The 72089-nt window shown below is 36.9% G+C and overlaps 3 protein-coding genes across 9 annotated transcripts; 1 reads left to right on the top strand and 2 right to left on the bottom strand.

Annotated features, from left to right (window-relative positions):
* The first annotated feature begins 16144 nt into the window (after positions 1-16144).
* On the top strand, positions 16145-23679 carry LOC147000038 (vomeronasal type-2 receptor 116-like). Of its 3 annotated transcripts, XM_085834320.1 has the most exons (5): positions 16145-16350; positions 17632-17914; positions 18363-19166; positions 21364-21487; positions 22650-23679. In XM_085834320.1, the coding sequence occupies exons 1-5, from the start codon at positions 16145-16147 to the stop codon at positions 23552-23554; spliced, it is 2322 nt and encodes a 773-aa protein (XP_085690446.1). In that variant the 3' UTR covers positions 23555-23679. The 3 variants fall into 3 exon arrangements, with proteins under 3 accessions (XP_085690446.1, XP_085690448.1, XP_085690447.1); XM_085834322.1 differs by lacking the exon at positions 21364-21487 and having other exon boundaries at positions 22650-22667; XM_085834321.1 differs by lacking the exon at positions 21364-21487 and having other exon boundaries at positions 22647-22667.
* A 12842-nt stretch (positions 23680-36521) lies between these two features.
* Positions 36522-42994, bottom strand: LOC147000037 (vomeronasal type-2 receptor 116-like). Its single transcript, XM_085834289.1, has 5 exons — positions 42724-42994; positions 41472-42275; positions 40417-40641; positions 39192-39315; positions 36522-38059 (listed from the first exon to the last, which is right to left on the bottom strand). Exons 1-5 carry the CDS (start codon positions 42970-42972, stop codon positions 37155-37157), a joined length of 2307 nt encoding a protein of 768 aa, XP_085690415.1. The 5' UTR covers positions 42973-42994; the 3' UTR covers positions 36522-37154.
* A 15566-nt stretch (positions 42995-58560) lies between these two features.
* LOC147000036 (vomeronasal type-2 receptor 116-like) lies at positions 58561-67260 on the bottom strand. 5 transcript variants are annotated; one of them, XM_085834306.1, is made up of 6 exons: positions 67055-67260; positions 64084-64366; positions 62903-63706; positions 61829-62053; positions 60599-60722; positions 58561-59468 (listed from the first exon to the last, which is right to left on the bottom strand). In XM_085834306.1, the coding sequence occupies exons 1-6, from the start codon at positions 67258-67260 to the stop codon at positions 58561-58563; spliced, it is 2550 nt and encodes an 849-aa protein (XP_085690432.1). The 5 variants fall into 5 exon arrangements, with proteins under 5 accessions (XP_085690432.1, XP_085690433.1, XP_085690434.1 ...); XM_085834307.1 differs by having other exon boundaries at positions 58561-59465; XM_085834308.1 differs by lacking the exon at positions 60599-60722 and having other exon boundaries at positions 58561-59465; positions 61825-62053.
* Positions 67261-72089: the final 4829 nt, after the last annotated feature.

Below are 72089 nucleotides of genomic sequence, written 5' to 3'. Positions count from 1 at the left end.
TAGGGCCTAGAGCCGATCTTTCTTGCCACCCAGTAGTGAAAAATGCCACTACTCCCCTGGTTCTTTGGCTCAAGGGGACGAATCTGGGCCCTGAGCACAGGTCAGAGTTTTGGGAAAACGGTGTGGCCAGGCCGCCTGAGTTCCTGGGTGGGCTGCGGCTCAGATCCGTGCCCCCTGCTCCCATTGTACCTGTAGAAGTGCAGGAACAGAGGCTCTCTCTGTCTCTCTGTCTCTCTCTCTCTCTGTTCATCGTCTCTATGTCTCTCTCTGCTCCTCCTTTCCATCTGGGGCTGCCTGGCATTGGTCTGCCAGCGAGAGACCCAACCCGGCTTCCATGAGTCCCACAGCCCCCTGGTTCTGGTTCTCCCTTCTCCTTCCTTTCCCCTTGTCACTGGGGACCAAGCCAGAGTCCATGTCCGACCGAGAGGCCCCAGTCTGTCTGTCCCAGTTCTCCCTTTTCTCCCTTCTCCTTTCTTCCAGAACCAGGCTGCCTGGCCTTTACCGTTGCCCATGCAGCTCATGTCTCTGTGTCTGTCTGTCCCCCTGGTTCCCGTCTCCCTTCTCATCGGGGACCAAGCCTGAGTCCATGTCAGACCGAGAGGCATCATCCCTGCTTCCTTGTGTCTAGCTGTCCCCAGGGCTGTCTGTCTCCAAGCTCCCTTCTTTCCTTCTGACGCGGCCTGCCTGACCTTAGCCTGGGTCTCTCTGTCTCTCTGTCTCTGTCTCGCCATCCTTTCTTCCAGGGCCCAGACTGAGAGACATCTGCCTGGCCCATGCTTCCACCCTGCCTCCCCCGACTGTCTCTGTCCTGGTCCCATCTCTCTCCCTCCCTCACGTTGACCACTTGTCCCAGCCAGCCCTGGGCACCTCCAGGGCTGTGTCTGTCCTTCTGGCAGACCCCAGACAGACCCCACCCCAGACCTCAGCCCCATGTCCTAACCCCAAGTCAGAGTCTGTCCCTCTCTTCCTAAGGAGGGGGACACCCAAAGCGGATATCAAGTGTGGAGGATGGGGTGGTGACCCTGTGAAGTATACCAGCAGGACTCTTTTTTTTTAAGTTTTTTTTTTTTTCTTTTTAAGATTTTTTTAAATGATACCTTGGTCAAAGAAGGAATAAAGAAAGAAATTAAAGACTTTCTATAGTTTAATGAAAATGAAGCCACAACATACCCAAACTTATGCAAATCAATGAAAGCATTTCTAAGAGGGAAACTCATAGCTCTGAGTGCCTCCAAAAAGAAACTAGAGAGAGCACACACTAGCAGCTTGTTAACATACCTAAAAGCTTTAGAATAAAAGGAAGCAAATTCACCCAAGAGGAGTGGACAGCAGGAAATAATCAAACTCAGGGGCGAAATTAAACAAGTGGAAACAAGAACTATTTAAAGAATCAACCAAAGGAGGAGGTGGTTCTTTGAGAAAATCAACAAGATAGATAAACGCTTAGAGAAACTCACTAGAGGGCACAGGGAGAGCATCCTAATTAACAAAGTCAGAAATGAAAAGGGAGACAAAAACAGATACTGAAGAAATCCAAAACACAATCAGATCCTTCTACAAAAGGCTATACTCAACAAAACTGGGAAACCTGGATGAAATGGACAAATTTGAAGACAGATCCCAAGTACCAAAGTTAAATCAAGATCAGTTTAATGATCTAAACAGTCCCATATCCCCTAAAGTAATAGAAGCAGTCATTAATAGTCTCCCAACCAAAAAAAGCACAGGACCAGATGAATTTAATGCAGAGTTCTATCAGACCTTCACGAAGATCTAATTCCAGTTCTCCACAAACTATTCCACAAATTACAAGCAGAAAGTACTCTATCTAATTCATTCTGTGAAGCCACAATTACTTTGATACGTAAACCACACAAAGATCCAACAAAGATAGAGAACTTCAGACCAATTTCCCTTATGAATATCAATGCAAAAATACTCAACAAAATTCTCCTTAACTGAATCCAAGAACACATCAAAACAATCATCCTTCCTGACCAAGTAGGTTTCATCCCAGGGATGCAGGGATGGTTCAAAATACGGAAATCCATCAACGTAATCCAGTATATAAACAAACTCAAAGACAAAGACCACATGATCATCTCATTAGATGCTGAGAAAGCATTTGACATAATCCAACATTCATTCATGATAAAAGTCCTGGAAAGATCAGAAATTTGAGGCCCATACATAAACATAATAGAACATTCTACAGCAAAGCAGTAGCCAACATAAAACTAAATGGTGAGGAGCTGGAAGCAATCCCATGTAAATCAGGGACTAGACAAGGCTATCCACTTTCTCCATATCTATTCATCATAGTATTTGATTTGATTTCCTAGCCAGAGCAGTTTGACAACAAAAGTAGATCAATTTGGAAAGGAAGATGTCAAAATATCACTTTTTGCAGATGATATGATAGTATATATAAGTGACCCTAAAAATTCCACCAAAGAGAATCTAAACTGATAAACAGGTTCAGTGAAGTAGCTGGATATAAAATTAACTCGAACAAGTCAATGGCCTTTCTCTACAAAAAGGATAAACAGTCTGAGAAATAAATAAAGGAAACAACACCATTCACAATAGTCACAAATAATATAAAATACCTTGGCGTGACTCTAACTAAGGAAGTGAAAGATCTGAATGATAAGAACTTCAAGTTTCTGAAGAAAGAAATTAAAGAAGATCTCAGAATATGAAAAGATCTCCCATGCTCATGGATTGGCAGGATCAATATAGCAAAAATGACTTTCTTGCCAAAAGCATTCTACAGATTCAATGCAATCCCCATCAAAATTCCAACTCAATTCTTCAATGAATTAGAAAGGGCAATCTGTAAATTCATCTGGAATAACAAAAAACCTAGGATGGCAAAAACTCTTCCCAAGGATAAAAAGAACCTCTAGGGGAATCACCATGCCCAACACAAAGCTGTACTACAGATCAATTGTGATAAAAACTGCATGGTACTGGTATAGCAACAGACAAGTAGAACAAAGGAATAGAATTGACCCAGAAATGAACCCACACACCTATGGTCACTTTATCTTTAAAAAGGGAGCTAACAACATCCAGTGGAAAAAAGACAGCATTTTCAACAAATGCTGGTGCACAACTGGCAGTTATCATGTAGAAGAATGCAAATTGTTGCATTCTTATCTCCTTGTAATAAAGTCAAATCTAAGTGGATCAAGGAACTCCACATAAAACCAGAGACAGTGAAACTTATAGAGGAGAAAATGGGGAAAAGCCTCGAAAATATGGACACAGTTGAACAATTCCTGAATAGAAGAGCAATGGCTTGTGCTGTAAGATCGAGAATTGACAAATGGGACCTCATAAAAATACAAAGCTTCTGTAAGGCAAAATACATCGTCAATAAGACAAAAAAACCACCAACAGATTGGGAAAGGTTCTTTACCTATCCTAAATCAGATAGGGGACTAATATCCAATATATATAAAGAACTCAAGGAGGTAGACTCCAGAAAATCAAATTACCCCATTAAAAATTGGGGCTCAGAGCTAAACAAAGAATTCTCACCTGAGGAATAACGAATGGCTCAGAAGCACCTGAAACAATGTTCAGCATCCTTAATAATCAGGGAAATGCAAATCAAAGCAACTCTGAGATTCCACCTCACACCAGTCAGAATGACTAAGATCAAAAATTCAGGTGAGAGCAGATGCTGGCGAGGATGTGGAGAAAGATGAACACTCCTCCATTGTTGGTGTGATTGCAAGCTTGTGCAACCACACTGGAAATCAGTCTGGTGATATCTCAGAAAACTGAAAAGTACAACCAGTGGATACCTCAATACCGCTTCTGGGCATATGTCCAGAAGACGTTCCAACTAGTAAGAAGGACACATGCTCCACTATGTTCATAGCAGCATTATTTATAATAGACAGAAGCTGGAAAGAACCCAGATGTCCCCCAACAGAGGAATGGATACAGAAAATGTGGCATATTTACACAATGGAGTACTACTCAGCTATTAAAAAGAGGGAATTTATGAAATTCCTAGGCAAATGCATGGACCTAGAGGCCATCATCCTGATTGACGTAACCCAATCACAAAAGAACTCAAATGATATGTACTCACTTATAAGTGGATATTAGCCCAGAAACTTACTATACCTGAAATATAAGATACAATCTGCAAAACACACAAAACTCAAGAAGAATGAAGAGCAAAATATGAACACTTTGCCTCTTCTTAGAATTGGGAACAAAACACCCATGGAAGGAGTTACAGAGACAAAGTTTGGAGGTGAGACGAAAGGATGACTGCCATATGTGGGGATCCATCCCATAATCAGCCTCCAACCGTTGACACCATTGCATACACTAACAAGATTTTGCTGAAAGGACCCTGATATATCTGTCTCTTGTGAGGCTATGCTGGGCCCTAGGACACAAAAAAGTGGATGCTCACAGTCAGCTCTTGGTTGGATCACAGTGACCAATGGAGGAACTAGAGAAAATACCCAAGGAGCTGAAGGGGTCTGCAACCCTTTAGGTGGAACAACAATATGAATTAACCAATACCCCCCAGATCTCGTGTCTCTAGCTGCATATGTATCATAAGATGGCCTAGTAGGCCATATTTGGAAAGAGGCCCATCGGTCTTGCAAACTTTATATGCCTCAGTACAGGGGAATGCCAAGGTCAAGAAGAGGGAGTGGTTGAGTGGGGCAGTGGGTGGGGGAGTGGGTGGGGGAGCTGGTGGGGGACATTTGGGATAGCATTGTTAATGTAAATGAAGAAAATACCTAAATAAAAAACTCAGCACTTGGGTGATAGATGCAGGTTGATTTCTGTGATTTTCAGTCCAGCCAGGTCTGTAAAGCTGGTTCGTGTACAGGCAGGGCTCCAAATGAAACCTTGTCTCAAAGCCCATGCCCCACACGAATGTGCATCCTTTACTAGCCAGCATCAAAGAGCAGGCTCATGCCACAGAGCTTCTTGGCACCTAAGCTCAGGGGAACAACATTTTTAGAGGCAAAAATCACAAAGACCAACTCACATCAAAGTTTGATGAGGGCCAGAGTAACTTGAAAAATTCATTTCTGTCAGAACATAGTAATTCCCTCAGACAACCTGACATTTATTTTTAGTTTATACTTTCTTCAATTATTTTGGTTTATAATATTTATTTTGGTTAATATATCTAGTTTATGATCAAGGCCATGGGAATCTCAAGTGTTTTGGCAAGGGAGACATGACTATTGGGGACTAGAAGGGTAAGGACTGTCTAATCAAATTATAAAATAGAATTAAGACAAGAAGATGTCAAAATAGTCATGTGAGTTCCAGGACAGTCAGGGTTGCATAAACTCTGACTCTCTTTGTCTCTGTCTCTCTTTCTCTCTGGGTACCTCTCTCTCTCTCTCTCTCTCTCTCTCTCTCTCTCTCTCTCTCTCTCTCTATATATATATATATATATATATATATATATATATATATATATATATATATATATATATGTGTGTGTGTGTGTGTGTGTGTGTGTGTGTGTGTGTGTATGTGTGTGTGTGTGTGTGAGTGTGTGTGTGTGTGTGTATGTGTCTCTGTGTCTCTGTTTCTGTCTTTCTCTTCTTCCAAAAAAATATACACTTGCTGCTCTTGTAGAAAACCTAGGTTAGAGGTGTCTGTAGACCCAAGAACCCTCTCCTGGCCTTGCTGAGCACTAGGTATACACACAGCACACTTAAAAACATTTGGAGTGCCAGGCAGTGGTGGCACAGGCCTTTAATCCCAGCACACGGGAGGCAGAGGCGGGCAGATTTCTGAATTCGAGGCCACTCTGGTCTACAAAGTGAGTTCCAAGACAACAGGGCTACACAGAAAAGTGTAGTGGGTGGATGTATGGTGGAGCACCAGCATGGAGGCAGATTAAGGGGTGGAATGGGAGTGTTCAAAGGGGAAATCTAGAAGGCAGATAACATTTCAAATGAAAATAAACCAGGAAAAACAAAAAAATTAGAACAGACCATTTTACATTCAGTGATAGGGTTACTGTTACTTATCAAAAATTCAAAAATTCTCAAGAGTTCAGTGTCCCTACAGTCAGATGAGGATGCAAATGGGTGCATGCTATTTCTAATTTTGGAGTTTTCAAAGATTAATATTATAATATTACAATATTGATCTCTCACACTTATATTCCCTCTGCACATATATAAAACAAATAACTCCCTAATTTACAAGCACTTTTGTTACATTTACATGCACACAGAAACACAAACACACCTCTTGGGTGTAACTACACATTGGAAGTATTCCTTTCTTACTCTGATTCAGAATGACAGTTTACATGAGCTCAGATACCTTATTTTGGAATCTGAGTGAATGTGTGACTTTGGTATTAGTTGACTGCTAAGAGAAAACACAAACTGTGTGAGAGAGTGAATGAATGTTGTAGATGACATCCCAATATCATCCCCTTTGCAGGAGAGAAGATAAGAGACTATTTTTTCATACTAAGTATTAGAGGAGTAGACATTAAGAGAGAAAGAAATATTTTATTCATCACATAGAATATTGTAGAGCATTGACAGAAATTTCAGTTAATTATATAGTGTATTGATCTTGCAGAACACCTGCTTGCAGGAGGCAACAAGTGGGGAATGGGATGAGGAATTGTGGAAGAGGGAACTGGGAAGTTGTACAATGACTGGAATGTGAATTAAAAAAAAAATTTTAAAAAAGACAGGGAATAGAATGATGGCTCACCTGATTAATAGTTCTTGCTTTCGAAGAAGAAATTAGATTAGTTATAAAAACCCTTATTGGGATTCACTACTCTCTGTAACTACCATTCCAGTGTATCTTCTGCATTTTTTGTGGGTTCCATAGGCAGTGCAATCATGTGGTGCACTGACAAGCATGTAGGCAAAAACACATACAAAATTTTACACATGAAATATATTTTTAGAAAAGAATTGATATCCTAGCTTCAAAATAATAAGGCAGAAAGAATAAATTCTACCACACTCTACCTTTATGTTTGTCAACTCCCTCAGATAAAAAGATAAAACACAATCAAATTGGAGATCCAAATCAAAAATGAAAACAAACAAATCCCAAAAGCCAAAATATACACAAACAAAACACCACTAAATTAAAATATTACATCAGGTTTGAAATATACAGCAACATATAACATAAGTAGTGGATCCTAAAAGAAGGAATGAGAATATGAATCTCATACATTACAACATAAAGGAATTCTATCAAAATATAGAACCTGGAAACCACATACACACACACAGACACACACACACACACACATGTATGTATGTATGTATGTATGTATGTATGTATGTATGTATGTATGTATGTATGTATGTACGTATTAGACATCAATATTCAGGCTCAGAACCCTGACAGGTCATTTTCAGACGAGGACCTCCAAAGATGCAGTTCAGTTAATTTGTTTTTCACTGTGTATTTTTGGCTATGCAGTCTAATATTAATAATGGTTGGCAGGGTGCAGGTTGGCAGACACCCCCACGTTCCACAGAGGACTCTCACCTCCATCTCTCTATCACTGGTGAGTGGAACACAACATCGGTTCCAATCCAATAGCGAGGGACCTGAGTTAGCAGCAGGGGAGTAGGACACCTGCTTAATCACGGGCACAAGTCCCTTCCAGTAGGCACCAGCTCCAGGTTCCCTTGGGTTCAAGTCGGCAGACAACCTAACAGACGCCCAGAGGACTCTCCACATGATCTTTGGATCAGTGATCAGACAGCTCCAGAGTCCTCAGAAGAGACACCACTTCCAGACACTGTAACATGCCCAGGATCTTAGGATAACAGGGTCACAGAATAGCAGGAGCTTGGTGACACCAGGATTTCAGAGTCTCAGAGAAAGCTTGACTGCCAAGAACTCTGAGACACCCAGAATCTAAGGTTCATAGGAACCTGTAATCAAAGTGAAGGAAAATGAGATTTTGTAACTTGTGATTCATGTAAAAGAGTTGTCTATGAGCCCGTGGCCTGGGGCCAAGGACAAAGCAGAACAGACAGGGCTGTTGTGAAGACATTCCTAAGAACAGCTTGACTGCAAAGATGAAAAAGAATGCAAGGCTATCTTTTCTGAGTCAACACAACCTGGCTGGAACATCCCCTCTGTCTACTGCCCCTTGACACTGGGTAAAGTCATAAACAACTGGTTGCTATGTGAAAAAGATAAGCCCCAAGGCCCACAGGAAGAAAGTCCTGATGCCCTTTTGCTGACATGAAATCTTTCTGTTAATGTTTGAATATGCCAATAGTGTGTCGCTATGATGAATTCCACACCCCTAAGCCCCATACCTTATAAAACCATCTAGCTTCCAAGCCTCATGGTCGGATCCACTGACTCCTGTGTGAGATACCTTTTGACCCGGAGTTCTGCCATTAAACTACCTCATGTTTTTACATCAAGGTGTTGTGTTCTGTTTGTGATTCTTGGGTTCACGCCCAATTGGGAGTTGAGTGGAGGTTTCCCCACTGGGTTTCCCCTCTAGGTTCTATCAAAAGGATCACAGAGAAAGATGGACTCTGACGAATCCTGAATGGACTGGGATTATAGGAAGGACAGGCTCCAATCAGATATATTTCGGGCAGCAAGTACTTGACATAATCAGATGGCAGGAGGCAAGCATAAGAACAGAAGCAACAGAAACCAAGGTTACTTGGTATCAACAGAACCAAAATATCCCACCATAGCAAGCCCTGGATACACCATCACACCAGAAAAGCAAGACATCGGTCTAAAATCACTTCTTATGATGAAACGACTCAAAGATATGGGCACAGAGGGAAAATTCGTAAAAGAGAACAGCAATGGCTTGTGCAATAAGATCGAGAATCGAAAAAAAATGGGACCTCATAAAATTGCTAAGCTTCTGTAAGGCAAAAGACACTGTCAATAAAACAAAAAGGCAACCAACAGATAGGGAAAGAATTTTATCAATTATAAATTCGTTAAGGGATTAATATCCAATATATATAAAGAACTCAAGAAGATAGACTCTAAAAAATCAAATAAGCCTATTAAAAAATGGGGTACAGAGCTAAACAAAGAATTCTCAACTGAGGAATACCGAATGGCTGAGAAGCACCTGAAAAAATGTTCAACATCCTTAATCATCAGGGAAATGCAAATCAAAACAACCCTGAGATTCCACCTCACACCAGTCAGAATGGCTAAGATCAAAAAATTCAGGAGACAGCAGATGCTGGTGAGGATGTGGTGAAAGAGGAACACTCCTCCATTGTTGGTGGGATTGCAAGCTTGTACAACGACTCTGGAAATCAGTCTGGCAGTTCCTCAGAAAACTGGACATAGTACTACCAGAAGATCCAGCAACACCTCTCCTGGACATATACCCAGACGATGCTCCAATGTGTAATAATGACTCATGTTCTATTATGTTCATAACGGCCTTGTTTATAATAGCCAGTTGCTGAAAAGAACTTAGATGTCACTCAACAGAGGAATGGATAGAGAAATTCTGGTACATTTGCACAATAGGGTACTACTCAGCAATTATAAACAATGAATTTATGACATTTTTAGGCAAAATGGATGTATCTGGAGGATATCATTCTGAGTGTGGCAACCCAATAACAAAAGAACGCATATGTATGCACTAACTGATAATCAGATATTAGCCCAGAAACAGACTAACCAAGATACAATTTGCAAAACACATGAAACTTGAGATGAAGGAAGATCAAAGTGTCGATAGTTCGTTGCTTCTTAGAATGGAAAACAATATACCCAAGGAAGGAGTTACAAAGACAAATATTGGAGCTGAGAAAGACAAAAAGGACCATCCAGAGATTGCCCCACCTGAGGATCCTTCCCATATACAACCACCAAACCCAGACACTATTGCATATGCTAGCAAGATTTTTATTACAGGACCCTGATATAGCTCTCTTTTCTGAGGCTATGTCAGTGCAATATATAAAAGTGGATGCTCACAGTCATCTATTGGATGTAGTACAGGGCCCCTAAATAAAAAGCTAGAGAAAATACCAAAGAGCTAAAGGGGTTACCAACCCTATAGGAGGAACAACAATATGAACTAACCAGTACACCCCAGAACTGTGCCTGTAATTGCATATGTAGCAGAGGATGGCCTAAGCAGATCTCCTGAAAGAGTCATACCCACCACAACTTACTTTAAGATTGTCCATGGCATATTTTAAAATGAAAATATAGAAAGGTATAAAATAATATATACATGACATCCCAAATAAAGTTATGACTATTTTCCTGCTTCCATCATATTCAGCTGATAAGTCCAACTGAGATTTCTGCTGTTTATACAAATCACTTGCTAAATTTGTAATAGCATAAAACTTAGCCATCTACTGTGTTTTTGTATCTTCAGGAAAAATATTATACTCAGTTGTATTAAGACAAATTCTCCCTCTCGGTCATAAAACCAACAAATGCTCTAACATGTTATAAGGACATACTCCAGAATGTGTATCACAGCCTTATTTATAATAGCCAGGAGCTGGAAAGAACACAGATGTCCCTCAACAGAGGAATGGATACAGGAAATCTGGTACGTTTTCACAATGGAGTACTACTCAACTATTACAACCAATGAACTCATTGAATGGAAGAAACTAGAAATTCTCATCCTGAGTGAGGTAACACAGTCACAAAAGAACACACATGGTATGCACTCACTGATGAGTGGATATTAACCTAGAAGCTTGGAATAATCAAGTTACAATTCATGAACCACATGAAAATCAAGAAGACAGAAGTCCAAAGTGTGGCTACTGCAGTCCTTTTAGAAGGGGAAACAAAATATCCATGAGGAAGATACTAGTGTAGAGCAGAGACTGAAAGAATGACCATCTAGAGACTGCCCCATCTGAGGATCCATCTCATATAAAGTCACCAAACCTAGACTCTATTGTGGATGCCAACAAGTGATTACTGACAGGAGCCTGATATAGCTGTCTAGTGAGAGACTCTGCCAGTGTCTGACAAATACAGAGGTGGATGCTCACAGCCAACCAATGGAAAGAGCCCAAGGTCTGCAATGGAGGAGCTAGAGGAAGGAATCAAAGAGGTGAAGCAGCTAACAGCATCATTGGAGGAGCGAAATATGAACCAACCAGTAGCTCAGAGCTTCCAGGGTCTAAACCACCAGCCAAAGAGTTCACATGGAGGGACCCATGGCTCCAGCTGCAAATGTAGTGTAGGATGGCCTTGTTGAAGATCAATGGGAGAAGAGGCCCTTGATCCTGAGAAGGCTCTATGCTGAAAGGATGTTTTCAGAGGGGGAAACTAGGAAGGAGGATAACATTTGAAATGTAAAATTTAAAAAAATCTAATAAAAAAAGGGGAAAAAAAGGAAAAATTAATGGGTTTCTCCTTGGCAATAAAGAGTTGATCTAATGTCTCCACATCCAACATTCATTATAAAATGCTTTGTAGTCATAGTTGGGAGTTTTCCATACCAGGATTTTCATAACCAGATTCATATTCATTGGAGCATAATGTGAATGAATATTTGGTACTCTGCACATGAACAGGCCCTATCTTAGCAGTATTTTTCAAGAACAGCTCTTCTGTAATGAATGATTATTAACAAATTGACTTTGATCTCAAATCCTATGATAACCTCTCTGGTTCAGGGGATCTCTCTAAAGTCATACTTTAAAATCAATAGATAACTCTTTGTTTTATAAAGGTTACTTTAAAAATATGGATTTTTTTACCAATATTTTAAGGAGATATATATTACATGAATTGAATTAGAAAAAGTCATTTAGAGAATAGACTGAACAGATTTTCTCACAATTGAACCACATGAAAGGATGAACGCTCGGGTCCTTTTCTCTTCATCTAATCATTGAAAAGTACATAGGACACAGTATTACTTGCATAAAATACACCATGATGATTAAACATTTATATTTACCATAAAGTTCAGGTTTGTTCTTCAAAGTCATGTTATGTAAATATGTTTGAATGATTCAATCCCATTGACATAAAAGGGATTTCCCTATCTGGTAAGTATATTCAGGAAGAATAAACATATGTAAATGCATACACTACTTAAGGTATCTAATAGTCCTCACAAACAGTAGACATCTGGAATGGGACTTTGACCCCTAATGCACACACCTTATTAAAAGAAAAAAATCTAGGTTCATGACTGTGGAATAAGTAGTTATGTATGGCAAACAATCATCAAAAGACTGAACAATTCATCCAATTGAAAGACTTAAATAATCTTGAATTGGAAAAAGTACCTGTCTCTGATTCTGACAGTTGTTTTTCTCTGTTAAAGACACGTCAGACACACAAACTGCTGATTCAGGATGCGTAGGATGTCACTCTCAGGGGTTGGTTTTCAGAGGAGTTCAGAGAATGTACTGTCTCATAAGAATAATTTGCTCTGAGTTAGTACAGTCTGATAGCCACTGTAACTAGAAGAACAAACTGGGAATATCGTAAAATATTGAACAGATATAAACTGGGAAATATCATTTCCTCCCTGACTCTTTACGGTCTCCTTTTGGCAAGCCAAAATCCAATAAAATAAAGTATAAAAATTCACACTATACTAGCTTTGGAAATGCCTGCTCCTGTCTCCCTGGATGGACAAACTAATGTACTAGAATCCTCACCATTCAGAAATTATGATAAGCAGGAAAGTTCCTTAAATTCACAGTGGCAGCATTTTCTGTTATTCACTACTGGAAAGCCAGACTCAAGTATGCCTACTCCAGGAATTTTCACATCAATGTTCCGTGACTCACTGTTCCTGTCCCAGGACCGAATCTTTTTTGATGCTTTACAGTGAGATGTAAAGCCAGCTTCCTTAGGTCTCTCTCTTATTTCTCTAAACTCTCAATTCTCACTCTCAAGGAGACTCCTCCACCATCTTGCAAACATAAATGTGGTTGAACTCTCTAGGGACCGTTTGAAATCCCTAAGTGTAGTTGGTGTTGTTACAACACTGATGACATCACAAGGGATACCAAGACCTCTCCAGGATACAATAGAATGTTCAGACAAGGAATTGTTTATGTCATGGGAAACAGGCTTTGCCTTTCTGTTAAAGTTCTCCCTCTACTGAACAGAAGCTGAATTGCCTATCCTGGAGACTCTCCTGGGACATAAATACTGATCACCTCCTTTTCAAAAACCAGAGATCTCAGACAATGAGCTTTTTTTTCCGTGTAAGAACAGTGGGAAAATGGTGTGCTTTATTTCCAAAGGGGTTAACTAGAAAGAAGTTTGACAGGATCAAGAGAAGCGCAAGCCCATCAAGTTGGTAGCAGAACACTTGAGATGTCTACTTTCATCCTATGCCTCAATGGTACTTACTTATCATAAGTACCTCATGTGCTTATCTCTGTGGAGGTCCTAAATGATGTGGGAATTCAGCCAAAGGTTTCCCCTATGTTTCTAATTATGGAAGAGCTCCTGTTAGGCATGTAGGTTGATAGGGCTGGGAGGTACACCCTGCTTTCATAGGTTCAGACTGCAGATGTCCTTCAGGTGTAAATTTTTTATATAATATTGAAATTCTAATTTTGGTGTTCAATATTAGTGTAGTCATGTATATCGGACAATGAAGATCGGAACGGAAATTGGACCCCTTATTGTAAGCTAAGTTCTACGTATTAAGGGATTTTAGGGGATACCTTGGAAGAATCACCATCAGCCATCCTGCATGGACATTGAGTGTGAGTGAAGTAATATGTCTTGCGAATTATGATGCATTGGGTTAAAAATCCTGAGTCTAAACAAGCTATAACATGTCAGATTTAGTTTCATTAGAATAAGTTGAATTTTGTACAAAAATCGTTTAAATTATATTAGACTAAGATGATATTTGTAATGAAGAAACTGAAATTCTATTTGTTGGTGCATAGTTGTATAATGGACATCCCATTGCCTTTCAGATATCTGTGGTTCATGAATAACATCTTTGCTATCACATATATTTTAATGAAAGAGGATGACCTTCAATCCATGTAGATTGATGAGTGCAGATACTCAAAAGTGCTTCAATGCTTTGTATAAATAGTACTTCTGTGCCATATCAAACCTTGTTTCAAGTGATTGAAGAATCACAAATCAGTATCTGATTAATGGAGAAAAACAGGATAAGAATGGTTTAATAATAAATGACATCAGAATTTAATGAATATACAGCAGCAACACTTTTAAGACAATTCTCTGACATGAAAATAGGATAGAGGCCATCACCTGTTACACATAAAATATCATGGAATCAGATATCTGATTTCAACAAGAAATAAAGGGATAAGCAACTAGAAAGAATCTATGAATATTATCTGTGAAACAGAAGAAAACTTTGTTTTATAAACTTAAAATGTACTGTAATGGATAGCTTAAGATTGCAACCCAACAGAAAAACTTAAAGGAAAATAGAAACCAAATATTGCCTTGATAATCAAGAAGGACACGATGATGTGTGCTCTGCCTTCTTGCCTCCAAATCAAGTACATAATATGAGTTTTAGGTAAAAAGAAAAAAGATTTTAAGAAATACTATTTTTGTTCCAAGCAACATGGAGGATGTCTTTGTAAAAAAGCACATGGAGCCTCACCTCCAAATCTGAGCAAAACCAAATTCAAGATTATTAAAGACCTGAATGTTTGACCTATAGTCTTGTTTTAATGAGTATTGAATGGATCCCATTCCATTGCTCATGTGCTCCAAATGACTTCCAAAAGACTGCCACAGCCCAGGATGGCACAATAGCAGTCACAATGGAGTGAAGAGTCTGCCTCCATGCACATTCCCAGTTAATTTGACATGGTATTAGAACCAGGTATATAATAATTATAGAATATGACAACAGGACACTTCATTTTCCCAGTCTATTGGTTTGTACTGAAACAATTTGCACTGAAATAGTCGTAATTCAACCAAATTATGAAACAAATGTTTATTCATAGTAACAAAGATAGTAAATTAAATTCCATAGCAGGATTTTATTATAATCCATTGACATACCAACCATTCCAAAAATGAAGTTGAAGACTCACTTAATTCAGTATGGATATTTTGAACAAAAATATAAGGTAGTTAAAAAAATAACAAATCAAATCAATCCTTCATCTTTGTCAGTCATTGCAATCTAACCGAATTAGTAGCTAACATCTATGTTATTGAAATGTAATCTAAGATAGAAATATTTCAAAACAAATGCCAAGTAGAAATAAATGAAAAGTGTGAGGTATATACCAGCATTAGCAATAAAATTCTATCTCTTAAATGGCACCTAAATTCTTTCCCTTGAATAAAATATATGAAATTAGCCTCTAACTTCTTAATGAGGTGTGAACAAACATCAACCAAAAAAATGTTTCATCAAATGTCATTGACAGCCAGGGACTGATTATCAGGAAAAAGTTCAGCATATCAGTGAATGTCTGCACAGGTACTGATATTTGACCAGATGTTGAATCTTTAAAATCCAGGTATTTTTGGAATTAGCATATTGACATGTTCTCCAGATGGCAGGAATCACAGGAATTTTGAGGAGATTTTGTAAACATGAGTAGCATACAATAGTATATGAACAACAGAGAGCATGGTCAACTCCAGGCTCAATGTTGCATGTGAGACTGCCCTTCCCTAAACTAGACAATGTGTTACATAATGTTCCATGATTATACTCAACATCTGAATGATATGGAACTTTTATGACCTTCTCAACTTCTGTCACAGTGTAGAACTTCTGATGAAATCCATTGTGTTTGTGCATAATGGCTGTTGACACATGGTCAGGTATGAACTATGCAGGAGAAGATTGTCCTTGGGATTTACTCTATGCACATGAATGCAGTCATGGCCCCTGAGGGTAGAAAACATGATCTCAAAACATGTTTTCAAAAATATGTTGATGAAAAATTTTCAGACCTCAGATGTAGAGCCTGAAGCCAGAATTTTCCCTATGTATCTAGGGAGCCTGACATAGGAGGAATGGAAAGGAACTGTGAATATAATAAGTGAATCTCCAAACAGCAGTAGCCTTAAAACAGACACATAGGTGTAACTGTGTGTGTGATGTCTTTCTACATCAGAAACGGATTTCACAACAGCTCCATCTTAGATCCTAACGGACATGAAGAAGTTCTGTGCTTCCTCTATTTCATTTTTGTTTCTGAAGTTTTCTCTCATCTTGTGCTGGTTGACTGAACTCAGTTGCTTTTGGAGGATAAAGAATAGTGAAGATAATGATGGAGATTTGCAAAGGGAATGTCATTTTTACATTTGGTTACATGATGAACCTATTGAAGGTATTTTTTACAATTCAGATTTAAATTTTCGGTAAGTCATTAACTTTATTTCCTTTGTCAATGTCATTAGTTTGACATATTTATCTGTATACACAAACTGTGGGTTCTGTTCTCTTCCTCACCATGTAACTTTAAGGACCCCTGAAAACAAATTATTATATCAATCACTATTTTAATACTTTGAAATGTGTCACCATTTAGTAGAGTTTTAGTGCAATTTTACACTCCATTTTACAATGATGGACAATGTGAAGGTGTGGATTCTCTCTATTGAGTCTTTGTTGATAATAAATTGGAAGATATCTTTTCACTTGCCTTGAATTCACAATTCCCTCCTTTGTCTAGTACTCAATATGAAGAGACTGCATCACTGCCTATATTCAATTGTCTGCCAATGCCTCATTATGATCATGCATCTAAATGCTTTCATAAAAGTGTTACCTAATTCTGGTTTCCAACAGATAAACATGCATTGTTTCATAGAAATATGTGTGTATGTGTTGGTCTACTACTATACCTGGTTAAATGTATAACATTACTTATATACTTGTGAATATACATATACTTTGCTTTATGAAAAAGTCTTTAAATGAGCCTCTTTCTGCAATTCTGAATTTGATACTGAATGTGGAAAAAGAATGCTAGTCTCATATTCTGTTACCAGAATAATCTTTTTATCCAATTACACAAATGCACAAGCACAGACTGGGCTTATTATCACTATCAGATACAAGGTTAATATCTCTATTAATTACACATAAATTTTAACATTATTTATAGTTAATATTTATTCACATTTCCTTTCCACTCATCCTATGTCATGTGCCCTGGATACATAGGTTAAAATTCTGGCCTTAATCTCTACATCTGGGGTCTGACAAGATAAATCTAGGAGAATCATAGTACTTCTTGTGGAAAAGAACCTGTTGTTAATGTGGGTATTAGGTCTGAGGTCCAAAGAGTGAGATGTTATCATTTATGGCTGCAGATTGATTGTTGAAACTTTTTTTTACAAATTAGAAATAGTAAGAACACACTAAAAGGTAACATTAACTTGATGTGTACAACACCCTAAAAAATAATATTCTGGTCATATGGCATATTGTGTCATTGTGTATATATATATCTTGAAATGGATAAAAAATTAAATAAAATTACCTTAAAATAATTAGTCTAGCCGGGCGGTGGTGGCTCACGCCTTTAATCTCCGCTCTTGGGAGGCAGATTTAGCATATCTCATATTACAAATCTTACAGTATTTGAAATTTAATATTTCAAACATCTCCCTTATCATCACTATGACTTCTTTTAGAATTGCAGCAAGTGAATATGAGCTTCTTCTGGTAATGTTTTTTGCTACTGATGAGATCAACAAGAATCCTTATCTTTTACCCAACATGACTTGGATGTTCTCCATCATTGGAGGAAACTGTCATGATTTATTGAGAAGTCTGGATCAAGAATATACACAAATCAAAGGACATATGAATTTTGTTAATTATTTCTGTTATGTAGATGATTCATGTGCCATAGGTCTTACAGGACCATCATGGAAAACATCCTTAAAACTGGCAATGCATTCTTCAATGCCACTGGTAAGTATTTGTGACACTGAATGTGTTAAGAATAGTAAGTTACATTAACAGGTGCCTACAAGAAAACTTGGACAGAATGCATTTGTGAATGTCCTGCTATAAACACACACACAATATATATATATATATATATATTATTATAATATATATATATATATATTATTATATATACATATATATATATATATATATATATATATATATATATGAATTAAATAATCAGTTAATAGATGTACTGTGCAAACAGGTAAAACTGAGTTCTAGGAATTTCAGACTTGTCAGGAATAGTCTAGAATCTAATAGGAATCATACATGACATGTATAGTATAATCTTACTGTTCTTAACAGGAGTTCTGGAAGGTGAGTAGCATTACTTGTATGTGAGTCCAAGCATCCTAATAATCATATTCCTCACTGGAAGTTTCATCCCCTCTTCTACATCCTTTAGGTTTTCTTTGGACCATTTAATCCTAACCTACGCGACCATGACCGGCTGCCCCATGTCCATCAGGTAGCCACCAAGGACACACATTTATCACATGGCATGGTCTCCTTGATGTTTCATTTTAGATGGACTTGGATAGGACTGGTCATCTCAGATGATGATCAGGGTATTCAGTTTCTCTCAGATTTAAGAGAAGAGAGCCAAAGGCATGGGATCTGTTTAGCTTTTGTTAATATGATCCCAGAAAACAGGCAGAAATACATGACAAGGTCTACAATATATGATAAACAAATTATGACATCTTCAGCAAAGGTTGTTATCATTTATGGTGAAATGAACTCTACTCTAGAAGTCAGCTTTAGAAGATGGGAAGAGTTAGGTGCTCAGAGAATCTGGATCACAACCTCACAATGGGATGTCATCACAAATCAAAAAGAATTCACATTTAATCTCTTCCATGGAACTATCACTTTTGCACACCACAAAGTTGAGATTCCTAAATTTAGGAACTTTATGCAAACAATGAAAACAGTCAAATACCTAAAAGATATTTCTCATACTATACTGGAATGGAATTATTTTAATTGTTCAATCTCCAAGAACAGCATTAAAATGCATCATATTATGTTCAACAACACATTGGAATGGACAGTACTGCACAGCTATGATATGGCCATGAGTGATGAAGGTTACAATCTGTATAATGCTGTTTATGCTGCGGCCCACACCTACCATGAACACATTCTTCAACAAGTAGAGTCTCAGAAAAAGGCAGAACACAAAAGACATTTCACTGCTTGTCAGCAGGTAAAGACTTACATTTCATTATGCTTAGATATATCAATGTGATCTTTTAAATGGAACCAGAGAAACAACTGTACATTTGTTAGAGATTATTCTCTCAGTGCAATGATTTCTATACTCCAAAAGTCCCTAATGATTCTTTTACATGGATGAATATCATGAAGAAAGATAATATTTAATAGGGGGCATTACATTTATATGAATATCAGTTAGTTTTGTGAAAAGGTGTCTCAGCATTTCACCAAATGATTTCAAAATTAAAAGAGGAACCAAGAGTTTTATCATAAAAGTCTTAAGTGATGACAAGACTGAATATTTTTCTAAAATATAGTGTCTCAAAAATTGATACATGGGCTGTGGTTAATAGTTATTCATTTAAATTAACAATTTACAAAAACATAAATGATTAAGACTTCCCATTTTCTTAAGTTTATGTTCATTTTATATGTGTACACTGTATGTTCATAAAATCCAACATTTTTATTTTCACAATTTTCAGTCATTCAGACTTCCCCTTCATTCTCACATACAGGGCTACATTTTTAAAAATTATTTTTGACAAACATGTTCACACAGGCACACACACACACACACACACACACAAACACACCATGTTACTTGCTATCTGATAATCATTTTTTCAGGAACATTTTACCATCAAATATTAATATGAAGCATATAAATTTTCAATTATCAATTGTGTATACTGTTTTTTACTACACAGGTTTATTTCAATATAGCTGTCTTTTCTGACAATCATTAAGAAAACAGCGAAAATTCTCAACTTGGCATTATCTTTATTGATATGCATATGTAAGCATGAATATCTTCTAGGTGTCTTCCTTGATGAAAACCAGGGTATTTATGAACCCTGTTGGAGAACTGGTGAACATGAAGAATAGGGAAAATCAGTGTACAGAGTATGATATTTTCATCATTTGGAGTTTTCCACAAGGCCTTGGATTAAAAGTGAAAATAGGAAGCTATATACCTTGTTTTCCAAAGAGTCAACAACTTCATATATCTGATGATTTGGAATGGGCCATGGGAGGAACATCAGTGGGTATACCATAATTTTTATTTTTCAGGATATATATATATTTTTAAATATGAGATTCTGTGTTTAAGACCAATTGCTACTCTTTCAAAAGATCATTCTCAGTTAAAATCTTCAAAATTTGATAACTCTTAGCTTCATGTTAATCTGGGCATAGAGCGATTAATGTCCTCTGGATTTCATGTTCAATAGCACCCATATGCCAATTCAACCACAATACATGAATAAATTTGATAAATTTATAATATAGCATATATTTACATATAATTAATTAAAATTTTGTAACTATATATGACCCATGCAATTTTCTGATTCTGTGTGAACTAATGTATAGCCTACTTAACTATAGCATGTATTCATTAACTTAATTGCTTCTCCAGATTCAAGGTTTTTTTTTTTATTTATATATTTTGGATTGAAAAAACTTATTTACATTTTAAATGTTATCCAACATCCTGTTTTCCCCTCCTTTGTGGAGGATTGCATTATCTGGCATCAGTAGGAGGGGAGTCCTTTAGTCCTGTGAAGACTTCATGCCCCAGCACAGGGAATGCTTGGGTGGTGAGGCAGGAGTGGGTGGGTGGGGGAGCTCCCTCATAGACACATGGGAGAAAGGGGAAGGGATAGTGTGTTCAAGTTCTTTTACACTTAGGAAAACTTTGTTAAATTTATGGGAGTCTTACCTAACTTATTTTGGTCATAGTCATCAAACTACTCTTCTTAGATTTACCCATTTCCCCTAACTTTTCCCCCTATACAGCTCACTATTCTTTTTTTACTTTTTAATATTTTTGTAATTTATAAATCATGAGAGAAAAGCAGGTGTCACATAAACGTTCTTTTGGATTGATCAGTTTAGGAAGAAAAAAATTTAAATTGCTACAACCTGAATGTTACATATATAATATTACAGGATATAGTAAATATTGTGTGACATTCGGTGCATTGCAGGAAAATATAAAATAATAATGTGCCTGATAACTTTAAATAATACAGAAGAATAAGTAATATCAGAGGAATATGTATAATCATATCTGTTAGTGTCCCATGTATCAATCTATGGGTCATTATTCATTTGACAAATATGTGATCTATACACACTCACTCACACGCATATTATATAATATTTATTCACTTCCTCAGGTTCCATCCTCTGTGTGTAGTGTTGCCTGTACTGCAGGGTTCAGGAAAATTCATCAGAAAGAAACAGCAGACTGCTGCTTTGATTGTGTTCAATGCCCAGAAAATGAGGTTTCCAATGAAACAGGTACATGCTTGCATGCAGGAGAAAAATTGTTGAATTTGAATACCTGTATTTCCAAACTAGGAATACAATATGGCCTAAATGCAAACTGAAGACCTAAAATCTCCATGTTTCAGAACTTAATCAGTTAAATAATACCCACTTCGTTTGGACCCAGCAAATAATTTACAATATCTTCTTCAAGCAAGGTTTTTTCTCACAATATGATGGTTACTGGTTGTATATTATATAGAAAATCTTTAGGGGGACATACCTGTGTAACAATTTTTAAAGAAACATTTTAGGCATAATCTATTAACAGGTTTATTTTTCTTTGATTCGTTGTACAGGTAAACTTGACTAGCTGATCAGTCCATAATCTTTCCTTCCATCACACAGCTTAGTCCCTGACAAAGACTGGATGCTCAGGGTAACACTTGTTGTTTAATGGAATATATTTTAAGAACTTAGATGGCTTAATTGATTAATAATTTCCTGTTAAAGAGTTAGAACAAGAGTGAAGTTTTGAAGAATGCAGCAACAGATGGGATACTGCTTATTGTCAATCACTCCCTCTCTAAGTAAAGAGGGATGAATATGGACAACCATAGCCTTTATGACATGGAGCTTGGAGTGTGTATTTGTGAAGAAAGAGATTGTAAAACAATTAGAGGTACATGTATATGTATATGAGGCATATTAATTCAAGAAAGAAAATATTCCTTTATGCAAATGGTACTTGTATGAGTAATTGTATGTTCTGGTTCCTAGGTATGTATACAGACAAAGGGCATACCCACAAAGAAAACAAAATACATGATGCACTTCATCAAGTGGTATCAACAAAGATGTCTGCATACTTCCCGTGTCTGTGAATAGTGCATTTATGTTTGGAGGAATTAAATAATCTGAAATAATAATAATAATTATTATTATTAGTCATCATATTTTGTTTTTATTTAATAATTATTTTTTTCTGTTCTACTTCATATGATGGTGTTTTGTTCAATCACAAACATAGGTTAATAAAGAGCAATCTTAAGTTCGTGGTTCTACAGCAGAAAGGAATGGAATAGATGCTCAACAACAAATTATTTATTGATATATCCTATGAATAACACAAATATAAAATTATTACCTATGTAATTATGATATTTTATACGGGTTTATTTTCATTTGCCAGCAGATATGGAACAGTGTGTGAAGTGTCCAGATGATAAGTATGCCAACATAGAGCAAACCTACTGCCTCTCAAGAGCTGTATCGTTTCTGGCTTTTGAAGATCCATTGGGGATGGCTCTAGGCTGCATGGCACTGTCCTTCTCGGCCATCACAATTCTAGTCCTCGTCACATTTGTGAAGTACAAGGATACTCCCATTGTGAAGGCCAATAACCGCATTCTCAGCTACGTCCTGCTCATCTCTCTAGTCTTCTGCTTTCCCTGCTACCTGCTCTTCATTGGACATCCCAATCAGGTTACCTGCATCTTGCAGCAGACCACATTTGGAGTATTTTTCACTGTGTCTGTTTCTACAGTGTTGGCCAAAACATTAACTGTGGTCATGGCTTTCAAGCTCACTACTCCAGGAAGAAGAATGAGAGGGATGTTGGTATCAGGGGCTCCTAAATTGTTCATTCCCATTTGTACCCTAATCCAACTTGTTCTCTGTGGAATCTGGTTGGTAACATCTCCTCCCTTTATTGACAGAGATATACAATCTGAACATGGGAAGATTGTCATTCTTTGCAATAAAGGCTCTGTCATTGCCTTCCACGTTGTCCTGGGATATTTGGGCTCCTTGGCTCTCGGGAGCTTCACTTTGGCTTTCTTGGCTAGGAACCTTCCTGACACATTCAATGAAGCCAAGTTCCTAACTTTCAGCATGCTGGTGTTCTGCAGTGTCTGGATCACCTTCCTCCCTGTCTACCACAGCACCAATGGGAGGGTCATGGTGGTTGTGGAGGTTTTCTCCATCTTGGCTTCTAGTGCAGCGTTGCTAATGTGTATCTTTGTCCCAAAGTGTTATGTTATTTTAATTAGACCAGATTCAAAATTTATACTGAACCGCAAAGGTAAATTGCTTTATTGAAACTTTCATGGTATGAAAATGTTAGATGATATTCAACTTATCTTACTCTTCATCTCAACAAAAGTAGTATTTCATCATATAAAAAAATGTTAGTAATATACCGATGTGTACTTACAAACAGGACTGTAAACATGAATATGCTGAGAACTGGGAATCTCAATTGAGGAATGGGTACCATCATTCTGACCTGTGGTTGTGTGTTTAAGCCATGTACTTAATTAATGATTAATATGAGGTTACCTTACTGTCTGTGAACAGTGCCACATCTAGCCATACTGTCCTTGAGTTACAAGAAAGGACACTGCATACAACATGGACTTGAAGCCGGTATTCAATATTATTCCACTTGCTTTCATGGAGTTCTTGCATCCAAATTCATTCCTTGACTTCATTCAATGTACTATGACAAAGTTAGATAAATAAATAAACCATTTTCTCACATATTTACTTTGGTCTTGGTGCAAGTCGACAGGAAGTGCCTCTATTTTGAACAGGAAGTGCGTCCCAGGTGTTCATGGGAGATGTAGTTAGTGTGTGTGTTTGTCCTAGACCCGCTCTCTATTGCCACCTGGTGGCTATATAGTGTGACTGCAAACCAACAGGAAGTGCCTCCATGTTGGAAATGAAGTTGGGTCCAGGTACTCATGGGAGATGTAGTGTGAATAGGTCCTAGAGCCAATCTTTCTTGCCACCCAGTAGTGAAAAATGCCACTACTTCCCTGGTTCTTTGGCTCAAGGGGACGAATCTGGGCCCTGAGCACAGGTCAGAGTTTTGGGAAAGCGGTGTGGCCAGGCCGCCTGAGTTCCCAGGCAGGCTGCGTCACAGATCCGTGCCCCCTGCTCCCATTGTACCTGTAGAAGTGCAGGAACAGAGGCTCTTTCTGTCTCTCTGTCTCTCTGTCTCTCTCTGTCTCTCTGTCTCTCTGTCTCTCTGTCTCTCTGTCTCTGTCTCTGTCTCTCTCTCTCTCTCTCTCTCTCTCTCTCTCTCTCTCTCTGCTTGTCATCTCTAAGTCTCTCTCTACTCCTCCCTTCCACCTGGGGCTGCCTGCCATTGGTCTGCCAGCGAGAGACTCAACCAGGCTTCCATAAGTTCTGCAGCCCCCTGGTTCCGGTTCTCCCTTCTCCTTCCTTTTCCCTTGTCACTGGGGACCAAACCAGAGTCCGTGTCAGACAGAGAGGCCCCAGTCTGTCTGTCCCGGTTCTCCCTTCTCTCCCTTCTCCCTTCTTCCAGAACCAGGCTGCCTGGCCTTTACCGTTGCTCATGCAGCTCATGTCTCTGTGTCTGTCTGTCCCCCTGGTTCCCGTCTCCCTTCTCATCAGGGACCAAGCCCGAGTCCATGTCAGACCGAGAGGCACCATCCCTGCTTCCTTGTGTCTCGCTGTCCCTGGATCTGTCTGTTTGTCTCCAAGCTCCCTACTTTCCTTATGAGGCGGCCTGCCTGGCCTTGGCCTAGGCCATGGCCCTTGCAGCTCAGTCTTTCTCTGTGCCCCCCCATGTCTCCCTCCATTCTCTGTCTCATGGCGACAAATCAGGGACCCGAGTCCCAGCCCATGTTCCAGGCGAGCAGTGTCGCTTCGTCAGTGACATCCCGGGGCCAGCGGCAGCTCAGATCCTTGTCCCCTGCTCCTGTCCTACCTGTAGAACTGCAGCAACAGAGCCTCTCTCTGTCTCTCTGTCTCTCTGTCTCTGTCTCGCCGTCCTCTTTTCCAGGGCCCAGGCTGAGAGACATCTGCCTGGCCCATGCTTCCTCCCTGCCTCCCTCGGCTGTCTCTGTCTCTATCATCAAGATAGATAAACCCTTAGCCAGACTCACTAGAGGGCACAGGGAGAGCATCCTAATTAACAAAGTCAAAACTGAAAAGGGAGACATAAAAACAGATCCTGAAGAAATCCAAAACACCATCAGATCCTTCTACAAAAAGGCTAAACTCAACAAAACTGGGAAACCTGGATGAAATGGACAAATTTGAAGACAGATCCCAGGTACCAAAGTTAAATCAAGATCAGTTTAATGATCTAAACAGTCCCATATCCCCTAAAGATATAGAAAGAGTCATTAATAGTCTCCCAACCAAAAAAAGCATAGGACCAGATGGGTTTAGTGCAGAGTTCTATCAGACCTTCAAGAAGATCTAATTCCAGTTCTCCAGAAACTATTCCACAAAATAGAAACAGAAGGTACTCTACCCAACTCATTCTATGAAGCCACAATTACTCTGTTACGTAAACCACAGAAAGATACAACAAAGATAGAGAACTTCAGACCAATTTCCCTTATTGATGCAAAAATACTCAATAAAATTCTCCTTTACCGAATCCAAGAACACATCAAAACAATCATCCATCCTGACCAAGTAAGTTTCATCCCAGGGATGCAGGGATGGTTCAGTATTATGGAAATCCATCAACTTCGTTCACAATATAAACAAACTCAAAGACAAAAACCACATGATCATCTCATTTTATGCTGAGAAAGCATTTGACAAAATCCAACACCCATTCATAATAAAAGTCTTGGAAAGATCAGAAATTTGAGGCCCATACATAAACATGATAGAACAACCTACAGCAAACCAGTAGCCAACATAAAAATTATGGTGAGGAGCTGGAAGCAATCCCACAAAAGTCATGGACTAGACAAGGCTGTCCACTTTCTCCATACCTATTCATCATAGTATTTGAATTCCTAACCAGAGCAGTTTGACAACAAAAGGAGATCAAGGGGATACAAATTTGAAAGGAAGATGTCAAAATATCACATTTTGCAGATGATATGATAGTATATATAAGTGACCCTAAAAATTCCACCAAAGAGTATCAGCTTCAGTGAAGTAGCTGGATATAAAATTAACTCAAACATGTCAATGGCCTTTCTCTACACAAAGGATAAGGAGTCTGAGAAATAAATTAGGGAAACAACACCATTCACAATAGTCACAAATAATATAAAATACCTTGGTGTGACTTTAACTAAGGAAGTGAAAGATCTGTATGATAAGAACTTCAAATCTCTGAAGAAAGAAGTTAAAAAAGATCTCAGAAGATGAAAACATCTCCCATGGCAGAGAAGCACCTGAAAAAATGTTCAACATCCTTAATCATCAGGGAAATGCAAATCAAAACAACCCTGAGATTCCACCTCACACCAGTCAGAATGGCTAAGATCAAAAATTCAGGTGACAGCAGATGCTGGCGAGGATGTGGAGAAAGAGGAACACTCCTTCATTGTTGTTGGGATGGCAAGCTGGTGCAACCACTCTGGAAATCAGTCTGGTGATATCTCAGAAAATTGGAAAGTGTACAACCGGTGGATCCCACAATACCGCTCCTGGGCATATATCCAGAAGATGTTCCAACTGGTAAGAAGGACACATGCTCCACTATGTTCATAGCAGCATTATTTATAATAGACAGAAGCTGGAAAAAACCCAGATGTCTCTCAACAGAGGAATGGATACAGAAAATGTGGTATATTTACACAATGGAGTACTACTCAGCTATTAAAAAAAGGGAATTTATGAAATTCCTAGGCAAATGCATGGACCTAGAGGGCATCATCCTGAGTGAGGTAACCCAATCACAAAAGAACTCAAATGATATGTACTCCCTGATAAGTGGATATTAGCCCAGAAACTTACTATACCCGAGATATAAGATACAATCTGCAAAACACATGAAACTCAAGAAGAATGAAGACCAAAATGTGGACACTTTGCCTCTTCTTAGAATTGGGAAAAAACACCCATGGAAGGAGTTACAGAGACAAAGTTTGGAGGTGAGATGAAAGGATGACTACCATACATTTTGATCCATCCCATAATCAGTCTCCAAACGTTGACACCATTGCATACACTAACAAGATTTTGCTGAAAGGACCCTGATATATCTGTCTCTTATGAGGCTATGCTGGTGGGGCCTAGGAAACAAAAAAGTAGATGCTCACAGTCAGCTATTGGATGGATCACAACGACCAATGGAAGAACTAGAGAAAATACCCAAGGAGCTGAAGGGGTCTGCAACCCTTTAGGTGGAACAACAATATGAACTAACCAATACCCCCCATAGCTCGTGTCTCTTGCTGCATATGTATCATAAGATGGCCTAGTTGGCCAACATTTGAAAGAGAGGCCCTTTGGTCTTGCAAACTTTATATGCCTCAGTACAGGGGAACACCAGGGCCAAGAAGAGGGAGTGGGTGAGTGGGGCAGTGAGTGGGGCAGTGGGTGGGAGAGCTGGTGCGGGACATTTGGGATAGCATTGTTAATGTAAATGAAGAAAATACCTAATTAAAAAACTCAGCACATGGGTGATAGATGCAGGTGGATTTCTGTGATTTTTCAGGCCAGCCAGGTTTGTAGAGCTGGTTCGAGTACAGGCAGGGCTCCACATGAAACCTTATCTCAAAGCCCATGCCCCACACGAATGTGAATCATTTACTAGCCAGCATCAAAGAGCAGGCTCATGCCTCAGAGCATCTCGGAACCTAAGCTCAGGGGAACAACATTTTTAGAGGCAAAAATCACAAACTCCAACTCACATCAAAGTTTGATGAGGGTCAGAGTAACTTTGAAAAATTATTTTCTGGCAGAGCATAGTAATTACCTCAGACAGACATAACCTGTCAGTTATTTTTAGCTTATACTTTATTTATTTATTTTGGTTTATAATAATTATTTTGGTTAATATATCTAAATTGTGATCAAGGCCATGGAAAATCTCAAGTGTTTTGGCAAGGGAGACATTACTATTGGGGAGTAGAAGGGTAAGGACTTTCTAAGCAAATTATGAAATAGAATTAAGACAAGAAGATGTCAAAATAGTCATGTGAGTTCCAGGACAGTCAGGGCTGGTTAAACTCTGGCTCTCTTTGTATCTGTCTCTTTTTCTCTCTCTGTACCTTTCTCTCTCTCTCTCTCTCTCTCTATATATATATATATATATGTGTGTGTGTGTGTGTGTGTATATGTATATGTGTGTGTGTGTGTGTGTGTGTGTGTGTCTATCTGTGTCTCTGTTTCTGTCATTCACTTTTTCCAAAAAAAAAAGCACTTGCTGCTCTTGTAGAAAACCTGGGTTAGAGGTGTATGTAGACCCAAGAACCCTCTCCTGGCCTTGGTGAGCACTAGGCATACACAGAGCACACTTAAAAACATTTGGAGTGCCAGGCAGTGGTGACACACGCCTTTAATCCCAGCACTCGGGAGGCAGAGGCAGGCAGATTTCTGAGTTTGAGGCCACTCTTGTCTACACAGTGAGTTCCGAGACATCAGGGCTACACAGAAAAGTGTAGTGGGTGGATGTATGGTGGAGCACCAGCATGGAGGCAGATTAAGGGGTGGAATGGGAGTGTTCAAAGGGGAAATCTAGAAGGCAGATAACATTTGAAATGAAAATAAACCAGGAAAAATAAAGAATAATTAGAACAGACCTTTTTACATTCAGCGATAGGGTTACTGTTACTTATTAAAAATTCTCAAGAGTTCAGTGTCCCTACAGTCAGATGAGGATGCAAATGGGTGCATGCTATTTCTAATTTTGCAGTTTTCAAAGATTAATATTATAATATTACAACATTGATCTCTCACACTTATATTCCCTTTTCACATATATAAAACAAATAACTCCCTAATTTACAAGCACTTTTGTTACATTTACATGCACACAGAAACACAAACACACACATACACCTCTTGGGTGTAACTACACATTGGAAGTATTCCTTTCTGACTCTGATTCAGAATGACAGTTTACATGAGCTCAGATACCTTATTTTGGAATCTGAGTGAATGTGTGACTTTGGTATTAGTTGACTGCTAAGAGAAAACACAAACTGTGTGAGAGAGTGAATGAATGTTGTAGATGACATCCCAATATCATCCCCTTTGCAGGAGAGAAGATAAGAGACTTTTTTTTCATACTAAGTATTAGAGTAGTAGACATTAAGAGAGAAAGAAATATTTTATTCATCACATAGAATATTGTAGAGCATTGACAGAAATTTCAGTTAATTATATAATGTATTGATCTTGCAGAAGACCTGATTGCAGTATGCAACAAGTGGGGAATGGGATGAGGAATTGTGGAAGAGGGAACTGGGAAGTTGTACAATGACTGGAATGTAAATTTAAAAAAAAATTAAAAAGACAGGGAATAGAATGATGGCTCACCTGATTAATAGTTCTTGCTTTCTAAGAAGACATTATATTAGTTATAAAAACCCTTATTGGGAATCACTACTCTCTGTAACTACCATTCCAGTGTATCTTCTGCCTTTTTGTGGGTTCCATAGGCAGTGCATTCATGTGGTGCACTGACATGTATTTAGACAATAATACAGAAAGAAATTTCACTTGAAATATATTTTTAGAAAAGAATTGATATCCTAGCTTCAAAATAATAAGGCAGAAAAAGTAAATTCTACAACTCTCTACCTTTATGTTTGTCAACTCCCTCAGATGAAAAGATAAAACACAATCAAATTTGAGAGCCAAATAAAAAATGAAAACAAATACCAAAAGCCAAATATAAACAAAAAAACCCCACTAAATTAATATATTTCATAAGATTTGAAATATACAGCAACATATAAGATAAGTAGTGGATCCTAAAAGAAGGAATGAGAATCCAAATCTCATACATTACAACATAAAGGGATTCTATTAAAATATAGAACCTGGAAGACACACACACACACACACACACACACACACATGTATGTATGTATGTATGTATGTATGTATGTATGTATGTATGTATGTATTTATGTATTTATGCAATAGACAATAATATTCAGGCTCAGATCCCTGACAAGTCATTTTTTGCCGCAGAACCTCTGAGTGCCGTGCCTGTGTAAAACGGTTCTCTAGAGTAGATGGGCAAAGATTAGGACGTGACAGACAGACAAACACACAAGAGAGGTGTTGAATCTGAATGTAATTTTCTGGTGGAGCTTAGACTAATTATATTACAGTGAATATCATAAATTGTAAAACATAACAGGTACGGTACATTGAAGTTTCCCAGGTGCAAAGGGAGTGACTGCAAAGTTTATGCTAGGGATCAGCATCCCTCCAGATGCAAGAGGAGTGACTTCAAAAGGACTATGTTTATTTAGAGATTAGCACCTGAGAGAGCTGAGTTTCATACTTTAGATTTAATTGGGGTAGAGGGGTATTAACTCTTGCCTGAGTGGGTGGAGGAGTGTGTGTGGGACTTTTGGGATAGCATTGGAAATGTAAATGAAATAAGTACCTAATAAAACAGACAAACAAACAAAAACCAACCATGATTGAATTTTCTTAATGGATAAGAGACTAAATTAAGAAATTAAAGAAAATGTTATGAGTTCAAGTTTTTTTTTTTTTTTTTTTTTTTTTTTTTTTTTTTTTTTTTAAAGAAAGGGTTATTTAGCTTATCTCATGCAATCTTGTCTTACAATTTGAAACTCTAGAAGTGCAGACCAGGTCATGGATAAACCTTTCCACACTTACCAAACCAGTTTAGGCAGAAACAGTGACAAATGAGAAGCTGCTTTCAGGATCTTAGCAACTCACCAAGCAGAAATGTAAAATACTATATGCTTCAGAGTCCATTCTTTTTTTTTGTTGTTTGTTTGTTTGTTTGTTTGTTTTTTTTCGAGACAGGGTTTCTCTGTATAGCCCTGGCTGTCCTGGAACTCACTTTGTAGACCAGACTGGCCTCGAACTCAGAAATCCGCCTGCCTGTGCCTCCCAAGTGCTGGGATTAAAGGCGTGCGCCACCACCATTATATATATAATAGTACTTCTACAAGGTAAATTTTAACATGTAATAAAAAAGGCTTTTGTTATATTTGAGAAAATGAAAATTAAATGGTATTTTATCTATTGCATTGTTGAGGATACAGTGTTTTTCTTTTCATGATCCAATATTTAAAAATGAAGTATAAAGTAATGTAACAGTTTTAGATACTCTGAGATAAAAATGTGTCTCAATGGAGAATGATACTTGGAGAAAAGATAACTTATATCAAAATGTATCAATTAAATGAAGTAACGTTCTATCTTCTGTTGACAGTTGCACCTACATTTGAACTTACAATTACTTATATATCAGATACAACAATGTTATTTAAACTACTGTATATTGATGTGGAACGGAGATTCATAAGAGTGACCATAGCATTGTGTAAGTACGTCTGATACTGCAGGGAATAAAATTAATTTTTTCTTTATTTTTAATTAGAGTACAAAAGTTTAGTTTATATGCATCTTTAAATGCAGGAATTATCTTGGTATAATTTTTTTATATTTTTAAATATAATCATGAATTCATGAAGTTCACAGGCTCTCCTTTCAATACATATGAAACTTCTCAATACATATGCAACTTAGAAATGAGAAGAAAACAACATCAGGCATTGAAGGGCAATTTAGATAAGAACCTACCATGCCACCACATAGAGAAAATGAAAAAGGACAACAGAAGACTGTTAGAAAACCAAACTTAATCTACCCTGTTTCTGAACAACACTAAACAACATATGATAGGAAATCCCAATGTTATGAAGGAATTAGAAGGGGTCATATATATATATATATATATATATATATATATATATATATATGACCCCTTCTAATATATATATATATATATATAAGACATGAGCAAATTCAGAGAAATGATTAATTTGTATGATATATATTCATCCTGTTGCAAGCAGAGACTATATACATGGGCCAATTAAAATAGAATTACTCCCCAAGTCTTGAAATATTTGACAGCAGCAGTATTGGAAGCCAGTCCTTAGATACAATGACAAACAATGAGGAAAGAAAAAGCTATGACCATAGAGCCACAAAATAGTGATAGAGGTATGAATATTTCCCAAGGTCAGTTGTTAGTTGAGGGTCAATATACTGAGTTACAAAGACATCTTAAATTTCACTATCACACCTTGGAGTTATTCATTTAACACTATTAAATACTTTTGACAAGGCTCAGGAATCAGGGAAGAAATCTGAGTCATTTACTAAAATTTTATAAGGCAAAAATAAGCCTTCACTGATTTTTTTGTAAAGATTGCCTACATCTGTAAATAGAATAGTATTAGGTTCAGAAGGCAGAAAAATACTAAATGAATCTTGGGCTACTAAAAGTGCTATTTCAGAATGCAAAAGGCTGAGAGGACCTTTAAAGCAAGATCAGAACCAAGAGATGAAGGGATTAGGAGCACAGCCTATATTGAATCTCACGTTTATGATGCCATCATGTTAGGACAGGAAGTCTCTCACAATTTTAAGAAAAATTCCAGATTGCAAACATTTTAATTGCAGTAAACAGGGTCATTTGAGAAGGGATTTTATGCAATGCAATTATAGAAATAATTCTTTTTATAGAAATAATTTAAAAAGATGACCTCTCATTGGAGAAACAGCCACAGAACAATTAAAATTTTAAAGTCTACTCTTTAAAAGAAGACTGTTCTAGATACAATCAAGGATAGGACAGCTCTAGTAGATAAAAAAAAAAAAAGTTATGAGAAAACAAAGAAACAAGTATTGTAACAAAGTACGAGAAATGCTAAGATACCAAAGCTAAAAATACCAATGGACGATATTGAAATAGAAGGTTTAGTAGATACAGGAACAGGTGTAACATTAAATTCACCTAAACCGTAGCATCTAGATTGGGCTCTTAAGGAAGTACATATTCAACTTCTAGGAATTGGCGCTTTATTTTGGGAAAATAAACTGCAAGTTGATCTAAGATTGTAGAGGCAGAAAGACAAATAGAAAAATTAAAATCTCAAGTGGATATAAGAGATGGGAATTTGGCAGGGATACGAATTGTTAACGCAATGGAAAACAGGGATAAACATTTCTGCAATCTCAGAAGGAAGCCATAAAATAAAGAATGCTTTGAAGTAAAATATTAAAATCTATTATCAAGAAAAGTTACTGACTGCCCAGAATGACCATGAAAATGCCACAACAGCTGTTGGCCTTTCAAAAATACAAACGACAGGTGTCCGCCTGGCTCAGAAGCCCTCTGCCTCAGGAGCAGCAGGCACCATCTTGGTTCCTGTCCTCTGGCCAGGAGGGTGGCCGGATGTCTGCGGCCCGAAAAGGTTCCTGCCTCAGCAGCTCTGCTGCTCCCACCTGTTCCAGAAGCTGTCTGCTTCTGTTGTTTGTGTGTTTCATATTTAAAATTGTTCTCACATTTCATAAGAGTTTCAGCACTATCTTCACTTTTAGGGAGTTGATCTTCCAAATGTCTATTCCTCTGCATCTCAAGAAATGGCCGTTCAAAAATATATATTTCAATTTTGCTCCAAATGCAAAATTGAATGGGGTAGAAGGGAAATTTATAGTAAAATATAATATAAATGAAGAAAGCAGAAGTTAAAGCCATATTGTGATATACCCAGAGATAAAGGGGTGTGGAAACATTCAGATGATTGCAGAACTTGCAAAATTTGGTTGGTTCACATCCCTCCAGAATGCTCACATAATTTAGCACCAAATTTTTTTTGTCATTTAATAGACTTCGTTCTATAAATCTTCCATAATTAAGCTGTGTGACTGTGAATGTCTTTGTGCATGTTTCTCTTTCTGTGTATCTTTGTCTCTGACTACGTGCCTAGTTGTGTATCACTGTGGGAACACACTTTGTATGTTGAATATAACCAAGTGTTTCTTTACAACACTCATTGTAAAGAAGTGTGTTTCTAAAACTGTGTCACAGGTGAGATTATAGTTATTAGCTGTCTCATTCAACGTAGTCAGTCGTCAATATATATCCACACAACAAAAATAAGCAGGATAGCATATATACATATATTTATATATAATTATATAAAATTTATTTGCCTTATATGTTACATATTTTATCAAAAGAATAGGTATATATTATAGGGTTACAGAGAGGAACTTGGACAAGCCTGATGAAAAATGGAAAAGTGAGTCCTATAATTTTATTTAAATTGAGATTTTAAATATTTTTATCTGTTTATATGTAAAGAAATATGCTCTCCTCAAATGTGAAAATCCACTTCATTCTTAAGTGTTTTATAAGAAAACATTCTGTTCCACATAATTGTTTACTACAATTTTCTGTAATGGTGCTTCAACAAAGTAAGAAAATGTTTGTAATTCTTGTAGTGCTACAATTACCTGTGCTTATTTACAGGGACAAAGTAGCCTGATATGGGCACAAGGAATTCATTCAGGCCATATTGAAAGGATCACATCAAGACCGAGAGTCTGTTCTAATTTTTCTTTGTTTTTTTTTTCTTGTTTATTTTGATTTCAAATGATATCCCCCTTCTAGATTTCCCCTCTGAACACTCCCATTCCACCCGCTCATCTGCCTCCATGAAGGTGCCCCACCACAGATCCACCCACTCCACATTTTTAATTAGATTTAATTAGATTCTATTGGCTTTAGGATCAGTTATCTACTTTTTCATTCACAAATTGCCATCTCCGTGAGAACTGCACTTTAGTGAAGATGATATTGGTAAATTAGCATGTCAAGAAGTACCAACAACAAGCAAGCAAGAATGGTCAAACAGAATGTACATATTTAGCAATCTTACCCTACCCATTAGGTATAATCACCACTGTAACAAGTGTAAGAATTTTTCCAAAAGACCAAAGAAGCAGCTGAAAGAGTCAGATGCAGATATTTGCACCCAACCAATGGAATGAAGCAGATGACCCATGTTGTTGAATTAGGGAAGTCTGAAAGAAGCTGAAGAGGAGGGTAGCCCAGTAGGAGGACCAGCAGTCTCAATTAATCTGGACCCCTAGATGTCTGAAACATTGAACCACCAAACAGTCAGCAAACACCAGCTGATATGAGGCCCCCAACAAACATACAGTAGAGGACTGCTGCATCTGTATTCAACCTGAGAGGATTCTAACTCTCAAGAGAATGGAGGCCCCAGGGAGTTTAAAGGTTAGGTGGGGTGGAGGTGAGGGGTGGGGACATCTTTGTGGAAATAGCGAGGTGAGAGGAGGTATGGGATGTGGAGCGTTTGGATGTTGTATGTGGTGTGGAATAAAATCTGGAATGTAAAACACTAAAAGATGTTACAATTGCACCGAATCATGGAATATTTGCAGAGAGTGATGTTGTGCTTCCAGGGTTTTATTTCCTTTTCTCTATAAAGATGCAGTCTTGGAATGTAAGTATTGGTTAAGACATTTAAGTGGCTGGGAATTATGTGTCAACTGTGCAGAAAATTTCTTCTCCATGCTGAATATCTGAGTTCTGCTCCTCTACCCATGTCAGCTTTTCCACAGCTGTCTGTGTGTCTAACTCTAGGGTCACTGGATGCCTCTTTCTTACAGATTCATTGTATACACATACAAGCACTTGTGTACCTGCTGCCCATACACACAGAAAGGCAACTACTAAAAATATTTTTTGTTAATGTTTTCTGTATTCTGTCTCCTCAGTTGCTATGGCCCTGCTACTATGGTCACTCTCACCCCGCCCCTCAGTTGCTGCTGCCCAGCTTTCCCTGTCCTCTCTTCCTACCCCGCCCTGCAGCAGCAAAGAGTACTTTGAGAGAACAATGACACTGACCATCAACACCTGATATAAAGAAGAAATAATGTGTATGTGTTTATATGTGCATGTTTGTGTGTGCAACATTAAACTTAAATAACTTATTACTCCTATTATGATAAAATTGATGCTGAAACACTTGATATAGAGTTACTTATATGTTTATCGAATTCACTGATCAAAATGTGGTGAAGGTCTACTGTGGGACATTTCCATTAGTGATTTACACACTTAATGAACTACAGTCAATTCATAGTAAAATTGTGTCATTTCACATAATATCAGAGGCTTATATCGCAGGCATAATCAGAACCTCATCATCCTTTTAACAAAATGTACATTTCTTTATTTGTTATCTGATGTTCTTAACATCTACCCAGTACATTTTAAACATATTCCAAATTTCAGTGCTTCTGCACTGTCATCTGCACAATGTCACAGTGATTCACACTCGGCTAACATTCACTCTTGTGTCTCTTTTCAAATCAGTGTCTTTTATCACATCAGGAATCTATGATCTTCCTACTCCCAACAGAGGCAGTTCATCATTTAGGCAATTTCTTAGATTTTGTTGCTGGAAAAAAAATGCCATGACCAAAATAAACATGTGAGAAAAGTATTTACTTATTTATCTACCTTTTCATAGTACATTGAATGAAGTCAAAGCATGAAATTGGATGCAAGAACTCCATGAAAACAGGTGGAAAAATGTTAATTACTGGCTTTATGTTCATGTTGTATGCAGTACCCTTTCTTATAACTCAAGGACAGTGTGCCTAGACCGGGTGCTGTTCACATAAAGCAGGGTAACCTTATATTAATCATTATTTAAGTACATGGCTTAAATACACAACCATAGGTCAAAATGATGGTACCCATTCCTCAATTGAGATTCCCAGTTCTCAGCATATTCATGTTCCTGTCCTGTTTGTAAGTACACATCCGTATATAACTAAATTTTTTTTTATGATGAAGTACTAGTTTTGTTAAGATGAAGAGTAAGATAAGTTGAATATCATCTAACATTTTCATACCATGAAAGTTTCAATAAAGCAATTTACCTTTGTGGTTCTTTATAAAGTTTGAATCTGGTCTAATTAAAATAGCATAACACTTTGGGACAAAGATACACATTAGCAACCCTGCACTAGAAGCCAAGATTGAGAAAACCTCCACAACCACCATGACCCTCCCCCTGGTGCTGTGGTAGACAGGGAGGAAGGTGATCCAGACACTGCAGAACACCAGCATGCTGAAAGTCAGGAACTTGGCTTCATTGAATGTGTCAGGAAGATTCCTAGCCAAGAAAGCCAAAGTGAAGCTCCCCAGAGCCAAGGAGCCCAAGTATCCCAGGACAATGTGGAAGGCAATGACTGAGCCTTTATTGCAAAGAATGACAATCTTCCCATGTTCAGATTGGATATCTCTGTCAATAAAGGGAGGAGATGTTACCAACCAGATTCCACAGAGAACAAGTTGGATTAGGGTACAAATGGGAATGACCAACTTAGGTGCCCTTGTTACCAACATCCCTCTCATTCTTCTTCCTGGAGTAGTGAGTTTAAAAGCCATGACCACAGTTATTGTTTTGGCCAACACTGCAGAAACAGCCACAGTGAAAAATATTCCAAATGTGGTTTGCTGCAGGATGCAGGTGACCTGGTCGGGATGTCCAATGAAGAGCAGGGAGCAGAGAAAGCAGAAGACTAGAGAGATGAGCAGGATGTAGCTGAGAATGCGGTTATTGGACTTCACAATGGGAGTATCCTTGTACTTTACAAATGTGACGAGGACTAGAATTGTGATGGCCGAGCAGGACAGTGCCATGCAGCCTAGGGTCGTCCCCAGTGGATCTTCATAAGCCAAAAATGATACAGTTCTTGAGAGACAGTAGGTTTGCTCTATGTTGGCATACTTATCATCTGGACACTTCACACACTGTTCCATATCTGCTGGTAAATGTACATAAACCCTTATAAGATATCATAATTACATAGGTAATAATTTTATATTTGTGTTATTCATAGCAAATATTAATAAACAATTTAGTGTTGATGATCTATTCCCTTCCTTTTTGCTGTAGAACCACTAACATAAAATTGCCCAGTATTGACCTATGCACTGTGATTGAAAAAAAAATCATGGAAAGTGGAAAAGAAAAATATTCTTATTGAACAAAAACAAAAATATGATGAATAATTATATGCATAATCTCAGATTATTTAATTCCTGTAAACATAAATTCACTATTCACAGACAAGGGTAGTGTGCAGACATCGGTACTGGTGTCAGTTGATGAAATGCATCATGTACTTTGTTTGCTCTGTGGTTTGTGCCTCTATATCTACACATAGGAACGAGAATATACAATTCCTCATTCAAATACTGTTTGCATAAAGGAATATTTTCGTTCTTGTAGCTGTACACCTCATAGACCTATGAATGTCCCTTTCATTGTTTTCCAATCTCTATCTTGCCAAATACACATTCCATGCTATATGGCAGGAAGCTTATGGATGTTCACATTTATCCCTCTTTCCTTAGCTAAGCTCTAAGCCATCTCTTGCTGCATTTTGAAATCTTCACTCTTGTTCTAAATCTTTAAGAGTAAATATTTAATACTTTGTCCATCTAACCTCTTAAAATATATTTCATTAAACAACAACCGTTACCCTGAACATCTGGTCTTTTTCACAGTGTAAGCTGGGTGATAGAGGGAAAGATTATGGACTGATCAGGTGGTCAACTTTCTATGTGCAACAAATCAAAAAAAAATATATATGTGTAGATTATTACATCTAAAATGTTTCTTTAAAACATTGTTATACAGGTATGTCCTCCTAAACACTTTCTATATAATATAAAAGCAGTAACCATCATATTGTGAGAGAAAGGCCTTGTTTCAAGAAGATATTGGGAGTTTTTTGCTGGGTCCAAAGAAGTTGGCACTATTTAACTGATTATGTTTTCAGTCATGGAGATGTTAGGTCTTTAGTTTGCATCTAGGCCATTTGATACTTCTAGTTTGGATAGAGAAGTTATTCAAATTCAGCAAATTTTCTTCTGTATGCAAGAATGTACCTGTTTCATTGGAAACCTCATTTTCTGGGCACTGAACACAATCAAAGCAGCATTCTGATGTTTCTTTTTGATAAATTTTCCTGAATCCAGCAGTACATATTACATTACACACGGAGGAGGGTACCTGAGGCAGTGCATAAATATTATATAATATGCATGTGAGTGTGTGAATTTCATGTATTTATCATATGAATAATGACCCATAGATTGATATATGGAGCAGTAACAGAATTGGCTATACATATTCCTCTGATAACCTGTATCACTTTACAATATCAGACACATTTTATTCATATTACCCTGCAACACTCTGAGTGTCACACAAAAATTACTACATCATGTAATATTATTTATGTATCATTCAGGTTATAGCAATTTAAAATTTTTCCTTCCTAAACTGATCAATCCAAAAAGAATGTTTAGGTGGCACAAGTTTTTCTCTCATGATTTATAAAGTTCAAAAAAGAATACTGTGATATATGGAGGGAGAATGTAGGGTAAATCAAGAGAGAGTAGTTTGATGACTATGAACACAATATTTTATATAACACTCTTATGAAATTAATGAAGTACTACTAAATGTAAAAGAAAACCTTGAACACACTATCCCTTTCTCTCTTTCACCTGCATCTATGAGGGAGCTCCCTACCCACCCACTCCTGCCTCATCACTCTAGTATTCCTCTGTGCTGGGGCATCAAGCTTTCAAAGGACCAAGGGATTCCCCTCCCACTGATGCCAGATAAGGCAATCCTTCACGGAGGAGGGGAAATCAGGAAGGAAGATAACATTTTAAATGTAAATAAATAAAAAACAATACAACATATATAAATTAAAAAAAGAAAACCTTCAATATGGAGAAAAGCTTATGTTAATGAATCCATGATATACTTAATTAGGTTATAAATATGTTTCTGCAGAATTAAAAAAAATCCCACGTTAATATATAGTTAAATTTTTTCATTAATGATATGTACATATACATTATACTATAAACCCATTATATATATTCCTGTATTGTAGGTAATAGGCAATTTGGGTACTATTGAACATGGAATTCAGAGGCCATTTATCCATCGATTACCAGATATACTTGAAGTTGTGCATAATCAAAGTTTGATTATTGTAACTTTGGATAGTCTTTTGCAAAACTAGCAATTGGTCTTAAACACGAAGTCTCATATTTTAAAGTCCAAATATCCTGAAAAAAACTATGGTATACCCACTGATGTTCCTCCCATGGCCCATTCCAAATCATCAGATATATGAAGTTGTTGACTCTTTGGAAAACAAGGTATATAGCTTCCTATTTTCACTTTTAATCCAAGGCCTTGTGGAAAATTCCAAATGATGAAAATGTCATACTCTGTACACTGATTTTCCCTATGCTTCATGTTCACCAGTTCTCCAACAGGGTTCGTAAATACCCTGGTTTTCATCAAGGAAGACATCTAGAAGAGATTAATGCTTACAATATCAACAAAGCATATCTATAAAGGTAACACAAAATTGAGAATTCCCTAATTTCTTAATGACTCCAGAAAAAAAAAGCAGCTGTGTTGAAATAAACGTGTGTATAAAAAAACAGTATACCTCATTGATAACTGAAAATTTATATACTTCATATTAATGATAGATGATAAAGTGTGCTAGAAAAAATGATTACTAGAAAATAAGTAACACAGTGCATGAGTGTGAGTGTGTGTGTGTCTGTCTGTCTATGTGAGGGTCTATATGAAGATTCTTGTCAAAAATACTTTTTTTAAAAAATGAAACATTATAAGAGAGACTGAAGGGGAAGTCTGAATATCTGGTAATTGTGTAAATAAAGAAATTATTTTCATGTACATACAGTATACTCATAAAATAAATGTAAACTTAGTAAAATGTACAGTCTTTGTCATTTATGTTACTGTAAATTTTTAATGTAAATGACTAAATAATAAGCACAGCACATGGATCAATTTCTGAGAAACTATTCTTCAGCCAAACATTCCAGTCTAGTCATCACTTAGGCTTTTATGATAAAACTCTTGGCTCCTATTCTAAATTTTGAACTTATTTAGTGAAATGTAAGACACCTTGTCACAAAAGTCACTGATATTCATAAAAATATATTGCCTCCTATTAAATATTATATTTGTGCATGATATTCATCCATGTAAAAGGTTTATTAGAGAGTTTAAAGAATAATCACAAACAAATGTACAGTTGTTCCTCTGGGTCTATTTAAAAGATCACATTGATATATCTAAGCATAATGAAATGTAAGAAACTTTACCTGCTGACAAGCAGTGAAATATGTTTTGGGTTTTGCCTTTTTCTGAGACTCTACTTGTTGAAGAATGTGTTCATGGTAGGTGTGGGCCGCAGCATAAACAGCATTGTACAGATTGTAACCTTCATCACTCATGGCCATATCATAGCTGTGCAGTGCTGTCCATTCCAATGTGTTGTTGAATGTCATATGATCCATTTTAATGCTGTTCTTAGAGATTGAACAATTAAAATAATTCCATTCCAGTATGGTATAAGAAATATTTTTTAGGTACTTGGCAGTTTTCTTTGTTTGCATAAAATTCCTAAATTTAGGAATCTCAGCTCTGTGGTGTGCAAAAGTAATAGAACCATGGAAGAGATTAAGGGTGAATTCTTTTTTATTTGTGATGACATTCCATTGTGAGGTTGTGATCCAGATTCTCTGAGCACCTAAATCTTCCCATCTTCTAAAGCTGACTTCTAGAGTAGAGTTCATTTCACCATAAATGATAACAACCTTTGCTGAAGATGTCATAATTTGCTTATCATATATTGTAGACCTTGTCATATATATCTGCATGTTTTCTGGAATCATATTAACAAAAGCTAAACAGATCCCATGCCTTTGGCTCTCTTCTCTTAAATCTGAGAGAAACTGAATACCCTGATCATCATCTGAGATGACCAGTCCTATCCAAGTCCATCTAAAATGAAACATCAAGGAGACAATGCCATGTGATAAATGTGTGTCCTTGGTGGCTACCTGATGGACATGGGGCAGCCGGTCATGGTCGCGTAGGTTAGGATTAAATGGTCCAAAGAAAACCTAAAGGATGTAGAAGACAGGATGAAACTTCCAGTGAGGAATATGATTATTAGGATATTTGGACTCATATACATGTAATGCTACTCACCTTCCAGAACTCTAGATAAGAACAGTAAGATTGTACTATACACATCATGTATTATTCCTATTAGATTCTAGACTATTCCTGACAAGTCTAAAATTCCTAGAACACAATTTTACCTGTATGCACAGTACATCTATGAACTGATTATTTAATTTGTATATACACATACACACACACACACACACACACACATATATATATATATATTATATATATATATATATATATATATATATAATGTGTATGTATGTGTGTGTATTTGTGTAGCAGCACACCCACAAATGCATTCTTTCCAAGTTTTCTTGTAGGCACCTGTAAATGTAATTTAATGTTCTTAACAATTTCAGTGTCACAATTTCTTACCAGTGGCATTGAAGAATGCATTGCCAGTTTTAAGGATGTTTTCCATGATGGTCCTGTCAGACCTATCATACATGAATCATCTAGATAACAGAAATAATTAACAAAATTCATATATCCATCTATTTGTTTATATTCATGATCCAGATTATTCAATAAATCATGACAGTTTCCACCAATGATGGAGAAGATCAAAGTCATGTTGGGTAAAAGATAAGGATTCTTGTTGATCTCATTGGTAGCAAAAGACATTACCAGAAGAAGCTCATATTTACTTGCTGCAATTATAAAACAAGGCATAGTGATGATAAGGGAGGTGTTTAAAATATGAAATTTCAAATACTGTAAGATTTGTAATATGAGATATGTTAAATCTGCCTCCCAGGTGCAGGGATTAAAGGAGTGAGCCACCAACGCCCGGCCAGACTAATTATTTTAGGATATATTTTATTTAATTATATTTATCCATTTCAAGATATATATACAAAATGACACGTTATACCATATGACCAGAATATTATTCTTTAGGGTGTTGTACACATCTACTTAATGTTACCTTTTAGTGTGTTCTTACTATTTCTATTTTTTAAAAAATTTTCAACACTCATTCCTTCATAATCTGCAGCCACAAATGATAACATCTCACTCTTTGGACCTCAGACCTAAAACCCACATTGAGAACAGGTTCTTTTCCACAAGAATTACTATGATTCTCCTAGATTTATCTTTTCAGACCTCAGATGTAGAGATTAAGTCCAGAATTTTACCTAGGTATCCAGGGCACATGACATAGGATGAGTGGAAAGGAATTGTGAATATATATTAACTACTAAATAATAATAAAATTACTGAGTAATTAATAGAAATATTGACCTTGTATCTGATAGTGATAATAAACCTAATCTGAGCTTGTGCATTTGTGTAATTGGATAAAAAGATTATTCTGATAACAGAATATAAGACTAGCATTATTTTTCCACATTCAGTATCAAATTCAGGATTGCAGGAAGAGGCTCATTTAAAGACTATTTTATAAAGCAAAGTTTAAGTATATTCACAAATATATAAGTAATGTTATATATTTAACCAGGTATAGTAGACCAACCCATACACAAATATTTCAATGAAACAATGCATGTTCATCTGTTGGAAACCCGAATTAGGTAACACTTTTATGAAAGCATTTAGACGCATGATCATATTGAGGCGTGGGCAGACAATTGAATATAGGCAGTGATACAGTCTCTTCATATTGAGTTCTAGACAAAGGAGGGAATTGTGAAAACAAGGCAGATGAAAACATATCTTTCAACATATATTATCAAAAAAGCCTCACAGAGAGAATCTAGAACTTCACATTGTCCAGCACTGTGAACTTGAGTATAATTGCACTAAAACTATACTAAACTGTGACACATTTCAAAGTATAAAATAGTTATTGATATAAAAATTCATTTTCAGGTGTTCTTCAAGTTACATGGTGAGGAAGAGAACAGAACCCACAGTTTGTATATACAGCTAAATATTTCAAACGATTGACATTGATACATTAAATAAACTTAATGGCTTACCTAAAATTTGAAAATAAATTTAAAAAATTACCATTAGTATAAGATTTTTCAGTTGCCCAAAGGTAAAAATGACACTCCCTTTGCAAATCTCCATCATTATCTTCACTATTCTTTATCCTCCAAAAGCAACTGGGTTCAGTCAAACAGCACAGGATGAGAGAAAACTTCAGAAACAAAAATGAAATAGAGAAAGCACAGACCTTCTTCATGTCTGCTAGGATCTAAGATGGAGCTGTTGTGAAATCCGTTTCTGATGTAGAAAGACATCACACACACAGTTACATCTATGTTTCTGTTTTAAGGCTACTGCTGTTTGGAGATCCACTTATTATATTCACAATTCCTTTCCATTCTTCCTATGTCAGGCTCCCTAGATACATAGGGAAAATTCTGGCCTCTGGCTCTACATCTGAGGTCTGAAAACTTTTCATCAACATATTTTTGAAAACATGTTTTGAGATCATGTTTTCTACCCTCAGGGGCCATGACTGCATTCATGTGCATAGAGTAAATCCCAAGGACAATCTTCTCCTGCATAGCTCATACCTGACCATGTGTCAACATCCATTATGCACAAACACAATGGATTTCATCAGAAGTTCTATACTGTGACAGAAGTTGAGAAGGTCATAAAAGTTGCATATAATCCAGATGTTAAGTTTAATCATGGAACATTATGTAACACATTGTCTAGTTTAGGGAAGGGCAGTCTCACATGCAACATTGAGCCTGGAGTTGACCATGCTCTCTGTTGTTCATATACTATTGTATGCCACTCATGTTTCCAAAAACTCCTCAAACTTCCTGTGATTCCTGCCATCTGGAGAACATGTCAATATGCTAAATCCAAAAATACCTGAATTTTAAAGATTCAACACCCATCTGGTCAAATATCAGTACCTGTGCATACATTCACTGATATGCTGAACTTTTTCCTGATAATCAGTCCCTGGCAGTCAATGACATTTGATGAAATATTTCTTTGGTTGATGTTTGTTCACACCTCATTAAGAAGTTAGAGGCTAATTTCATATATTTTATTCAAGGGAAAGAATGCCATTTAAGAGATAGAATTTTATTGCTAATGCTGGTATATACCTCACACTTTTCATTTATTTCTACTTGGCATTTGTTTTGAAATATTTCTATCTTAGATTACATTTCAATAACATAGATGTTAGCTACTAATTCGGTTAGATTGCAATGAGTGACAAAGATGAAGGATTGACTTGACTTGTTATTTTTTTAACTACCTTATATTTTTGTTCAAAATATCCATACTGAATTAAGTGTGTCTTCAACTTCATTTTTGGAATGGTTGGTATGTCAATGGATTATAATAAAATCCTGCTATGGAATTTAATTTACTATCTTTGTTACTATGAATAAACATTTGTTTCATAATTTGGTTGAATTACGACTATTTCAGTGCAAATTGTTTCAGTACAAACCAATAGACTGGGAAAATGAAGTGTCCTGTTGTCATATTCTATAATTATTATATACCTGGTTCTAATACCATGTCAAATTAACTGGGAATGTGCATGGAGGCAGACTCTTCACTCCATTGTGACTGCTATTGTGCATTCCTGGGCTGTAGCAGTCTTTTGGAAGTCATTTGGAGCACATGAGCAATGGACTGGGATCCATTCAATACTCATTAAAACAAGACTACAGGTCAAACATTCAGGTCTTTAATAATCTTAAATTTGGGTTTGCTCAGATTTAGAGGTGAGGCTCCATGTGCTTTTCTGCAGAGACATCCTCCATGTTGCTTGAAACAAAAATAGTATTTCTTAAAATTTCTTTTCTTTTTGCCTAAAACTCATGTTATGTACTTGATTTGGAGGAAAGAAGGCAGAGCACACATCATCGTGTCCTTCCTGATTATCAAGGCAATATTTGGTTTCTATTTTCCTTTAAGTTATTCTGTTGGGTTGTAATCTTAAGCTATCCACTACAGTACTTTGTGAGTTTATCAAACAAAGTTTTCTTCTTTTTCACAAATAATATTCAATAGCTTCTTTCCAGTTGCTTGTCCCTTTATTTCTTGTTGAAATCGGATATATGATTCCATGTTATTCTATGTGTAATAGGTTTTAGCCTCTATCCTATTTTCATGTCAGAGAATAATCTTAGAAGTGTTGCTGTTGTATATTCAATAAATTCTAATATCATTTAATATTAAACCATTCTTATCCTGTTTTTCCCCATTAATCAGATACTGATTTGTGATTCTTCAATCACTTGAAACAAGGTTTGATATGGCACACAAGTACTATTTATACAAAGCATTGAAGCACTTTTGAGTATGTGCACTCATAAATCTACATGGATGGAAGGACTTCCACTTTGATGAAAATATATGTAATAGCAAAGATGTTATTCATGAACCACAGATATTTGAAAGGCAATGGGATGGCCATTATACAACTATGCACCAACAAATACAATTTCAGTTTCTTCATTACAAATATTATCTTAGTCTATTATAATTTTAATGATTTTTGTACAAAATTCAACTTATTCTAATGAAACCAAATCTGACATGTTATAGCTTGTTTACACTCAGGATTTTTAACCCAATGCATCATAATTGGCATGCCATATTACTTCACTCACACTCAACGTACATGCAGGATGCCTGATGGTGATTCTTCCAAGGTTTCCCCTAAAATCCCTTAATCCATAGAATTTAGCTTACAATAAGGGGTCCAATTTCCCTTCCAATCTTCATTGTCCAATATACATAACTATACTAATATTGAATACCAAAATTAGAATTTCAATATTATATAAAAATTTTACACTTGAAGGATCTCTGCAGTCTGAACTTATGAAAGCAGGGTGTACCTCAATGACCTACCAACCTACCTGCCTAACAGGATCTCTTCCATAATTAGAAAAATGGGGAACACTTTGGCTGAATTCCCACATCATTTAGGATCTCCACAGAGATATGCACAGGAGGTACTTATGATAAGTAAGTACCATTGAGGCATAGGATGAAAGTAGACATCTCAAATGTTCTGCTACCAACTTTATGGGCTTGCTCTTCTCTTGATCCTGTCAATCTTTTTTCTATTTAACCCCTTTGGAAATAAAGCACGCCATTTTCCCACTGTTCTTACACGGAAAAAAAAAAAAGCTCATTGTCTGAGATCTCTGGCTTTTGAAAAGGAGGTGATCAGTATTTATGTCCCAGGAGAGTCTCCAGGATATGCAATTCAGCTTCTGTTCAGTAGAGGGAGAACTTTAACAGAAAGGCAAAGCCTGTTTCCCATGACATAAACAATTCCTTGTCTGAACATTCTATTGTATCATCCTGGAGAGGTCTTGGTATCCCCTGTGATGTCATCAGTGTTGTAACAACACCAACTACACTTAGGGATTTGAAACAGTCCCTAGAGAGTTCAACCACATTTATGTTTGCAAGATGGTGGAGGAGTCTATTTGAGAGTGAGAATTGAGAGTTTAGAGAAATAAGAGAGAGACCTAAGGAAGCTGGCTTTACATCTCACTGTAAAGCATCAAGGAAGATGTGGTCCTGGGACTGGCACAGTGAGTCACGGAACATTGATGTGAAAATTCCTGGAGTAGGCATACTTGAGTCCAGCTTTCCAGTAATGAATAACAGAAAATGCTGCCACTGTGAATTTAAGGAACTTTCCTGCTTATCATATTTTCTGAATGGTGAGGATTCTAGTACATTAGTTTGTCCCTCCAGGGAGAAAGGAGCAGGCAAGTCCAAAGCTAGTATAGTGTTAATTTTTATATTTTATTTTATTGGATTTTGTGTTGCCAAAAGGAGACCATAAAGAGTCAGGGAGGAAATGATATTTCCCAGTTTATATCTGTTCAATACTTTACTATATTCCCAGTTTGTTCTTCTAATTACAGTGGCTATCAGACTGTACTAACTCAGAGCAAATTATTCTTATGAGACATTACATTCTCTGAACTCCACTGAAAACCAACCCCTGAGAGTGACATCCTAAACATACTGAATCAGCAGTTTGTGTGTCTGACATGTCTTTAATAGAGGAAAACAACTGTCAGAATCAGAGACAGGTACTTTTTCCAATTCAAGATTATTTAAGTCTTTCAATTGGATGAATTGTTCAGTCTTTTGATGATCGTTTGCCATACGTAACTACTTATTCCACAATCATGAACCCAGATTTTTTTCTTTTAATTAAGTGTGTGCATTAGGGATCAAAGTCCCATTCCGGATGTCTACCTTTTGTGAGGTCTAGTAGATACCTTAAGTAGTGGATGCATTTACATATGTTTATTCTTCCTGAATATACTAGACCAGATAAAGAAATCCCTTTTATGTCAATGGGATTGAATCATTCAAACATATTTACATAACATGATTTTGAAGAACAAACCTGAACTTTATGGTAAATATAAATGTTTAATCATCATGGTGTATTTTATGCAAGTAATACTGTGTCCTACATACTTTTCAATGATTGCTGAAGAGAAAAGGACCTGAGCTCTCATCCTTTCATGTGGTTCAATTGTGAGAAAATCTGTTCAATCTATTCTCTAAATGACTTTTTCTAATTTGATTCATGTAATATATATCTGCTTAAAATATTGGTAAAACAATCCATATTTTTTTAAAGTAACCTTTACAAAACCAAGAGTTATGTATTGATTTTATAGTGTGACTTTACAGAGATCCTCTGAATCAGAGAGCTTATCATAGGAATTTAGATCAAAGTCAATTTGTTAATAATCATTCATTACAGAAGAGCTGTTCTTGAAATATACTGCTATGATAGGGCCTGCTCATGTGTAGAGTACCAAATATTCAGGCACATTATGCTCCAATGAATATGAATCTTGTTATGAAAATCCTGGTATGGAAAACCCCCAACTATGACTACAAAGCATTTTATAATGAAACATGGATGAGGAGACATTAGATCGACTCTTTATTGCCAAGGAGAAACCAATTAATTTTTCCATTTTTTTTCTTTTTTTATTAGATTTTTTAAAAATTTACATTTCAAATGTTATCCTCTTTCCTGGTTTACCCCTCTGAAAACATCCTTTCAGCATAGAGCCTTTTCAAGATCAAGGGCCTCTTCTCCCATTGATCTTCAACAAGGCCATCCTCCACTATATATGCAGCTGGAGCCATGGGTCCCTACATGTGAACTCTTTGGCTGGTGGTTTAGAATCTGGAAGCTCTAAGGTACTGGTTAGTTCATATTTCGCTCCTCCAATAATGCTGTGAGCTGCTTCACCTCTTGGGGTCCTTCCTTTAGCTCCTCCATTGCCGACCTTGGGCTCCATCCATTGGTTGGGTGTGAGCATCCACCTCTGTATTTGTCAGACACTGGCAGAGCCTCTCAGGAGAAAGCTATATTAGGCTCCTGTTAGTTTGTTGTCATCCACAATAGAGTCTGGGTTTGGTGAATTTATATGAGATGTATCCTCAGAATGGGCAGTCTCTAGATGGTCATTCCTTCAGTCTCTGCTCTATACTTAGAATCTTCCCCATGGATATTTTGTTTCCCCTTCTAAAAGGACTGAGTAGCCACACTTTGGACTTCTGTCTTCTTGACTTTCATGTGGTTCATGAATTGTAACTTGATTATTCCAAGCTTCTAGGTTAATATCTATTTATCAGTGAGTGCATACCATGTGTGTTCTTTTGTGACTGTGTTACCTCACTCAGGATGAGAATTTCTAGTTTCTTCCATTCAATGAGTTCATTGCTTGTAATAGTTGAGTAGTACTCCATTGTGAAAACGTACCACATTTTCTGTATCCATTCCTCTGTTGAGGGACATCTGTGTTCTTTCCAACTCCTGGCTATTATAAATAAGGCTGTGATACACATTCTGGAGTATGTGGCCTTATAACATGTTAGAGCATTTGTTGGTTATATGACCGAGAGTGAGAATTTGTCTTAATACAACTGAGTATAATATTTTTCCTGAAGATAAAAAAAAAAAAAAACAGTAGATGGCTAAGTTTTATGCTATTACAAATTTAGCAAGTGATTTGTATAAACAGCAGAAATCTCAGTTGGACTTATCAGCTGAATATGATGGAAGCAGGAAAATAGTCATTACTTTATTTGGGATGTCATGTATATATTATTTTTTACCTTTCTAAATTTTCATTTTAAAATATGCCATGGATAATCTTAAAGTAAGTTGTGGTGGGTATGACTCTTTCAAGAGATCTGCTTAGGCCATCCTCTGCTACATATGCAATTACAGGCACAGTTCTGGGGTGTACTGGTTAGTTCATATTGTTGTTCCTCCTATAGGGTTGGTAACCCCTTTAGCTCTTTGATATTTTCTCTAGCTTTTTATTTAGGGGCCCTGTACTACATCCAATAGATGACTGTGAGCATCCACTTCTATATATTGCACTGGCATAGCCTCAGAAAAGAGAGCTATATCAGGGTCCTGCAAATAAAATCTTGCTAGCATATGCAATAGTGTCTGGGTTTGGTGGTTGCACATGGGAAGGATCCCCAGGTGGGGCAATCTCTGGATGGTCCTTTTTGTCTTTCTCAACTCCAATATTTGTCTCTGTAACTCCTTCCTTGGGTATATTGTTTTCCATTCTAAGAAGCAAGGAACTATCGACACTTTGATCTTACTTCATCTTGAGTTTCATGTGTTTTGCAAATTGTATCTTGGTTAGTCTGTTTCTGGGCTAACATCTGCTTATCAGTTAGTGCAGACATATGTGTTCTTTTGTTATTGGGTTACCACACTCAGAATGATATCCTCCAGATACATCCATTTTGCCTAAAAATGTCATAAATTCATTGTTTATAATTGCTGAGTAGTACCCCATTGTGCAAATGTACCTGAATTTCTGTATCCATTCCTCTGTTGAGCGACATCTAAGTTCTTTTCAGCAACTGGCTATTATAAATAAGGCCGTTATGAACATAATAGAACATGAGTCATTATTACACATTGGAGCATCGTCTGGGTATATGTCCAGGAGAGGTGCTGCTGGATCTTCTGGTAGTACTATGTCCAATTTTCTGAGGAACTACCAGACTGATTTCCAGAGTGGTTGTACAAGCTTGCAATCCCACCAACAATGGAGGAGTGTTCCTCTTTCTCCACATCCTCACCAGCATCTGCTGTCACCTGAGTTTTTGATCTTAGCCATTCTGACTGGTGTGAGGTGGAATCTCAGGGTTGTTTTGAGGTGCATTTCCCTGATGATTAAGGATGCTGAACATTTTTTCAGGTGCTTCTCTGCCATTCGGTATTCCTCAGGTGAGAATTCTTTGTTTAGGTCTGAGCCCCATTTTTTAATGGGGTTATTTGATTTTCTGCAGTCGACTTCCTTGAGTTCTTTATGTATATTTGATATAGGTCCCCTATCTGATTTAGGATAGGTAAAGGTCCTTTCCCAATCTGTTGGTGCCCTTTTTGTCTTATTGACGGTGACTTTTGACTTACAGAAGCTTTGCAATTTTATGAGGTTCCATTTGTCAATTCTCGATCTTACAGCACAAGCCTTTGCTGTTCTATTCAGGAATTTTTCCCCTGTGCCCATATCTTCGAGGCTTTTTCCTACTTTCTCCTCTATAAGTTTCAGTGTCTCTGGTTTTATGTGAAGTTCCTTGATTCACTTAGATTTGACCTTAGTACAAGGAGATAGGATTGGAACAATTTGCATTTTTCTACATGATAACTGCCAGTTGTGTCAGCACCATTTGTTGAAAATGCTGTCTTTCTTCCACTGGATGGTTTTAGCTCCCTTGTCGAAGATGAAGTGACCGTAGGTGTGTGGGTTCATTTCTGGGTCTTCAATTCTATTCCATTGATCTACATGTATGTCGCTGTACCAGTACCATGCAGATTTATCACAATTGCTCTGTAGTACAGCTTTATACCGGGAATGGTGATTCCCCCAGAGATTCTTTTTATTCTTGACAAGAGTTTTTGCCACCCTAGACTTTTTATTGTTCCAGATGAATTTGCAGATTGCCCTTTCTAATTCGTTGAAGAATTGAGTTGGAATTTTAATGGGGATTGCATTGAATCTGTAGATTGCTTTTGGCAAGATAGCCATTTTTACTATATTGATCCTGAAAATCCATGAGCATGGGAGATCTTTTTATCTCCTGAGATCTTCTTTAATTTATTTCTTCAGAGACTTGAAGATATTATCACACAGATCTTTCACTTCCTTAGCTAACGTCACACCAAGGTATTTTATATTATTTGTGACTCTTGTGAAGGGTGTTGTTTCCTAATTTCTTTCTCAGACTGTTTATCCTTTGTGTAGAGAAAGGCCATTGACTTGTTTGAGTTAATTTTATATCCAGCTACTTCCCTGGAGCTGTTTATCAGGTTTAGGTTCTCTCTGGTGGAATTTTTAGGGTCCCTTATATATACTATCATATCATGTGCAAAAAATGATATTTTGACTTCTTACGTTCCATTTGTAACTTCTTGAGCTCCTTTTGTTTTCAAATTGCTCTGGCTAGGACTTCAAGTACAATGTTGAATAGGTATGGAGAAAATGGGCAGCCTTGTCTAGTCCCTGATTTTAGTGGGATGCTTCCAGTTTCTCACCATTTACTTTGATGTTGGCTACTGGTTTGCTGTAGATTGCTTTTATCATGTTTAGGTATGGGCCTTGAATTCCTGATCTTTCCAAGACTTTTATCATGAATGGGTGTTGGATCTTGTCAAATGCTTTTTCCGCATCTGACGAGATGACCATGTGGTTTTTGTCTTTGAGTTTGTTTATATACTGGATTACGTTGATGGATTTCCGTATATTGAACCATCCCTGCATCCCTGGGATGAAACCTACTTGGTCAGGATGGATGATTGTTTTGATGTGTTCTTGGATTCGGTTAGCAAGAACTTTATTGAGGATTTTTGCATCAATATTCATAAGGGATATTGGTCTGAAGTTTTCTATCTTTGTTGGGTCTTTTTGTGGTTTAGGTATCAGAGTAATTGTGGCTTCATAGAATGAGTTGAGTAGAGTACCTTCTGTTTCTATTTTGTGGAATAGTTTGTGAAAAACTGGGATTAGATCTTCTTTGAAGGTCTGATAGAACTCTGCACTAAACCCATCTGGTCCTGGGCTTTTTTTAGTTGGGAGACTATTAATGACTGCTTCTATTTCTTTGGGGGATATAGGGCTGTTTAGATCATTAACCTGATCTTGATTCAACTTTGGTACCTTGTATCTGTCTAGGAACTTGTCCATTTCATCCAGGTTCTCCAGTTTTGTTGAGTATAGCCTTTGGTAGAAGGATCTGATGGTGTTTTGGATGTCTTCAGGATCTGTTGTTATGTCTCCTTTTTCATTTCTGATTTTGTTAATTAGGATGCTTTCCCTGTGCCCTCTAGTGAGTCTGGCTAAGGGTTTATCTATCTTGTTGATTTTCTCAAAGAATCAGCTCCTTGATTGGTTGATTCTTTGAATAGTTCTTCTTGTTTCCACTTGGTTGATTTCGCCCCTTAGTTTGATTATTTCCTGCCGTCCACTCCTCTTGGGTGAATTTGCTTCCTTTTGTTCTAGTGCTTTTAGGTATGTTGTCAAGCTGCTAATGTGTGCTCTCTCTAGTTTCCTTTTGGAGGCACTCAGAGCTATGAGTTTTCCTCTTAGAAATGCTTTCATTGCGTCCCATAAGTTTGGGTATGTTGTGGCTTCATTTTCATTGAACTCTAAAAAGTCCTTAATTTCTTTCTTTATTCCTTCCTTGACCAAGGTATCATTGAGAAGAGTGTTGTTCAGTTTCCACGTGAAGGTTTGCTTTCTATTATTTATTTTGTTATTGAAGATCAGCCTTAGTCCATGGTGATCTGATAGGATGCATGGGACAATTTCAATATTTTTGTATCTGTTGAGGCCTGTTTTGTGACCAATTATGTGGTCAGTTTTGGAGAAAGTACCATGAGGTGCTGAAAAGAAGGTATATCCTTTTGTTTTAGGATAGAATGTTCTGTAGATATCTGCCAGATCCATTTGATTCATAACTTCTGTTAGTTTCACTGTGTCCCTGTTTAGTTTCTGTTTCCATGATCTGTCCATTGGTGAAAGTGGTGTGTTGAAGTCTCCCACTATTATTGTATGAGGTGCAATGTGTGCTTTGAGATTTACTAAAGTTTCTTTAATGAATGTGGCTGCCTTTGTATTTGGAGCATAGATATTCAGAATTGATAGTTCCTCTTGGAGGATTTTACCTTTGATGAGTATGAAGTGCCCCTCCCTGTCTTTTTTGATGACTTTGGGTTGGAAGTCAATCTTATAAAATATTAGAATGGCTACTCCAGTTTGTTTCTTCATACCATTTGCTTGGAAAATTGTTTTACAGCCTTTCATTCTGAGGTAGTGTCTATCTTTTTCTCTGAGATGAGTTTCCTGTAAGCAGCAAAATGTTGGGTCTTGTTTGTGTAGCCAGTTTGTTAGTCTATGTCTTTTTATCGGGGAGTTGAGTCTATTGATATTAAGAGATATTAAGGAAAAGTAATTGTTGTTTCCTGTTATTTTTGTTGATAAAGTTGTCATTCTGTTCTTGTGGCTGTCTTCTTTTAGGTTTGTTGAGGGATTACCTTCTTGTTGTTTCTAGGGCGTGGTTCCTGTCCTTGTATTGGTTTTTTTCTGTTATTATCCTTTGAAGGGCTGGATTCGTGGAGAGATAATGTGTGAATTTGTTTTTGTCGTGGAATACTTTGGTTTCTCCATCTATGGTAATTGAGAGTTTGGCTGGGTATAGTAACCTGGGCTGGAGTTTGTGTTCTTTTAGTGTCTGTATAACATCCGTCCAGGATCTTCTGGCTTTCATAGTCTCTGGTGAGAAATCTGGTGTAATTCTGATAGGCTTGCCTTTATATGTTACTTGGCCTTTTTTTCTTACTGCTTTTAGTATTCTGTCTTTATTTAGAGCATTTGTTGTTCTGATTATTATGTGTCGGGAGGTATTTCTTTTCTGGTCCAGTCTATTTGGAGTTCTGTAGGCTTCTTGTATGTTCATGGGCATCTCTTTCTTTAGATTTGGGAAGTTTTCTTCTATAATTTTGTTGAAGATGTTTGCTGGTCCTTGGAGTTGAAAATCTTCATTCTCATCCACTCCTATTATCCGTAGGTTTGGTCTTCTCATTGTGTCCTGTATTTCTTGGATGTTTTGAGTTAGGATCTTTTTGCATTTTACATTTTCCTTGATTGTTGTGCCGATGTTCTCTATGGAATCTTCTGCACCTGAGATTCTCTCTTCCATCTCTTGTATTCTGTTGCTGATGCTGGTATCTATGGTTCCAGATTTCTTTCCTAGGGTTTCTATCTCCAGTGTTGCCTCATTTTGGGTTTTCTTTATTGTGTCTACTTCCCTTTTTAGGTCTAGTATGGTTTTGTTCAATTCCATCATCTGTTTGGATGTGTTTTCCTGTTTTTCTGTAAGGACTTCTACCTGTTTGATTATGTTATCCTGTTTTCCTTTAAGGATTTGTAACTCTTTATCAGTGTTCTCCTGCAATTCTTTAAGGGATTTTTGTGCTTCCTCTTTAATGTCTTCTACCTGTTTACCAGTGTTCCTTTGTATTTCTTTAAGTGTGTTATTAAAGTCCTTCTTGATGTCCTCTACCATCATCAAGATATATGCTTTTAGATCCGTGTCTAGCTTTTCTGGTGTGTTGGGGTACCCTGGACTGGGCGAAGTGGGAGTGCTGGGTTCTGATGATGGTGAGTGGTCTTGGTTTCTGTTAGTAAGATTATTACATTTACCTTTCACCATCTGGTAATCTCTGGGGTTAGTTGTTGTCATTGTCACTGTTTAAAGATTAGAGTAGAAGCTGTGTTCCACTCACCAGAAGTCTCAAAATCCTGTGGCGGGGGATGTCGGTAGCTGGCAGGTGTCAGACGACCCTGCGCCCTAGATACCCAGGTGCTTTTCTGACCGGAAGAGGCTTGTGGCCCTACTCAGGCCGGATTTCTGCCTCCCCAACCAAAGCAGTCTCAGGTCCCGCATGATTGGACTGGAGCAGAAGCTGTGTTCCACACACCAGCAGTCTCAAAATCCTGTGGCGGGGGTCGTGGGTAGCTGGCGGGTGTCAGCCGACCCTGCACTCTAGCTACCCCCGTGCTGGTCCGGCCGGAAGAGGCCTGTGGCCCTACTCAGGCCGGTTTTCTGCTTCCCTAACTAATGCAGTCTCTAATGTCCTTTTGGGTCTGAGTTACCTCACTCTGGATAATATTTTCTAGTTCCATCCATTTTATTGCAAAACTCAGGATGTCTTCTCTCTCTCTCTCTCTCTCTCTCTCTCTCTCTCTCTCTCTCTCTCTCTCTCTCTCTGTCTCTGTCTCTGTCTCTGTCTCTGTCTCTGTCTCTGTCTCTCTCTCTCTGTCTCTCTCTGTCTCTCTCTCTCTCTCTCCTCCCTCTCTCTCTCTCTCTCTCTCTCCCCTCTGGCTGCCCCTCCCCGTCTCCCTGTCCTTCTCCCTCTCCCTGTCTCTCCTTTCTTCCTTTGTTTATTTATTTATCATTGGTTATATTATTTATTTCTTTACATTTCTTTTTAAATTTAATTTTATTTTTCATTTATATTTTACACTACATATTCCATTCACCACAGCCCCATCCACCTTCAGACTGCTCCATATTCCATGCCTTCTCCATGTGGATACCTGCACACCCACTTCACCTGACCTCTATATGCCCTTGATCCTCCAGTCCCTTGAGGATTAGGTGCATTATCTCTGAATGAACACAGACCTGGAAGTCTTCTACTGGATGTGTGTTGGGGGCCTCATATCAGTGGGTGTGAACTCCCTGGGGTGGCCCAGTGTTAGAGAGATCTTGGGGTCCAGATTACCTGAGACTGTTGGTTCTCATATAGGATGGCCCTTCTCAGCAGCTTCATTCAGCTTCCCTCATTCAACAACAGGTGTCAGCTGTTTCTGTCCATTGGTTGGGTGCAAATATCTGCACCTGACCTTTTCAGCTGTTGCTGGGTCTTTTGGAGGGCAGTCATGATAGGCCCCTTTTTGTGAGTGTTCTATAACCTCAGTAATAGTGTCAGGCCTTGGGCCCTCCCACTGAGCTGGACCCCACTTTGGCTTGTCATTGGACCTTCCTTTTCTCAGGATTATCTCCATTTCTATCCCTATTCTTCTTTAAGACAGGAACAATATCCATCAGAATTGTGACTGTGGGGTGGTATCCCCATCACTTACTTGAGCTGCCTGCTGGAGGTGGGTTCAAAAGTCCCTCTCTCTACTGAATGCGCTGGGTTTCCCCAATCCTCCTCTCTCCTGAGGTTGCTTTTTTACATTCTTTCTGCTGGCCCTCAGGGTTTCAGTCCTTTTTGCTCAGCCAATCCCAGACCAAGTTTCCCTCTCCCTCCAATTTCCCCCACCCTGTCCACTTTCCTTCCCAGGCCCCTCCATTTCTCCTCATTGTGTCTTTTCACATAAATGTAAAGAACCTTATGTTGTAGGCACAATTTGATATGCATTGTCCCTTTAATAAAATATTTCTTTCTTTGTAATGTTATCTGACATTCTTAACATCTGCCTAGTACATTTTATAGTTATTCCAAAGTACAGTGCTTCTGTGCTGTCATAGGCAATACTGTCATGTACTTCACACTGCTAATATTCACGCTTGTTTCTTATTTCAAATAAGTGCCTTTTATTGCAACAGGATTCCATGATATTTTAAATCTCATCAGAAACAATTTACCATTTTGTTGATATTTTATATTCCGTTGTTGTGAACACACACACACACACACAGTGATCAAAAGAAGCTTGGGGGCAAAGTGTTTATTTACTTATGTACCTTGGTCACAATATATTGAATGAAGCCAAGGCATGAAATTGGATGCAGGCACTCCATGAAAGCATGACAGATAATGGCGATGACTGGCTTTATGTCAATGTTGTCTTCAGACTTCTTTCTTATAACTCCTAGAACAACTCACCTACAGATGGTAGTGTTCACAGTCAGTATGGTCACCTTATATTAATCGTTAATTAAGTTCTTGGTTTACACACAAAAACACAGGTCAGGATGATGGTAGCATATCCTCAGTTGAGATTCCTGGTTCTCAATATCTTCAGAATTGTGTCCTTATGAATGAGACCATTTTTCACCAAAGTTATGTAATTGGTATTACGATAGACAGTTCTGTACTGTTTCTTAGTTAAAATTTGTATATTATTTAAATTTTTATAAGATTAAGTACTAATTTTGTTAAGACAAAGAAAAAATATGTTGAGTATCATTTAACATTTTCATAGTATGAATATTTCAATAAAGCAATTTACCTTTGCGGTTCAGTATAAAATTTGAATCTGGTTTAATTAAAATAACATAACACTTTGGGACAAAGATACACATTAGCAACCCTGCACTAGAAGCCAAGATGGAGAAAACCTCCACAACCACCATGACCCTCCCCCTGGTGCTGTGGTAGACAGGGAGGAAGGTGATCCAGACACTGCAGAACACCAGCATGCTGAAAGTTAGGAACTTGGCTTCATTGAATGTGTCAGGAAGGTTCCTAGCCAAGAAAGCCAAAGAGAAGCTCACCAGAGCCAAGAAGCCCAAGTATCCAAGGACAACGTGGAAGGCAATGACAGAGCCTTTATTGCAAAGAATGACCATCTTCCCATGTTCAGATTGGATATCTCTGTCAATAGAGGGAGGAGATGTTACCAACCAGATTCCACAGAGAACAAGTTGGATTAGGGTACAAATGGGAATGACCAACTTAGGAGCCCCTGTTACCAACATCCCTCTCATTCTTCTTCCTGGAGTAGTGAGCTTGAAAGCCATGACCACAGTTATTGTTTTGGCCAACACTGTAGAAACAGCCACAGTGAAAAATACTCCAAATGTGGTCTGCTGCAAGATGCAGGTGACCTGGTCAGGATGTCCAATGAAGAGCAGGGAGCAGTGAAAGCAGAAGACTAGAGAGATGAGCAGGATATAGCTGAGAATGCGGTTATTGGCCTTCACAATGGGAGTATCATTATACTTCACAAATGTGACAAGGAATAGAATTGTGATGGCCGAGAAGGACAATGCCATGCAGCCTAGAGCCATCCCCAGTGGCTCGTCATAAGCCAGAAATGATACAGCTCTTGAGAGACAGTAGGTTTGCTCTATGTTGGCATACTTATCATCTGGACACTTCACACATTGTTCCATATCTGCTGGTAAATATACATAAACCCTTATACGATATCATAATTACATAGGAAATAATTTTACATTTGTATTATTCATAGGAAATATTAATAAACATTTTGGTGTTGAGCATCTCTTCCATTCCTATTTGCTATAGAACCACTAACTTAAGATTGCACTGTACTAACCTATGTTTGTCATCAAACAAAACAACAGAAGAAGTACAACAGAAAAAAATACTTATTAAATAAAGATAAAAAAATGGTGACTAATAGTAATAATCTCAGAGTATTTAATTCCTCCAAACATAAATACATTATTCACAGACAAAGGTAGTGTGCAGACATCAGTACTGGTGTCAGTTGATGAAATGCATTTTGTGCTTTGTTTGCTCTGTGGTTTGTGCCTTTGTCTGTGTCTTCACATAGGAACCAGAACATACAATTCCTCATTTAAACACTATTTGCAAAAAGGAATATTTTCATTCTTGAAGCTGTAGACCTCATAGACCTATGCAAGTCCCTCTCATTGTTTTACAATCTCTTACTCCCCAAATACGCATTTCAAGCTACATGGCATGAAGTTCATGGATGTTAACTTTCCTCCCTCTATTCTTAGCTAAGCACTAGCCCATCTCTTGTTCCATTATTGAAACCTGCACTCTTGTTCTAATTCTTTGACAGGAAATACTTAATCATTTGTCCATTAAACCTATTAAAATATATTTCATTAAACAACAACTGTTACCCTGCGCATCTGATCTTTTTCACAGAGTAAGCTTGGTGATGGAGGGAAAGATTGTGGACACATCAGGTGATCAAATATCTATGTACAATGAATCAAAGAAGAATAAACATATGCATAGATTACATCTAAAATGTTTCTTTAAAAAATTGTTGTCCCGGTAGGTCCGCCTAAACACTTTCTATATAATATAAAATCAGTAACCATCATATTGTGAGAGAAATGTCTTGACTGGAGAAGATATTGGAAGTTATTTGCTGAGTCCAGAAGAAGTTGACATTATATAACTGATTACGTTCTGAATCATGGAGAGTTTAGGTCTTCAGTTTGCATGTCGGCCATTTCGTGTTTCTAGTTTGGAAACAGAAGGTATTCAAATTCAGCATTTTTTCTTCTGCATGCAAGCATGTACCTGTTTCATTGGAAATCTCATTTTCTGTGCAATGAACACAATCAAAGCAGCAGTTTGCTGTTTCTTTCTGTTGAATTTTCCTGAATCCAGCAGAACACATCACACTACACACAGAGGAGGGAACCTAAGACAGTGCATAAATGTTATATAATATGCATGTGAGTGTGTATTTCATGTATTTGTCATATGAATAACGACCTATAAATTGATATATGGGACACTAACAGAAATGCTATACATATTCCTCTGATACCCAGTATCACTTAACAGTATCAGGCATATTTTTATTTATATTACCCTGCAACACACTGAATGTCACACAAAAATTACTGTATCGTGTAATATTTTATATGTAACATTCAGGTTGTAGCAATTATAAAATTTTCCTTCCTAAACTGATCAATCCAAAAAGAATGTTTAGGTGGCACAAGTATTTCTTTCATGATTTATAAATTACAAAATAGAATACTGTGGTGTATGGAGGGAGAAGGAAGGGTAAATCAAGAAAGAGTAGTTTTATGACTACGAACAAAATATGTTATAGAAGACTCCCATAAAATTAATGAAGTATTCCTAAGTGTAAAAGAAAACCTTGAACACACTATCCCTTTCTCTCTTTTCTCTGCATCTATGAGGGAGCTCCCCACCCACCCACTCCTGCCTCACCACTCTAGCATTCCCCTGTGCTGGGGCATCAAGCCTTCACAGGCCAAAGGGATTCCTCTCCCACTGATGCCAGATAAGGCTATACTCCACGGAGGAGGGGAAATCACGAAGGGGGATAACACTTGAAATGTAAATAAATAAATAAATAAACAATACAAAATATATAAATTAAAAAGCTAAAACCTTGAATCTGGAGAAACATTTATGTTCACGACTGCGTGATATACTTAATTAGGCTATAGATATGTTTGCACAGAACCAACAAAATATCCCATGGATGATATATAGTTACAAACTTTTCATTAATCATATGTACATATACATTATACTTTAAAAACATTAAATATATCCCTGCATTGTAGGTGAACAGGTATTTGGGTACTATTGAACATGGATTCCAGAGGCCAGTGATCCATCTACTACCAGATTTACATGAAATTGAGCATTATCAAATTTTGCATATTGCAATTTAGGATGGTCTTTTGCAAGAGTAGTAATTGGTCTTAACCACAGAGTGTTATATTTTAAAATACACATAACCTGAAAAAATTATGGTATACCCACTGCTGTTCCTCCCATGGCCCATTCCAAATCATCAGATATATGAAGTTGTTGACTCTTTTTAAAACAAGGTATATAGCTTCCTATTTTCACTTTTAATCCAAGGCCTTGTGGAAAATTCCAAATGATGAAAATGTCATACTCTGTACACTGATTTTCCCTATGCTTCATGTTTACCAGTTCTCCAACAGGGTTCGTAAATACCCTGGTTTTCATCAAGGAGGACACCTAGAAGAGATGCATGCTTACAATATCAATAAAGCATATCAATAAAGGTAATTCCAAATTAAGAATTCCCCAATTTCTTAATGACTTTCAGAAGAGACAGCTGTATTGAAATAAATGTGTGTAGAAAAATATAGTATACCTCATTGATAACTGAAAACTTATATACTTAATATTAATGATAAAGATAAAATGTGCTAGAAAAAATGATTACTAGATAACAAGTAACTGTGTGTGTGTGTGTCTGTGTATGTCTGTGTGTTTGCGTGTGTGTCTGTGTGAACATTCTTGTCAAAAAAAATTCATTTAAATGAATCCATGTATGAGAGAATGAAGGGGAAGTCTGAATATCTGGAAATTGTGAAAATAAACAAATTATTTTCATGTACATAGAGTATACTCATATAAAATTAACATAAATTTAATGAAATGTGCAGTCTTAGTAATTTATGTTTTTGTATATTGTTAATTTAAATGGCTAAATAATAACCACAGCACATACATGTATCAATTTCTGAAAAACTTTTCTTCAGCAAAAAATTCCAGTCTAGTCATCACTTAAGGCTTTTATGATAAAACTCTTGGCTCCTATTCTAAATTTTGAACTCATTTGGTTGAAATGTGAGACACCTTTTCACAAAACTCACTGGTATTCGTAAAAATGTATGGTCTCTTATTAAATATTATCTTTGTGAGTGAAATTCATCCATGTAAATGAATCATTAGGGGCTTTTGCAGTATACAAATCATTGAACTGAGAGAATAATCTCTAACAAATGTACAGTTGTTCCTCTGGTTCCATTTAAAAGATCACATTGATATATCTAAGCATAATGAAATGTAAGTCTTTACCTGCTGACAAGCAGTGAAATGTCTTTTGTGTTCTGTCTTTTTCTGAGACTCTACTTGTTGAAGAATGTGTTCATGGTAGTTGTGGGCCGCAGCATAAACAGCATTGTACAGATTGTAACCTTCATCACTCATGGCCATATCATAGCTGTGCAGTGCTGTCCATTCCAATGTGTTGTTGAATGTAATATGATGCATTTTAATGCTGTTCTTGGAGATTGAACAATTAAAATAATTCCATTCCAGTATAGTATGAGAAATATCTTTTAGGTATTTGACTGTGTTCATTGTTTGCATAAAATTCCTTAATTTAGGAATCTCAACTCTGTGGTGTGCAAAAGTAATAGTCCCATGGAAAAGATTAAGTGTGAATTCTATTTTATGTGTGATGACATCCCATTGAGAGGTTGTGATCCAGATTCTATGAGCACCTAACTCTTCCCATCTTCTAAAGCTGACTTCTAGAGTAGAGTTCATTTCACCATAAATGATAACAACCTTTGCTGAAGATGTCATAATTTGTTTATCATATATTGTAGCTCTTGTCATGTATATCTGCATGTTTTCTGGGATCACATTAACAAAAGCTAAACAGATCCCATGCCTTTGGCTTTCTTCTCTTACATCTGAGAGAAACTGAATACCCTGATCATCATCTGAGATGACCAGTCCTATCCAAGTCCATCTAAAATGAAACATCAAGGAGACCATGCCACGTGATAAATGTGTGTCCTTGGTGGCTACTTGATGGGCATGGGGCAGCCGGTCATGGTCGCGTAGGTTAGGATTAAATGTTCCAAAGAAAACCTAAAGGATGCAGAAGACAGGATGAAACTTCCAGTGAAGAATATTATTATTAGGATATTTAGACTCATATACATTTAATGCTACTCACCTTCCAGAACTCTAGATAAGAAAAGAAAGATTGTACTATACACATCATGTATTATTCCTATTAGATTCTAGACTATTTCTGATAAGTCTAAAATTCCTAGAATACAATTTTACCTGTACGCACAGTACATCTATGAAATGATTATTTAATTCATATATATATAATGTGTATGTATGTGTGTGTATTTGTGTAGCAGCACACCCACAAATGCATTATTTCCAAGTTTTCTTGTAGGCACCTGTAAATGTAATTTAATGTTCTTAACCCATTCAGTGTGAAAATTACTTACCAGTGGCATCGAAGAATGCATTGCCAGTTTTAAGGATGTTTTCCATGATGGTCCTGTCAGACCTATGGTACATGAATGATCTAAATAACAGAAATAATTAACAAAATTCATATGTCCATATGTTTGTGTATATTCTTGATCCAGATCTCTCAATAAATTATGACAGTTTCCACCAATGATGGAGAACATCAAAGTCATGTTGGGTAAAAGATTAGGATTCTTGTTGATCTCATCAGTAGCAAAAAACATTACCAGAAGAAGCTCATATTCACTTGCTGCAATTCTACAAGAGGGCATAGTGATGATTAAGGGAGATGTGTGAAATATAAAATTTCAACTGCAGTAAAGTTTGTAATATGAGATATACTAAATTTCTGTATAAATGTCTTGAAATAAGCCTGATATATTAGGGATCTTTAGAGCCGAATACAATTTAAGAATTCATACACATTGGGCACTGTGATATGATACATTTTGTATTCATGAAAATAAATAAACATTGTTTTATCTCTGAATGCCATCCTTGAACTAAATTACAGTCCTATTGTGTGAGACTGCTATAAAATAACCTTGGAGATGTAATTCCACAGATATATAAAAGAGCATGACTTCCACTACATATGAAATACCTAACAGATTGTCCTTATAATTTTTATTTAACTGCAATTTATACATCAATCATCTTAATATTATTGAAAACTTTGGGTATCAACTAATATATCTGTTTTTTTCAACTTTTTTATTCTTATCCTTTTATCATTTATGAATATTTAATAATATCCATAACTGAGGATACTGAAATATCATTTATGAATATTTAATAATATCCATAACTGAGGATACTATGTCTAATGTTCACTACTAAGTTATTACAAAACATACAAAATACTCTTTGGGAATTAAGCATAATAAAGGAGCATAAAATTTTATATAGTGAATCATTAAGAAATATATTCAAAAGCCCTTATTAGATACCACCTGACAGTATGAGAGTATTCAAAACCCACTATATAGTTGTGTTTCTTGACAAACAATCAGCTTACTTTAAGAAGATTATCAGTGTTTCAAGTAGAGAAAATATTTTATCAGTAAGAATATTTTACATATTTCCAAATAACAAAAACTCTATGAACTTAAGCATTATGAAATTGCTAATTTTATTCACAGGAAGAAAATTATGAATAATATGTTAGAACATGTTTTATAATTGTTTTGTATGTTTTTAGATCATGCTTTTAATATATTCAAATGTTAATATCACCAATCAGGCTACTCATTTTAATATCCATTTTATTTAATTTTATTTATCCATTTCAAGATATACACAATGATACAATATACCATATGACCAGAAGGTCTTGTACACATCAAGTTCATGTTGCCTTTTAGTGTGTTCTTACTATTTCTATCTTGTAAAAGTTTTATCACAATTCTTTTAATACCACAATCTTCCTAATACATTGAGATCCTTTAAGTGATGTCTGAGCAAAGAGATCTTCTCTGCCCCAGCACAGTTGGCAGTTCATCTGTTATTCTCTATTGCCTCTTATCAGGTGTAAAGACACCAAACATGGTCTTTTGCTAAAATTTGTATTTTTCAATTAAGAGTTCAGCGCTAAGTTTTTCTTTCTAATCCCAAAAGTATATTGACACAGTTCATATATTTGTAATTTTAAAACTTATTATGGCTTAAACAATTGTCATCAATGAGAATTTCCACAATTTTTGGCCAATAGGTGTGGTAAAAATTAAGGATACTTCAGAAATATAATTCCTACTCACCTAACACAGAAGGATAATAATGTGAAACAACCATCACTATCAAAGTGTACAGTGCACTGTGGCTACCCATTGAAAAATGTATTCCTTTATCCCAAAGACATGAAAATTGAAAAGGGGATGGGATGAGAACCAAAAACATAAAAGCACAAGAAACCTTAGTTTATGAAAGAAAGAAGTCGCAGGCACAATGATTAGCTAAAAGGTAAATGATTTCAACACTCGTTCCCTCATTATCTGCAGCCACAAATGATAACACCTCACACTTTGGATCTCAGATCTAATAGCCACATTGAGAAAAGGTTCTTTTCAACTGGAACACAATGATTCTCCTAGATTTATCTTTTCAGACCTCAGATGTAGAGATTAAGACCAGAATTTTCCCTATGTATCCAGGGCACATGTCATAGGATGAATGGAAAGGACTTGTGAATAAATATTAATTACTAAATAATGTTAAGTTTATTGAGTAGTTAATAGAAATATTGACCTTGTATCTTATAGTGATAAGAAGCCTAATCAGTGCCTGTGCATTTGTGTAATTGGATAAAAAGATTATTCTGGTAACAGAATATAAGACTAGCATTCTTTTTCCTTATTCAGTACCAAATTGAGAGCTGCAGGATGAGACTCATTTAAAGACTATTTTATAAAGCAAAGTATATGTATATTCACAAGTATATAAGTAATGTTATACATTTAAGCAAGTATAGTAGACCAACACATTCACAAATATTTCAATGAAACAATGCATGTTCATCTGTTGGAAACCAGAATTAGGTAACACTTTTATTAAGGCATTTAGATGCATGATCATAATGAGGCGTGGGCAGACAATTGAATATAGGCAGTGATGCAGTCTCTTCATATTGAGTTCTTGACAAAGGAGGGAATTGTGAATTCAAGGCAGATGAAAAGATATCTTTCAACATATACTTTCAACAAAGACTCAATAGAGAGGATCCAGACATTCACATGGTCCAGCACTGTGAACTGGAGTATAAAATTGAACTAAAACCCTACTAAACTGTGACACATTTTGAAGTATTAAAATAGTGATTGATATAATAATTCGTTTTCAGGGGTCCTTAAAGTTACATGGTGAGGAAGAGAACAGAACCCACAGTTTGTGTATACAGATAAATATGTCAAACTAATGACATTGACAAAAGAAATAAAGTTAATGACTTACCGAAAATTTAAATCTGAATTATCAAAATTATCTTCAATAGGTTCATCATGTAACGAAAGGTAAAAATGACATTCCCTTTGCAAATCTCCATCACTATCTTCACTATTCTTTATCCTCCAAAAGCAACTGGGTTCAGTCAAACAGCACAAGATGAGAGAAAACTTAAGAAACAAAAATGAAATAGTGAAAGTACAGAGCTTCTTCATGTCTGCTAGGATCTAAGAAGGAGCTGCTGTGAAATCCGTTTCTGATGTAGAAAGACATCACACACACAGTTACACCTATGTGTCTGTTTTAAAGATACTGCTGTTTGGAGATTCACTTATTATATTCACAGTTCCTTTCTATTTCTCCTATGTCAGGCTCCCTAGATACATAGGGAAAATTCTGGCCTCAGGCTCTACATCTGAGGTCTGAAAACTTCTCATCAACTCATTTTTGAAAACATGTTTTGAGATCATGTTTTCTACCCTCAGGGGCCATGACTGCATTCATGTGCATAGCGTAAATCCCAAGGACAATCTTCTCCTGCATAGCTCATACCTGACCATGTGTCAACAGCCATTATGCACAAACACAATGGATTTCATCAGAAGTTCTATACTGTGACAGAAGTTGAGAAGGTCATAAAAGTTACATATCATTCAGATGTTGAGTATAATCATGGAACATTAGGTAACACATTGTCTAGTTTAGGGAAGGGCAGTCTCACATGCAACATTGAGCCTGGAGTTGACCATGCTCTCTGTTGTTCATATACTATTGTATGCCACTCATGTTTCCAAAAACTCCTCAAACTTCCCGTGATTCCTGCCATCTGGAGAACATGTCAATATGCTAAATCCAAAAAATACCTGGATTTTAAAGATTCAACACCCATCTGGTCAAATATCAGTACCTGTGCACACATTCACTGATATGCTGAACTTTTTCCTGATAATCAGTCCCTGGCAGTCAATGACATTTAATGAAATATTTCTTTGGTTGATGTTTGTTCACACCTCATTAAGAAGTTAGAGGCTAATTTCATATATTTTATTCAAGGGAAAGAATGCCATTTAAGAGATAGAATTTTATTGCTAATGCTGGTATATACCTCACACTTTTCATTTATTTCTACTTGGCATTTGTTTTGAAATATTTCTATCTTAGATTACATTTCAATAACATAGATGTTAGCTACTAATTCGGTTAGATTGCAATGAGTGACAAAGATGAAGGATTGATTTGATTTGTTATTTTTTTTTAACTACCTTATATTTTTGTTCAAAATATCCATACTGAATTAAGTGAGTCTTACACTTCATTTTTGGAATGGTTGGTATGTCAATGGATTATAATAAAATCCTGCTATGGAATTTAATTTACTATCTTTGTTACTATGAATAAACATTTGTTTCATAATTTGGTTGAATTACGACTATTTCAGTGTAAATTGTTTCAGTACAAACCAATAGACTGGGAAAATGAAGTGTCCTGTTGTCATATTCTATAATTATTATATACCTGGTTCTAATACCATGTCAAATTAACTGGGAATGTGCATGGAGGCAGACTCTTCACTCCATTGTGACTGCTATTGTGCCATCCTGGGCTGTGGCAGTCTTTTGGAAGTCATTTGGAGCACATGAGCAATGGACTGGGATCCATTCAATACTCATTAAAACAAGACTATAGGTCAAACATTCAGGTCTTTAATAATCTTGAATTTTGTTTTGCTCAGATTTGGAGGTGAGGCTCCATGTGCTTTTCTGCAGAGACATCCTCCATGTTGCTTGCAACAAAAATAGTATTTCTTAAAATCTCTTTTCTTTTTGCCTAAAACTCATATTATGTACTTTATTTGGAGGCAAGAAGGCAGAGCACACATCATCGTGTCCTTCTTTATTATCAAGGCAATATTTGGTTTCTATTTTCCTTTAAGTTTTTCTGTTGGGTTGCAATCTTAAGCTATCCACTACAGTACATTTTGAGTTTATAAAACAAAGTTTTCTTCTGTTTCACAGATAATATTCATAGATTCTTTCTAGTTGCTTATCCCTTTATTTCCTGTTGAAATCAGATATCTGATTCCATGATATTTTATGTGTAACAGGTGATGGCCTCTATCCTATTTTCATGTCAGAGAATTGTCTTAAAAGTGTTGCTGCTGTATATTCATTAAATTCTGATGTCATTTATTATAAGCCATTCTTATCCTGTTTTTCCCCATTAATCAGATACTGATTTGTGATTCTTCAATCACTTGAAACAAGGTTTGATATGGCTCAGAAGTACTATTTATACAAAGCATTGAAGCACTTTTGAGTATCTGCACTCATCACTCTACATGGATTGAAGGTCATCCTCTTTCATTAAAATATATGTGATAGCAAAGATGTTATTCATGAACCACAGATATCTGAAAGGCAATGGGATGCCCATTATACAACTATGCACCAACAAATATAATTTCAGTTTCATTACAAATATCATCTTAGTCTAATATAATTTAAATGATTTTTGTACAAAATTCAACTTATTCTAATGAAACTAAATCTGACATGTTATAGCTTGTTTAGACACAGGATTTTTAACCCAATGCATCATAATTCGCAAGACATATTACTTCACTCACACTCAATGTCCATGCAGGATGGCTGATGGTGATTCTTCCAAGGTATCCCCTAAAATCCCTTAATACGTAGAACTTAGCTTACAATAAGGGGTCCAATTTCCATTCCGATCTTCATTGTCCGATATACATAACTACACTAATATTGAACACCAAAATTAGAATTTCAATATTATATAAAAAATTTACACCTGAAGGACATCTGCAGTCTGAACCTATGAAAGCAGGGTGTACCTCCCAGCCCTATCAACCTACCTGCCTAACAGGAGCTCTTCCATAATTAGAAACATAGGGGAACCCTTTGGATGAATACCCACATCATTTAGGACCTCCACAGAGATAAGCACATGAGGTACTTATGATAAGTAAGTACCATTGAGGCATAGGATGAAAGTAGACATCTCAAGTGTTCTGCTACCAACTTGATGGGCTTGCTCTTCTCTTGATCCTGTCAATCTTTTTTCTAGTTAACCCCTTTGGAAACAAAGCACACCATTTTCCCACTGTTCTTACACGGAAAAAAAAAAAAAAAGCTCATTGTCTGAGATCTCTGGCTTTTGAAAAGGAGGTGATCAGTATTTATGTCCCAGGAGAGTCTCCAGAATAGGCAATTCAGCTTCTGTTCAGTAGAGGGAGAACTTTAACAGAAAGGCAAAGCCTGTTTCATGTGACATAAACAATTCCTTGTCTGAACATTCTATTGTATCCTGGAGAGGTCTTGGTATCCCTTGTGATGTCATCAGTGTTGTAACAACACCAACTACACTTATGGATTTCAAATGGTCCCTAGAGAGTTTCAACCACATTTATGTTTGCAAAATGGTGGAGGAGTCTATTTGAGAGTGAGAATTGAGAGTTTAGAGAAATAAGAGAGAGACCTAAGGAAGCTGGCTTTACATCTCACTGTAAAGCATCAAGGAAGATGTGGTCCTGGGACTGGCACAGTGAGTCACGGAACATTGATGTGAAAATTCCTGGAGTAGGCATTTGTTGGTTTTATGACCGAGAGGGAGAATTTGTCTTAATACAACTGAGTATAACATTTTTCCTGAAGATACAAAAACACAGTAGATGGCTAAGTTTTATGCTATTACAAAATTTAGCAAGTGATTTGTATAAACAGCAGAAATCTCAGTTGGACTTATCAGCTGAATATGATGGAAGCAGGAAAATAGTCATAACTTTATTTGGGATGTCATGTATATATTATTTTATACCTTTCTAAATTTTCATTTTAAAATATGCCATGGATAATCTTAAAGTAAGTTGTGGCGGGTATGACTCTTTCAGGAGATCTGCTTAGGCCATCCTCTGCTACATATGCACCTACAGGCACAGTTCTGGGGTGTACTGGTTAGTTCATATTGCTGTTCCTCCTATAGGGTTAGTAACCCCTTTAGCTCTTTGGTATTTTCTCTAGCTTTTTATTTAGGGGCCCTGTATTCCATCCAATAGATGACTGTGAGCATCCACTTCTATATATTGCACTGGAATAGCCTCAGAAAAGAGAGCTATATCAGGGTCCTATAAGAAAAATCTTGCTAGCATATGCAATAGTGTCTGGGTTTGGTGGTTGTATATGGGAAGGATCCCCAGGTGGGGCAATCTCTGGATGGTCCTTTTTGTCTTTCTCAGCTCCAAAATTTGTCTCTGTAACTCCTTCCTTGGGTATATTGTTTTCCATTCTAAGAAGCAACGAACTATTGACACTTTGGTCTTCCTTCATCTCGAGGTTCATGTGTTTTGCAAATTGTATCTTGGTTAGTCTGTTTCTGGGCTAACATCTGCTTATCTGTTAGTGCAGACATATGTGTTCTTTTGTTATTGGGTTACCACACTCAGAATGATATCCTCCAGATACATCCATTTTGCCTAAAAATGTCATAAATTCATTGTTTATAATTGCTGAGTAGTACTCTATTGTGCAAATGTACCAGAATTTCTGTATCCATTCCTCTGTTGAGTGACATATAAGTTCTTTTCAGCAACTGGCTATTATAAATAATGAAATAAATATGAAAAAAATAGTCTCTTATCTTCTCTCCTGCAAAGGGGATGATATTGCGATGTCATCTACAACATTAATTCACTCTCTCACACAGTTTGTGTTTTCTCTTAGCAGTCAACTAATACCAAAGTCACACATTCATTCAGATTCCAAAATAAGGTATCTGAGCTCATGTAAACTGTCATTCTGTATCAGAGTTAGAAAGGAAATCTTCCAATGTGTAGTTACACCCAAGAGGTGTGTGTGTGTTTGTGTGTTTGTGTGTGTTTGTGTTTCTTTGTGTGTATGTAAATATAACAAAAGTGCTTGTAAATTAGGTAGTTATATGTTTGCAAAATGGTGGAGGAGTCTATTTGAGAGTGAGAATTGAGAGTTTAGAGAAATAAGAGAGAGACCTAAGGAAGCTGGCTTTA

This window comes from Mus caroli, unplaced genomic scaffold (assembly GCF_978045245.1).
Source record: "Mus caroli unplaced genomic scaffold, Mus_caroli_1 scaffold_22, whole genome shotgun sequence".
Taxonomy (NCBI): domain Eukaryota; kingdom Metazoa; phylum Chordata; class Mammalia; order Rodentia; family Muridae; genus Mus; species Mus caroli.
This window is presented reverse-complemented; position numbering and strand designations above follow the sequence as displayed.

What these genes read in the sequence shown, in the direction of transcription:
- LOC147000038 (XM_085834320.1), top strand. Translation starts at nt 16,145, where the DNA reads ATGAAGAAGTTCTGTGCTTCCTCTATTTCATTTTTGTTTCTGAAGTTT. An exon ending in TGCATTCTTCAATGCCACTG is followed by an intron (nt 17,915 to 18,362) that starts GTAAGTATTTGT and finishes TACATCCTTTAG; the next exon opens with GTTTTCTTTGGACCATTTAA. An exon ending in ATTTCACTGCTTGTCAGCAG is followed by an intron (nt 19,167 to 21,363) that starts GTAAAGACTTAC and finishes TCACTTCCTCAG; the next exon opens with GTTCCATCCTCTGTGTGTAG.
- LOC147000037 (XM_085834289.1), bottom strand. Translation starts at nt 42,972, where the DNA reads ATGTCTTTTGCTACCAATGAGATCAACAAGAATCCTTATCTTTTACCC. An exon ending in TGCATTCTTCAATGCCACTG is followed by an intron (nt 42,276 to 42,723) that starts GTAAGAAATTGT and finishes TACATCCTTTAG; the next exon opens with GTTTTCTTTGGACCATTTAA. An exon ending in ATTTCACTGCTTGTCAGCAG is followed by an intron (nt 40,642 to 41,471) that starts GTAAAGTTTCTT and finishes AATCTCTTCTAG; the next exon opens with ATGTCTTCCTTGATGAAAAC.
- LOC147000036 (XM_085834306.1), bottom strand. Translation starts at nt 67,260, where the DNA reads ATGAAGAAGCTCTGTACTTTCACTATTTCATTTTTGTTTCTTAAGTTT. An exon ending in AATTCAGATTTAAATTTTCG is followed by an intron (nt 64,367 to 67,054) that starts GTAAGTCATTAA and finishes GCCCTCTTGTAG; the next exon opens with AATTGCAGCAAGTGAATATG. An exon ending in TGCATTCTTCGATGCCACTG is followed by an intron (nt 63,707 to 64,083) that starts GTAAGTAATTTT and finishes TGCATCCTTTAG; the next exon opens with GTTTTCTTTGGAACATTTAA.